Source organism: Podarcis gaigeae (genome assembly GCF_964106915.1).
Source record: "Podarcis gaigeae genome assembly, chromosome: 5".
Lineage (NCBI taxonomy): Eukaryota > Metazoa > Chordata > Lepidosauria > Squamata > Lacertidae > Podarcis > Podarcis gaigeae.
The window spans coordinates 99,145,337-99,216,577 of record NC_139681.1 but is presented as its reverse complement, the minus strand read 5'-3'; the positions used below and the strand labels follow the sequence as shown (position 1 = coordinate 99,216,577).

General features: G+C 47.1%; 1 protein-coding gene and 1 long non-coding RNA gene across 3 annotated transcripts; both read right to left on the bottom strand.

Annotated features, from left to right (window-relative positions):
* Nucleotides 1–19,161: 19,161 nt before the first annotated feature.
* Nucleotides 19,162–59,097, bottom strand: LOC310845190. Its single transcript, XR_014564560.1, has 2 exons — nt 59,042–59,097; nt 19,162–19,325 (listed from the first exon to the last, which is right to left on the bottom strand). It is a non-coding gene; the product is annotated as an uncharacterized lncRNA (long non-coding RNA).
* Nucleotides 20,518–64,313, bottom strand: TPRG1 (tumor protein p63 regulated 1). Of its 2 annotated transcripts, none has more exons than XM_083739935.1 (6): nt 64,169–64,313; nt 54,762–54,977; nt 52,971–53,062; nt 45,927–46,103; nt 28,228–28,381; nt 20,518–21,219 (listed from the first exon to the last, which is right to left on the bottom strand). In XM_083739935.1, exons 2-6 carry the CDS (start codon nt 54,966–54,968, stop codon nt 21,025–21,027), a joined length of 825 nt encoding a protein of 274 aa, XP_083596061.1. In that variant the 5' UTR covers nt 54,969–54,977; nt 64,169–64,313; the 3' UTR covers nt 20,518–21,024. The 2 variants fall into 2 exon arrangements, with proteins under 2 accessions (XP_083596061.1, XP_083596062.1); XM_083739936.1 differs by having other exon boundaries at nt 54,762–55,034; nt 64,169–64,306.
* Nucleotides 64,314–71,241: the final 6,928 nt, after the last annotated feature.

The window sequence follows — 71,241 nt, the reverse complement described above, 5'->3', positions numbered from 1 at the left end:
GGTGATGCTTCTGTTTTTCCTTTTGGGGCAAATAGCGAATTCCCCCCCCCCCTTTATTTTTTTTCTGGGGCAGGTGGGGGTCACATTGCAAAAAGCAAGCAAGAAAAAAAAGGGCTCCACTCATCAGAAGAATCCTAATCCTGTTTAAAAAGTCCTGTTTAAATGCTTAAAATAAGCAGATTAAATAAACAGATTAAAAGACATCTGAAGGCAGCCCTGTTTAGGGAAGTTTTAATATTAAATGCTGTATTGTTTTTAACACTTGATTGGAAGCCGCCCAGAGGGGCTGGGGAAACTCAGCCAGATGGGTGGGGTATAAATTATTATTATTATTATTATTATTATTATTATTATTATTATTATTAGATTGCAGGTGATAAAATGATAAAATCATAGACTTGGAAGGGACCCCATGGGTCATCTAGTCTGACCTGTTACAATGCAGGAATCTGCACCCATATGGGGCTCAAACCCAAGACCTTGGCATCAGCAGCAACACCCTCTAACCAGGTGCTGGTCTGTAATTTTTATGTTGAAGGTTTCTTGCTCTATGCCTTTTTATAATGTGCTCTTTGTATTTATGTTTTATGCACCTGACAATTTTTTAAAGTGACTTTTAAGAGACGTTTCTGTGTGGCATGTAACTGAATAGTAATAATAATAAAAGCCATGTGATGGGTTGTTATAGGCAGTATATCAATACTTTGATAAAACAAATAAATGGATTCACATGGTAGTTGTGTGAGCCGTTTGTTTGCTTCCTAAAAGTATTTACATGCAGCCTGTAACAATCTGTGTCAAGGTAATGTGAGGGTTAAAACAATAAAGCAATAAAACGCTAAAACAACAATGCTATAAATACAATGCAATTCCCTACCCAAAGGGCACCATTAATTAATTCCTAACCTTAAGGGTTGCGAGTGCAGACAGGTTTTTAACTATGGGATGCATGTATTCATCAGTAAGATGATGGCATGGAAGAATATCCTAAATCCTAACTAATATAAAACCTACACTGCTCACTTGCCAACTAAGAGTACTGACTTGGAGTTTTTTGTTTTTTTTAAAAAAAATGCAAAATCCTCAAAATTTGTAATTCTGAGATCAGGCAAACATTTAAATTGGCAGGTGGCATGTTTGTGTCTCGTATAAACCTCAAGCCAAGCAGGGAAATATTATTAGGCTTATACACACCTGAATTCCCTCGATAAAAATACAAAAAAGTCTGAAGACGGTGCAGTTTAGTGGGTGGTTAAATTTAATGAAATCTTTACTAGGGCAGGTTATATTTCAGACACTCCGGCTGTGACTTCAGTTTCAGCTGCAGCTGAGCGTTTATTGGCTTTCCATGGAAGGGAAGCCGAATATTCACACAAGAAGAACCGGGCTGCAAAATCCGAACGAAGCAAAGAGGAAACAAATTAATGCAATGAGAATACAGAAAGATGCTCCCAGGTGGTTACCAGGGTTGCCATGTTGCAAAAAGTAAAAACACCCTAAAATTGTTGAGCATTATTTTTTTAAGTAAACTACCAAAATCGTTGAGCTCTTTTTAGGAAAACCTGAAGACAAAGCGCTGCCTTTCTTAAATCCCCCCCAGACATCAATTCTGATCCTGTTCCCCCAAACTACCGTGGTGCCTTGCAAGACGAAATTAATCCGTTCCGCGATTTTCTTCGTCTAGCGGTTTTTTCGTCTTGCGAAGCAAGCCCATTGACAGCTTAGCGGATTAGCGCTATTAGCGGTCTAGCGGCTTTTAGCGATCAGCTGAGAAGAGGCTTATCAGCGGAACAGCTGATAAGCGGCTTAGCGCTTAGGGAAAGGGCGGAAAAAGCAGAAAAAAAACGCGGGAACTCGCAAGATTTTTTCGTCTTGCGAAGCAACCCCATAGAGAAATTCGTTTAGCGAAGCGCCTCCAAAAACGGAAAACCCTTTCGTCTAGCGGGTTTTTCGTCTTGCGAGGCGTTCGTCTTGCGGGGCACCACTGTAGATGTTTCCGGAAAGCCCACCTGCAGGGTATGATGGGAATTTTGGCCTAAGGGCTAAGCAAAGTGGAGGGCACTGCTGTTTTGCACTCAGGTCCACCTTGCAGGCTTCCCAGAAGGAGCACCCGGTTGAAAGCAAAGGATGCTGGACTAGGTGGGCATTGAACCCAGCTGCAGGGCTCTCTTTCCGTGATCCGAAGGGTGCTCAGCGAGGGGCAAACCCTTGATCAAGCGTGCAGCAGGCCGGTTCTCCAAAACACACGGCGGTCCTGGCGTTTTTGCTCTGTGGGCCGGCCGTGAACACCATGCCCCATCTTCCCGGCATGTTGCAGCCTGTATGGTTACACAGTGTCCCTTTTGAGATGGGCGGCACAGCTTGGCACCGCGGTGACCTTCCCGAGCCAGGAAAACAAGAGGAGGAAGAAGAAAAGAGCAGCTGCGGAGGAAGGGAGAGGGTGCCAGCAAAGCTTAGCCTCACCTTTCCAAAGAACGCTGATTGCAAACAGACCTCCTGGAATGTGCGACGGGACAAAGCACAGTCAGAAAGGACAGTGGCCAAACGGAGTTCCCAGGGGGACCGATTTTCTCGCTCACAGCAACCGGGTGCTTTTTCTTCTTCCGGTGGGCTGTAGCCAACGAATGTGGCCCGTTGGTGCAATGATTTCCACTTGGGCAGAGGAGCTTTGTCTGCTCTCCTTCCATCCTGGTGGGTAGAACCTCTGCCTTGTGTGAAGAAGGTCCCAGGTTTCAATCGCCAATGGCATCTCCAGTTATGGTTGGCAGAGCATCCCTGCCTGACCTTCTGGAGGCACCATTTGCAGTAAACAGTACTGAGCTGGGTGGACTGGTGTTCCGATTTAGTATTTGTCAGCTTCCTGTGTTCCTGTTGGGTAAAGGTAAAGGCCCCATGGATGGTTAAAGGTAAAGGTAAAGGTACCCCTGACCATTAAGTCCAGTCGTGGACGACTCTGGGGTTGCGGCGCTCATCTCATTCTATAAGCCGAGGGTGCCGGTGTACAGCTTCCGGGTCACGTGGCCAGCATGACTAAGCTGCTTCTGGCGAACCAGAACAGCACACAGAAATGCTGTTTATCTTCCCACCAGAGCAGTACCTATTTATCTACTTGCACTTCATGCTTTCGAATTCCTAGGTTGGCAGGAGCAGGGACTGAGCAGCGGGAGCTCACCCCGCCGCGGGGATTCAAACCGCCGACTTTCTGATCGGCGAGTCCTAGGCTCTGTGGTTTAACCTACAGCGCCACTCGCATCCATCCATGGATGGTTAAGTCCAGTCAAAGGTGACTCTGGGGTTGTGGTGCTCATATCACTTTTCAGGCTGAGGGAGCCGGCGTTTGTCCACAGACAGCTTTCCGGGTCATGTGGCCAGCAGGACTAAACTGCTTCTGGCACAATGGGACACCGTGGCGGAAATGCCATTTACCTTCCCGCCACAGCGGTACCTGTTTATCTACTTGCACTAGTGTGCTTTCGAACTGCTAGTTCCTGTTCAGCCCCTGTGTGTGCCCCAACACCTCCCCCAATCTGCTTGTGGATGCTGGGGGGGGGCATTCAAAACAGATTTGGGGGGGCACATTCCATGGAGGAGGAGCAGAAAGTTCAGTTGTGCAAGCGTATCCATGCTGCAACAGAGCACTGTTCTTTGCACTACATTAGACAAAACCCATTTCTACATTTCTTTAAATTGTATTTTAGTCCCATTGCAAATCCCTTAGGGGCTTTTTGGTCCCAATGATAAGAGGTATTGATTCAGCGTTCATTCTGATTGGTTTCCAGGAAGGTTAAACGTGAGGCGGATCAAACAAAAATGTTAATACTGAATCCCTTGCTTTCTTAATCATGTGTCCACCGAATGAATAAAGATGTAATAAGAGTAAAATACGATAAAGTAAAAATACATGGGTGTGTATATTTATGTAACCCATAAGGTGGATGAACCATCCAACCATGTTCCTTCTTATTCATAAACGATAGGAAATCAAACCATACTGACAAAAAACTTTTTTTACTAGAGCCGCTCTAGAGACTTTCAGCTTTATTTTCTGACCAAAAGAGCCCCCCAATCCATAGCCTTGTTTTTTCTCCTTCCCGACGAGCCAGAGGAAGATAGAGCCAGCCACGGCAAGAGGAAAATGATGAAGGTGTCTTGTAAAGTGATAGTGAGCAACTGATGAAGTGATAAAAATCTCTCCTTGTATGACTTGGATTCGGGGAAGAGAGGCACGGCTGTCAGCGTTCAGATTTTACGAACTGGCTCGAGGAGTTTACAAGAGAGAATCTGGCCTTGATCACACAGACAAACACCAACTATATACACACTTCTCTCCCGAGAATTCAGGTCCTCAAATAATTTTTTGGCTGGGTCACGGTGACCTTTCATGAACATTTGGGGTGGGGGGCAAGCCAAGAATGCAACAGCAGCAGCAATTGGGTGAGTTTTTCCTCCTTGGCACGGCCAAATCCCGCCTGGCCAGGGTGGCGCCAAGGCTTCTGGAGGTCAGGAAAGGAAAAGTTGTGAGTCCATGTGAATTCCAGAATTTTATTTCCCTCCGAGGACTTTTTAGACTTCTACCTTGTGGTTCCAAGTCTCAAATCACTGAGCAAACACAGCATGTTTATTTGAAAGTCCAGGCTCGGATGACTCTGTATAGCTCAAGTGCCAGTGAAGTTCCCCTTCTAGATTTTATCCTTTCCCCCAATTTTTCTTCTTTTCCCAAAGCAAGCGAGAAAAGGAAGTGAAAGAATAAAGCTCAGTTATGGGGGGATGGACGAAGGATGAAGACAGAAGAAGAAGTACTGTTTTGGGGGGACGGGGCGGGCAGGTGTGGGGGATTCCCTGGTCCTGAATGGGGCAACTGTGCCCCTGAAGGACCAGGTGCGCAGCCTGGGAGTCATTTTGGACTCACAGCTGTCCATGGAGGCGCAGGTCAATTCTGTGTCCAGGGCAGCTGTCTCCCAGCTCCACCTGGTATGCAGGATGAGACCCTCCCTGCCTGCAAACTGTCTTGCCAGAGTGGTGCATGCTCTGGTTATCTCCCGCTTGGACTACTGCAATGCGCTCTACGTGGGGCTACCTTTGAAGGTGACCCGGAAACTACAGTTACTCCAGAATGCAGCAGCTAGACTGGTGACTAGGAGCGGCTGCCGAGACCATATAACATCAGTCTTGAAAGACCTACACTGGCTGCCAGTATGTGTCCGTGTTGGTGTTGACCTTGAAAGCCCTAAACAGCCTTGGCCTAGTATACCTGAAGGAGCGCCTCCACCCCCATCATTCTGCCCGGACACTGAGGTCCAGCTCCGAGTGTCTTCTGGCGGTTCCCTCACTGCAAGAAGCCAAGTTACAGGGAACCAGGCAGGGGGCCTTCTCGGTGGTGGCGTCCACCCTGTGGAACACACTCCCATCAGATCCCATCAGATATGAAGGAAATAAGCAGCTATCCTATTTTTAAAAGACATCTGATGGCAGCCCTGTTTAGGGAAGTTTTTAACATTTAATGCTGTATTGTTTTTAGCACTCAATTGGGAGCCGCCCAGAGTGGCTGGAGAAACTCAGCCAGATGCAAGGGGTATAAATAATAATTTATTATTATATTATTATTATATATGAGAAACCAGTGATGAAGGGAAAACACTCCCCAGTCCATTCCAGTTGAAAAAACCTCAGCTTGCAAGAGGGGGAAATATCTTTGCTGCGGAGGTCTTGCCATCATTGGCATTCTTTCTATACTGTCTTTTGGCCAAAAGATGGCAAGTTCTCAATGTTTCCATAAAGGTGAAAAACAAAATGCACCCTGTTCCCGTTGAAAGGCAAAGACCTACATTGGCTCCCAGGACGTTTCCGAGCACAATTCAAAGTGTTGGTGCTGACCTTTCAAGCCCTAGATGGCCTCTGTCAGTATATCTGAAGGAGCGTCTCCACCCCCATCATTCTACCAGGACACTGAGGTCCAGCGCCAAGGGCCTTCTGGTGGTTCCCTCACTGCAAGAAGCCAAGTTACAGGGAACCAGGCAGAAGGCCTTCTTGGTAGTGGCGCCCGCCCTGTGGAACGCCCTCCCACCAGATGTCAAAGAGAACAACTACCAGACTTTTAGAAGACATCTGAAGGCAGCTCTGTTTAGGGGAGCTTTTAATGTTTGATGTATCACAGTATTTTAACATTCTTTTGGAAGCCGCCCAGAGTGGCTGGGGAAGCCCAGCCAGATGGGCGGGGTATAAATAATAAATTATTATTATTATTATTATTATTATTATTATTATTATTATTGGGGACCCCCACAAAAAGGTCAAAGAAAGCAGGGGAACAGGAGAAGAGCTGGCTGGATCAGGCCAGTGACCCACATAGTCCAGCATCCTGTTCTCACAGTGGCCAACCAGGCGCCTAAGGAAAACCAGCAAGCAGGATTCGAACACAGGAGCAACTCTCCCCTCCTTCAAGTTATGATTTCTGCAATTGAGTTGCATCTGTTATGAGACATTAGTGTTACATGCAATGTTAGGTTAGGAAGAAAAGAGAGGGAAAGAAGGGGAATGGTGGGTGGGGTGGGGTCAGGTGGTTATGTTTCTATTATTCTACTTGGTGTATGTGTAGGGTTTTGTGTCAGCGTTACTTGTAGGGTTTTCTTACTATTTACTTGTTGTGTTTGCTTGGTGATGAGAGAGGTAGAGGGTGGCTTAGGGAGTGATTGGTTGGGTGGCTGGAGTGAGATTTGCTTGTGTGAGAGAGCAGGGTGTGTGTGTGTGTGTGTGTGTGTGTGTGTGTGTGTGTGTGTGTATTTAACATCTTCCAGTACCACCTTAGAGACCAACTAATAACAAACTAAGGTGCTACTGGGAGGAATTTTTTTTATGATTTTAACAGTGAGTCTGTAAGTGACTGTGGAGGCCAATTCTGGACCCACACGTCCTTCCACAGTGGGGACATTGATTTCTGGGTGGGAGTTGATCACAGTGTGGATTTGCCAAGCGTGCCTTCCTCCTAGCACGTTTCTCCCTTGTGTCCTGAGTTCGAGTGTCTTCAAAGCCCATGACACCTTTGGTCAAGGCTGTTCTCCAACTGGAGTGCTCGCAGGCCAGTGTTTCTCAATTGTTGGTGTTTATGCTACATTTATATATATATATTTGCCTTCAGCCAGTCTTTAATCTTCTTTTGTTTTGTGGCAAACCCTCACCATGGTCAACTCCAACCCGGAAACCAATGTCCCCACTGTGGAAGGATGTGTGGATCCAGAATTGGCCTCCACAGTCACTTACGGACTCATTGTTAAAACCATGTTTATGGAAGACCATCTTACTCGGCTATGAGTGATCGCCAAAGAAGAAAACGACGACACTGGTTTTGTTTTCAGTATATATTGCCTTGCACTCCTCCATTGTCTTCCGAGACAGATGGATGCCAACTTACTATGTGCTACTTTATGGAGTCCAAGATCTCTGCCCCGAGAGGCTTACAGATTAAACTTCAATGCTGGGTTTGGGGGCAAAAGGAAGGGTGCCCAGTGGAGGCAGAAGCAAACACGGTGTAGAATGTGTGGTTCTTGTAGGTTAAGAGAGCAGGTCCCATGAGAGAAGCAAGCCATGCGCAATTCTTTCGCTTTCAAATGATCAGACTTGTTTACAGACTGAGTTAGAACGAGGAGGCCAGCGGTGGCGGTTGCCATTTTTGACATACGTGGGGCCCTCTCTTCCAGCCTTCTTTCCAAAACGAAAAAGCCAATTTATGAACCACTGTGGCTCTGGGGACCTCATCCAAGTTGTATAACGTGGGCGCCTGCCAACTGTGTGGTTTCTATGAAAGGTTAATTGCAAAGGATATTTTTTTTATATAAAAGCGTAGTGTTTGTTATCAAAAACGGGCTGGGCGATCTGACATAACGCTCTGAGGGCTCTCCTCTTCTGGCAAACACAGAATATAAAAGTCTAACACCAGGAAGGTGGGAGGCGTCGCTTGGGGTGGAAGAATAAAGAGCAGCGAGGGAGAGAAAGGTTTTAAGAAAGAGAGGAAAATATATTAAAAATTGCAGTCTCTTTACATAATCCGTGCGATCAACATTTCCTCAAGACTTTCTGAGCCACAGGATTTTCCTTGACTGGATTAGAGGATTTTCTGGGAGAGAGCTCTGCGGCTGTAATTACGTTTGTGCAATCCCAAAACAAAGAGATGGCGTGCCAGTTTCAAAGAGAGTTTGCTGCTGTGCTGAGAAAGATGGTTGCCCCTCAAGCACACACCTTGAAGCAGCCCCCCTGCTCTTCCTACCACAAGAAGGGCTAGTGCAGAAGCCAGAACGCTTCACCCCCATAAGAATTAAGTGCACTGAGGGGTGAAATCTACCCATTTTGTGCTCTTCCTTGCATTCTTTTCCAAGGGGGCTTCACGGAAGAGACTTCACTGAACTTCAGGGCAAAGTGCTGGTCTTGACCTATGAAGTCTTGCATGGATCTGGACCCCAGTTCTGCCCAAACCACCCAAATGATGCTAAGGGTGGGAGAATTTGTACGTTCCAAAACAACACAAGAACCAAAACACAGCCAGGCTTCAAAATTTGCACATCTCCTAATTTTGCATTGCAGTTCCGCGTCAAAATAGTGAGCACACAAATGCATATTATAGGATAAAGGTGCATTTATATAAATAGCCCAGGCTATCTGAAAGACCACATTCCCGCATATGAGCCTGCCTAGGTTTGGAGATCTTTAGGGGAAACCGTTCTCTTGGTCTTGGCACTCTCACAGGCCTGCTTGGTGGGGACGCAGGAGAGGGCCTTCTCAGTGGTGGCTCCTCCCAGATTACTTTGGAACTCCTTTCCTAGATAAAGCAGACTGGCTCCTTCCTTGGTGTCCCTCTGCCGAAAGGTGACGATTGTTTCATTCCAACAGGCTTTTGAGAACTGACTGCATTTGGTGAAAGGGCTAATGCTGCAAAGTGTTTATTGTACAGTCATACCTCGGGTTACAGACGCTTCAGGTTACGTGTTTTCAGGTTGTGCACTGTGCTGAACCTGGAAGCACCAGAAGAGGTTACTTCTGGGTTTCAGTGCTTGTGCATGCGCAGAAGCGCTAAATCGTGCTTTGCAAATAATAATAATAATAATAATAATAATAATAATAATAATAATAATAATAATATATTATTTATACCCCGCCCATCTGGCTGGGTCCCCCCAGCCACTCTGGGAGGCTTCCAACAAAACACTAAAATACAATAACCAATTAAACATTAAAAGCTTCCCTAAAGAGGGCTGGCTTTAGATGTCTTCTAAAAGTTTGGTAGTTATTTTTCTCTTTGACATCTGGCGGGAGGGCGTTCCACAGGGCGGGCGCCACTACCAAGAAGGCCCTCTGCCTGGTTCCCTGTAACTTGGCTTCTCGCAGTGAGGGAACCGCCCGAAGGCCCTTGGCGCTGGACCTCAGTGTCCTGGTAGAATGATGGGGGTGGAGACGCTCCTTCAGATATACTGACAGAGGCCATCTAGGGCTTTAAAGGTCAGCACCAACACTTTGAATTGTGCTCGGAAACGTCCTGGGAGCCAATGTAGGTCTTTGCCTTTCAACGGGAACAGGGTGCATTTTGTTTTTCACCTTTATGGAAACATTGAGAACTTGCCATCTTTTGGCCAAAAGACAGTATAGAAAGAACGCCAATGATGGCAAGACCTCCGCAGCAAAGATATTTCCCCCTCTTGCAAGCTGAGGTTTTTTCAACTGGAATGGACTGGGGAGTGTTTTCCCTTCATCACTGGTTTCTCATATATAATAATAATATAATAATAAATTATTATTTATACCCCTTGCATCTGGCTGAGTTTCTCCAGCCACTCTGGGCGGCTCCCAATTGAGTGCTAAAAACAATACAGCATTAAATGTTAAAAACTTCCCTAAACAGGGCTGCCATCAGATGTCTTTTAAAAATAGGATAGCTGCTTATTTCCTTCATATCTGATGGGATCTGATGGGAGTGTGTTCCACAGGGTGGACGCCACCACCGAGAAGGCCCTCTGCCTGGTTCCCTGTAACTTGGCTTCTTGCAGTGAGGGAACCGCCAGAAGACCCTCGGAGCTGGACCTCAGTGTCCGGGCAGAATGATGGGGGTGGAGGCGCTCCTTCAGGTATACTAGGCCAAGGCTGTTTAGGGCTTTCAAGGTCAGCACCAACACTTTGAATTGAGCTTGCAAACATACTGAGAGCAGAAACGTACATGAGGAGAAGCACTGAATCGCGACCCACACATGCACAGATGTGGCACTGTGGGTTGCGAACATGCCTCCACGTTTGCAACCTGAGCAGCCACTGTCATTATCTGCATGTTTTAATAGAATATATATATATATATATATATATATATATATATATATATATATATATTTCTCCCACACTTGCAGTTAGAAGTTATGCAAACACCCATCTCTGCTTATGCACCTCCATTCAAAAGACCCACAGTGAGCTGCAAAACCCATCTGTACAGATGTCTGCCAACAGTCCCTCGAACCCGACACCCCTGGGTGCTTTGGGGAGAGCAGCCTCTGTCTCTGGTGCCCCCCCCAATAAGATGCACATGGATTCCTTTTTGTCCGTCCACATTTGCAAGTGTGGTGTGAAGGCTTCACTCATCACAGCCCCCCGGGCAGATACTTCTGAGGCGAGCTTTGCAAAAGCCCCCCGGGCGCACTGAACGGGCATGTGAGCAGCTAACTTTAGACGCTGGGGGTTTAATTAGCGAGAGGCGCGAAGGACTGGTCGTGAGCCCCACCACATTCTCAGGATTGCAGGCCTGGATACATTAAGGGTGTTTAGATGCTCTCCCGCCCTCTGTCCCGTCCCTCCCCGTTTTGGAAGCCTGTCATCGCTCGGATGCTTTGAGACAGTTGGAGCAGCTTGTTAACTGCCAGCCTTGTCACTGGGCCAAAGGGACGGGGAAGATAAACGAAGAACAGAGTGAGGAAATCTAGGCAAAAGCAGGGAAGAGGGAGAGGGAGAACGAAAGAAAATAACACCACTTATGGGTTAAACCACAGAGCCTAGGACTTGCCAATCAGAAGGTCGGCGATTCGAATCCCCGCGACGGGGGTGAGCTCCCATTGCTCCGTCCCTGCTCCTGCCAACCTAGTAGTTCAAAAGCACATTAAAGTTCAAGTAGATAAATAGGTACCACTGCGGCGGGAAGGTAAACGACATTTCCATGCGCTGCCATGGTTCTCCAGAAGCGGCTTAGTCATGCTGGCCACATGACCCAGAAGCTGTACGCCTTCACCCTCGGCCAATAAAGCGAGATGAGCGCCGCAACCCCAGAGTCGGCCACGACTGGACCTAATGGTCAGGAGCCCCTTTACCTTTACCTTTATGGAAGGGAAAGTGATAAGTGCTCCTTTCAGTTCCTTGGTTGTTTGGGCTGTGAGCAGAGACCTGCAAATTTATCTCTCTCTCTTCTTTCTTTTTATTTATTGCTTTTCCTGGAATCGTAGAATTGTTAAGCTGGAAGTGACCCCCCCCCCCTCCAAAGAGTCATCTAGTCCAACCGCAGGCAATGCAGGAATAAATTTATCAATTTTGTATCCCATCTTGTATATTGACTGATCAATTTCGATCCCACATTTTCCCCCCAACACCTCATTTAAGTCATACAACAACCCTGTGAGGTAGGTTAGTCTGAGAGGCAGTGACTGGCCAAAGGTCACCCAGTGAGTATTATGGCCGAGATTCGAACCCAGGCCCTAGTCCGATACTCTAAGCACTACACCACAATTCTTTATTTTTTAAAAATTTGATTTCTTAAAGAAAAACATCTTTCGGCAGAGCAGGTGAAGGATGTGTGGAAACGCCTAAGGGAATTTCCTTATGAAAACCCTCCTTGCTTCCCCAAACATTCATCGGATCTCAAAATTCACCTCAAACATTTTTGCACTGGCAGGAACCAAACAGGAGCCCTTGCACTAAAGCATCGGGTCTGAGGGTTATTCTTTGTTCCTTCATTACCTTCCTATCCTTTCTTCCACTAGGAAGCTCAAAGTGGGGTGGTGACGACCCCCAGCTTGTATGATAGGAAACTGTGGAACTCACATCTGCAGGAGGCACCTAGGTGGCTTAAAAGAAGATGAGGAAAATTCATGGAGGACAATCGGTGGCTCCTAGCCAGGATAGCTCTGCTCGGCCTCCGCAGTCAAAGGCAGAAATGCTTCTGAATATCAGTTGCTGGAAACAGCAGGAGGTAAAAGTTGCTCTTGTGTTCGAATCCTTATAGTGGGTTCCCCTTTGGGGCATCCAGTTTGCCACTGTGAGAACACGATGTGGGACTTAGATGGGTCATTGCCCTCATTCAGCAAGCTCTTCTTTGTGTTTGTTTTTTATGCACTGTTTTCCCAACATGGACTTTTTATTTGGTTGGTGAATTGCTTCGGAAAATTCAGAAGATTGTAAATTCCGATGGATAGGAATTCATAGTTTCTCACACTAGTGGTTTGGCCACTGGGACAGGATCGTACCTCCCAACATTTTGTCCCCAAAACCTGGACATCAGGAAGGGTGCGTCTTCCGGTCTTCCAGGACTAGATTCTGTGCTCCGGGATGTCCTGATTAAAACAGGACACTTGCAAGCTATGCTAGATTGATTGATCCAAACAGTTCTTCTTATGTTCTTATATTCTATTCCTTTGCGCAGAAGATGGAATTTTGCAGGACCAACTTCCTCATTCCTGCAGGACTAGATGTGTTTGTAAAATAATAATAATAAATTATTGCGCTGAGGTCTCTGGTTACCTGAGCCACGATTTGTGACCCACAGTACTGGATTTACATATAAGATAAACAAGCTATAGCTGAGGGCCCCACTCTCTTGGGGACCCCCCAAAAATTAAAGGAAAAATACCTGGATGTACATTTCCAAATATAAGATAAAAAAAGAAATAAAATAAAACCTACATACAGCAACAGTGTTTTGTGTTGTGTAGGCTCCTATGATGTAAGTCATGGGCCCCGCCTGCTCGCCTGCTCCCTCAAATATCCCTGGTTCGCTCCTTTCTATGTATAGGGTGCCTACATTCTGCATTCTGCATGAGAGCTGGACCATAAAGAAGGCTGATCGCGAAGAATGGATGCTTTTGAATTGTGGTGCTGGAGGAGACTCTTGAGAGTCCCATGGACTGCAAGAAGATCAAACCTATCCATTCTTAAGGAAATCAGCCCTGGGTGCTCACTGGAAGGACAGATCCTGAAGCTGAGGCTCCAGTACTTTGGCCACCTCATGAGAAGAGAAGACTCCCTGGAAAATACCCTGATGTTGGGAAAGACGGAGGGCACAAGGAGAAGGGGACGGCAGAGGACGAGATGGTTGGACAGTGTTCTCGAAGCTACCGGCATGAGTTTGACCAAACTGCGGGAGGCAGTGGAAGACAAGAGTGCCTGGCGTGTTCTGGTCCAGGGGGTCACGAAGAGTCGGACACAACTAAACGACTAAACAACAACAACATTCTGCATGGACTGGTCTCATGGCCACATGTGCAAATGGCTTTAGATACCTATGAGGTCCATAAATCACCCTATAGCGTATATTCAACACAAAAAATCTGTGGCATTTGTTGTTGACAAAGGACAGCTGGGCATATAAAGGGCCCCATTACCTTCAGTAGCTTAGGGCCTCAGCAAACCTAATTCCAGCCGTGGTGACCCACGAGGCTCAAGGCAACTAAGCTTGCCGGCAGCTTGCCGGCAGCTGGGGAAATGCCTTAAATAGGTTGGGTCAAACGGGTACAGCGTGGGTGAGAAGGGAAAACAAAACACGGAAATTCCTCTGCTCTCCAGCCTGTGGGCACCTGGCAAAAAGGCCCTCAACGGGACCCACATGCGGTTTCACGGAGAAATGCTTTGGGGAAGCGCGTCTTAGGCCCCTGACATATTGTTAGAGCCAGGCCAAACCCTGCAGCTGTAACAGCTGGCACCGCCCAGGCCCCATTGCCAAGGATACAGTGCCCACCTCGTGCCAACGGTGATTCAGGCGGAGGCAATTCCTGTAAGCTGAAGAAGGAAGGGAGTGGCCCTGTCTTTTTTCCTCGAGGGAAGGGCCGGCTGTCTTCACCGTGGAGGCGGCACAGCAGGTGCGGGGAAGAGGGGCGGACCCCAATTGCGGCAATGTTGCGCCACCCTTGCCAGCTTGAATCCTGCGCAGGCCCCTGCGCTCGCATCCCATTTCCTGTGCTGCAGGGCTAAGGCGGCTGCCCCAGAATGGCTCCATCCTGCTGCACATTGTGGTCCTTTGCAGGAACGTGGCGTGGGCTTGCCCTCATCTCCCTGCAGGATTGCTGCCCGTGGAGTGAGCTAAGTTGCAGGCAAGGGAGCGGGGCAGAGGGTGTGCCTTTTCGTGCATTCGCATAAAAATTGCGCGATTGCAACAGGCCTCTTAAAATATGCAGGTATCTGTACACGGTTGCATCAAGTAAGTTTTTCCTGCTTTCTCCCAACTGCTAGGAAGCTTCCTTGTAAGAAGTGTGCAATAGAAAGCTGTACATGTTTGGCACCTGAGTACTATCCCACTTTTTGCAAATGCAGCAGTTAAACTCTGGGACGCTGTTAAATCCTGGATAAAGTTGGTAGACAAATGTTTGTTGCGTGGCGAGACCTCTCCCCCCCAAGTGAAATGAAGACACTGGACACATTATTTAAGGTTAATGGGCATAAAAAGGCCACAACTTTATTGATTACAGAATTGGAAGGTATTGGCCTTAGGCATTGGGCTCCTATCGACTACCCGGCATGGAGACCGGGAAGGGTTATCCACAAGCCGTGGGAGTCCTGTTGAAGTACGCCAACTAGGATCCCACGGGTGTCACCGCTCGGGGGCATGCCGGAGGCCCTCACCTCCCTAGGTTTCGGACAAGGCAACACCCCCCAGAGTCCTCTACCAGACTACCCTTTCCATTGGGGAAGGTGATGGCGCTTCCTTCCCCCCTTCATTTGCATAACAATTAACCCCTGCCAATGCCTAACCGCCAATACCGAAGAAGTTGTGACGTTTGCTACAAGGTAGGCAAAAAAACCAAAAGGCTGGAAGTGCGCCAAGTTGGAAAAATTCCTACCAGGCCCCTTGCGGCGACCAACCGGAGTCCATAGCAAGGTCATAGCTAGCTAAGCCTAAAGGGTGAGTGGGATGGGAAAACCGGCCAGCTGGAACGGGGCAAAGAGGGCGGTTCCCGGGCGTGCCGGCCTTAAATGGGCTAGGCCACGCCTCCCCTGCCCGCCGATTGGCGGGCCAGGTTGCAGACACGCCCAGGGATTCCCTCTTCTCGCGGGGGCTAAAACCAGCCCCCGCGTGTGAGGGAGAGGGTGGCCTGCAACCCCCCTCCTCTCAAGCTCGGAAGGGGCTTTTTCTATCCCTCCTAATACTAAAACCTCCAATGAAGGCTGAATGGTGGAAGAGCCAGAACATGTGGCACATTGTTAAACTGTGGAACTCCCTGCCACAGGAGGCAGTGATGACTACCAAAGGAGATAGCTTTAAATGTCAGCTTGACAAATTCATGGAGTGCTATTCCATGGCTACTAGCCATAACAGCTGGGTTCACGCTCTCTACACTCGGAAGAAATTAAGAGAAGTATTTTCTGGCAAATTAGAGGCAGGGGGAGAGTTGACTCATTCAGGTCCTGTTTTCGAGGGGGATCTGGTGGCCACTGTGGGAACAGGATGCTGGACTAGCGGGACCATGGGCCTGATCCTGCTGAAGGAGCGTCTCCACCCCCATCGTTCTACCTGTACACTGAGGTCCAGTTCCGAGGGCCTTCCGGCGGTTCCCTCATTGTGAGAAGCCAGGTTGCAGGGAACCAGGCAGAGGGCCTTCTCGGTGGTGGCACGCGCCCTGTGGAACGCCCTCCCACCAGATGTCAAAGAGAAAAACAAGTACCAGACTTTTAGAAGACATCTGAAGGCAGCCCTCTTTAGGGAAGCTTTTAATGTTTGATGCATTACTGTATTTTAATATTTTGCTAGAAGCTGCCCAGAGTGGCTGGGGAAGCCCAGCCAGATGAGCGGGGTATAAATAATAAATTCTTCTTCTTCTTCTTCTTCTTCTTCTTCTTCTTCTTCTTCTTCTTCTTCTTCTCCTTCTTCTTCTTCTTCTTCTTCTTCTTCTTCTTCTTCTTCTTCTTCTTCTTCCTCCTCCTCCTCCTCCTCCTCCTCCTCCTCCTCCTCCTCCTCCTCCCCTTCCTCTTCTTCTTCTTGTGTTCTCAAAGGTCGAGCAGCCGGAAAAGTAGTAGCTCAAGTCCCCAAATAGCACCGGTCCTCCAAAAGCCAGCAACAGACACTTGCATTTCTCCTAGTCTGTCTCAGACCTCTGAGCTGCCAACCTTGCAGGGTTGGCATCAGTATCTGTGGGCACTGCCAGGGTTCCTGCCCCCCAGTGAGTGACACCTGCCCCGGACTCTCTTTTTAAAAAGTCCTTACTTAGCTGCGATTCCTGCACTTACTGGGGTTGGACAATGAGTCTTGGGGTCTCTTCCAATTCTAAGATTCTATGGCCTTTTGTAGCTGCCATCTTTATTTTTGAAAAAGCCCTGTATGGATATGAGGGATGGCTGACTTTATCACATTAAGTTTCTTGGCTGGAGAACCACAGTCCAATATTTGGAGCAGTGCAGCTTCCAAAGGATTGCTGTGTTTCAGTTCTCAAATTGTTTTCAAAAGTACAAATTAGGAAGATTTAACTTTAAATGTGAACTGAATGTAGTTCCCACCCATCTGTGAATTGATTACTTAACTCCCCACCCCCTTCATCAATAGTTTATCAAGGTTTTCACATTTTATTTAAACACCTAATGATTTCTTTTACTGTTTCCTTGCTTTGCCCTTCCCTCAAACAAAGGCATGGATGCTTCCCCTGACCCAAAATTCTAAATTTTCTGCTGCTCCAGAGGTTGGTTTCTGCTGCTCCAGAGAAGCGGACACGGAGCAATGGATCCAAACTACAAGAAAGAAGATTCCACCTAAACAATAGGAAGAACTTCCTGACAGTAAGAGCTGTTCGACAGTGGAATTTGCTGCCAAGGAGTGTGGTGGAGTCTCCTTCTTTGACGGTCTTTATGCAGAGGCTTGACAACCATATGTCAGGAGTGCTCTGATGGTGTTTCCTGCTTGGCAGGGGGTTGGACTCGATGGCCTTTGTGGTCTCTTCCAACTCTATGATTCTATGATTCTATGATTCTATGAAATAATTCAACCCACTCTTAATATGGTAACACAGAATATGTATGTCTTTATTGGGACCATTTTTGCGCCGCTCCTCAGCAAATAAAGGCTCCCAGAGCAGCTTACAGACTATGAAAACAAGCCAGTCTCTTCCCACGGACGTACAATAGAAAAAAGAAAAACACGGTACACAAAGGAAAAGAGACAAAGAGGGACGAGGAAAATCAAACACAAGCAGCAATCTCTAAACAGTTGTTCTTCTAATGACCAACTAATAATCTAGATAACACAAACGTAACTGAAATAAAACAATAAGAAGAAAATAACTTCTGGTCCAGGGTTGGGGTACAGATTGAGGCACCAGGGTCACCTAGATTAGGCTGTCATGACCTGCCATTTGCTATGGGAAGTGTGTGTGTGTCTCATTCATAGGGTGGGCACCAGGTGGTACTTTGTTGGGGACCCCATCCATCCTGCACCCATCCCCAATTCCCCAGGTGCCTTTAGCCTTCTCTGCCCCCACTGCAAAGCCAATTCCATCACCTGGACAGGTGGCTGTGACCTGTCTTCCAGATTACCTCTCTTATCCCCTAGTCCAGCATCCTGTTCTCACAATGGCCGACCCAATGTGCCAGTTTGCATTTCCTAGTGCAGAAAGTATTGCCCTGATGTGTAGAGATCTTTCCTATTCTACTCAATTCAAGAGGGTTCTGGAAGCTCCTATGCGTGAAAGAAACAAGCAGAAGGTTCATGTTGTTTGGGTTATTCCTTCAGAGAAGATGAGTACACTTGGCTTAAATTGGTTCTCTTCTCTCTTTCTGTCAAGGTCATGCTCGCTATAATAGTGAGGGCAGAAGGAGCCTGGGTTTCTCTTTCTATCTCTTTTATTTCTGGTGTGGTGTTCTATACATAGTATGCTATAGTGTTAAGGTTTAGTCTTATTACAAGTTATTGTAAGTTTATGTTAAGCCTGCTGCAACTGGATTTCTTATGGACAGGGCCAATCCTGAATGTAATTGATTTGTGACCATTATGTTCATTTGTCTTCAGTAGCAGTAAAGCCAACAAAGGTGTCAACAAAGGTCCGTATAGTAAAAGCTATGGTTTTCCCAGTAGTGATGTACGGAAGTGAGAGCTGGACCATAAAGAAGGCTGATCTCTGAAGAATTGATGGAATTCTGGTGCTGGAGGAGACTCTTGAGAGTCCCATGGACTGCAAGAAGATCAAAACTCTCCATTCTGAAGGAAATCAGCCCTGAGTGCTCACTGGAAGGACAGATCCTGAAGCTGAGGCTCCAAGACTTTGGCCACCTCATGAGAAGAGAAGACTCCCTGGAAAAGACCCTGATGTTGGGAAAGATGGAGGGCACAAGGAGAAGGGAATGACAGAGGACGAGGTGGTGGGACAGTGTTCTCGAAGCTACAAACATGAGTTTGACCAAACTGCGGGAGGCAGTGGAAGACAGGAGTGCCCGGCGTGCTCTGGTCCATAGGGTCACGAAGAGTCGGACATGACTAAACGACTAAACAACAAAGCAGTAAAGCTCAGCTGGATGAAATACAATGGCCTCTGGTCTATTTGTTGGGAATCCTGCGACATGTTCAAGTTGTTACGCTGCCAACTATACACTGGGATCTACTCTGGATCAATACTGAGTAGAACTTCACTGACAAGATGCCCATTATGGGAAACCCACAAACAAGGACTTGAGCAACTCTTTCCTTCTATGGTTTACAACAACAGTTGTTCAGCCACTCTCACTGAAATAATAGCACTTATATTGCAGCCTAGGGCACAGTCCTATGCAATTCACATTGTGCCCCATGGGCTTCAGTGGCTTAGGACTGCAGCCGCAGAATATTCTAAGGACTCCACGTTGCCTCGTACAACAACCTTGCTGGGTAGGCTTGCCTAATCCCTAGGTTGTAGAGGTGGAAACCTGGGACTAGGCGAGGGTGGTTTTGCTTTGGCAACAGGGCCAGATTCACCGAAATGTGCCACGGATTTTCTTTTTTCTTGTCACTGCATTTTAGATACAATGAGCTTAATATGATACAATAATATTTTTTGTCATACAGAATGACGAATTTGAAAATCTACATCAGACATTCAGAAACCAACAAGGCTGCTATCCCAGCTATCCCAGCCTGGTTAGCCCTCTAAAAACTCTGATGCCCCATAATTAAATACAATATACTCCCATAGAGACTCCTTACACTGCGTTTAAAACCAAAATTGCATTTGAATAGAAACTGTTTCTAAGGCGGCTGGTCCTAGTCTTTATAACCCTGGACCTTCTTCCAGAAGGCAGAAGCTGGAAGAGATCGTTTCCGGGGTGTGCACTATCCTGCGCTATCTCTGCAGCTTTCTTATGGCACCTGGAAGCATAGATTTGATCCAAGGTGTGGAGAGTGCACCCAATTATTCTCTCAGCAATCTTTACAACCCTGGACAGCATTGTTTTTCCCCTGACCATGCAGCTCCCAAACCACACACACAGACCATAAGTTAATGCACTCTCAACAGTACAATGGTAAAATGCCATCAACAGGTCCTTTGAGAGATTCTTTTTATGGAGGATTCTCTTAATGCTCATAGAATCATAGACTGGAAAGGACCCTGAGTGCCATCTATACAGGAATCTCAGGTAAGCATCCAGCTCAGGTGTTGAAACACCTGAGTTATCAGGAGAGAAGCTTGCAATGAAAAAAACCAAGGAGGATCATGTTCAGATGTTCCTCAGATGCCACATTCCTGCACTGAAGCAGGCTGACCTAGAAGAACCCTTCCAATTCTGCAATTCTATGAACACTAGTGGAGCTGTTAGCCGCAATGACTATACTCTGCCTCAATAGCTGGAGGCAGCGATGCTTCTGAACGTCCGTTGCTGGAAACCACAGGAGAGGAACCAAAATGGTCAAAGGCCTGGAAACGATGCCTTATGAGGAACGGCTAAGGGAGCTGGGCATGTTTAGCCTGGAGAAGAGGAGGTTAAGGGGTGATATGATAGCCATGTTCAAATATATAAAAGGATGTCACATAGAGGAGGGAGAAAGGTTGTTTTCTGCTGCTCCAGAGAAGCGGACACGGAGCAATGGTTCCAAACTACAAGAAAAAAGATTCCACCTAAACATTAGGAGGAACTTCCTGACAGTAAGAGCTGTTTGACAGTGGAATTTGCTGCCAAGGAGTGTGGTGGAGTCTCCTTCTTTGGAGGTCTTTAAGCAGAGGCTTGACAACCATATGTCAGGAGTGCTCTGATGGTGTTTCCTGCTTGGCAGGGGGTTGGACTCGATGGCCCTTGTGGTCTCTTCCAACTCTATGATTCTATGATTCTATTCTAGGAGAGCATTGCTCTTGTGCTCAGCTCCTGCTTGTGGGTTTTCCCCAGGCATCTGACTGGCCCCTGTGAGAACAGGATGTTGGACTAGATGGGCCATTGTCTTGCAGACAGCTGTCAGGCTTCTAGAGAACTGTGGCTCCTTTCAACAGGGGAGATCTTTCCAGACCCTGTGGTTAAATCCTGTGTGGCCCTGAACCCTGCAAAAGGAGGATTTGCCATTCCAGGACGATAGCTCAGAGCAGCTGCTTTGCATCCAGAAGGTCCCTGGTCCAATCCCCAGGGTAATCCTGGGAAAAGTCTGCAACTTTGGAGAGCTGCTTCCAGCCTGAGACGATGCCCACGATGAGCTACATGGTTGGACTCAGCACACAGTTTCCTACATTATAAGGCCGGGGGGGGATGTTGACCTCACAGCCCTTTCAATAACAGCCCCCCACCCTCTTTAGCAACATTTCAAGGGGAATAAACACAACACATTCACCACAAAAGGAAAACCCCCAATTCGCCGGACATTCAGAAGCCAAAACTCCCCCGAGCAAGGGAATAACCCAGCTTGTTTCGGTTTCCGAGGAAAGACATCAGCCCCGTGTAGGTCTCGATGAGGAGGGGCTCATGGGCCACCTCCACCCCGGCAGTTCGGCCAGCTGTGGGATCCGTTCTTTCGGCATTCTGGACTGCTTGAACCAGCATAGCAGTGAAGGCAGAGATCTGCAGAAAGGCAGGAGAAGAATCCGGTCAGGCTGGCCACATTTTTTTGGGAACTGCTGAACAGGACAATAGATTTGTAGGCTGGTATAGTAATAATTTATGCTGGGCCATCATAACCTTGCAGATGGAAAGAGGAGGCTTTCTCTGCACAGTGCAAACTGTGGAACTCCCTCCCACAAATACATACAAATGCAAATCTTCCTCACTCCTTCTATGCAAGGATGCAGAACTGCCCTGGAATTCTTGGAGAACTAATCCAGGACAGGAGAAGTAGGCACAGGGAAAGATAGCTGCATCAGTTTTGCCCAGGATTCCAGTTTTTCCACTCTTCTGTTCTCCAAATTTCCATATCATTTTGCAAATCTTTTTTTTTAAAAAATCCACATGAAAATTCAGCAATATTTTAGTGCAATTTTCTCCTAATGTACACATTTACGTGCTGTTTTGTCCAATACAGACATATGTATTTATTTATTTTGCAAATCTCAAATATAACACATTTTTGGATGTTACCCTCTCTAATATATACCTTTCTATGCACGCTTCACCCTTCCATATGCATTCTTGTATGCCATACTTGGCTGGCAAACTGCATTGCAAAATTCAGAGAAGTGTGAATCTTGAAGGATCTCTGTGCTTTGGTTCACACACCCTGCAAAATTAGGTCTACTTGCCTACAAGTGTCAAACCAAAACAAATTTTTACCCCATCCCCATTTCTCAAGTGTGGTTGGGTGCTAAGGATGCCCACATATTAAAAATACCCTGACAGGAATGGCCAAAGCCAGCCAGCCACTGTGCACATTCTGTGGGTCGCTCCCATTGCAACCGAAGGAAAACAACAGCCTGCCTAGGAAACCAAGCGACGCTTGGCCGTCCGCAGCAAATAACATTTGAAACTGAATCCCGGCCATCTCGCTGCTGAGAATACTGAGGAACCAGGAATCTCCACTTGTCCTTCGACCACCCCTCTTATTACCACCTCCCCAGAGAACATTTTGTCCCACACTGGAAATACGCTGCAGGCTCATAAGGTGCATGAAAAATCCTCCCCCCCCCCAATTCCTGCTCTGAAAGTCTCAGGAGCTTTCAGAATCTTGTGCACATGAAAGATGCTGGCTCTTTCTGCCCCCATTCAGAGATCGAGGATTAAAAGTGGTCCATGGCAGTGACTTCTAACACGCCGAAGCATCCTCAGAACCCGGGGAGCACAAAGGAGGTTGGGTTACACGCCAGGCAGACAGACAAACCCCGTGGAGAGGTGCCAAAATCTCGAGAGTAAACAGAGAGAGCAGGGCCGTCTTAAGCATATCCGGCGCCATGGGGCAAAGCTCCCTCCAGCACACCCCCCCCCCATTTCCCATAGTATTTTAGGGAGGGCGGCTCCTCCAGCGGGGAAGAGGTGGAGGATGGAAGCGGCGCTTCCTGGCTCAGCTGGCCTCTCTGTGCCATGTTGGCCATGGCAGATGGAGGCTCCGGGCGTGGCGCTGCTTCAGCATGGCGTGGCGGAGGCAGGCAAGGGTGGAGAGCTGATGCCAGGAGGCGCCGCATCCAGCCTCCGCCTCTTCCCTGGTGCCCTCCAGAACTTTGCGCCCTGGCGCCCCGCGCCACTAGTCTCTATGTGTAAGATGGCCCTGAGCGAGAGACACAACTCGGGAAGAAGTAGCTGGTGGGTGTTTGGGGGAAACAAAGCCATGTTGCTCATGATTAACCCCCTGTTGCCTCTTCACACAGGTTCACACACATCGCTTCAGAGTTCGACGTGGAGATTGCAAGCTCCTCAGTGCAAAGAACTGTATTTCTGGAACTAAGCAATTAATGGGTAGTGAGAATTGCCAGCTCAGTTCCAGGCCCGATGTGATGCTCAGCTGGGGTGGGCTGAGAAATTCGATTCAGGTTCCCACTTAAAGGAGGACCAATCAATTTGCACTTTCTGAAACCGTGCAGGAACCCAAACACAGCCCTCCGTGGAATCTGCACGTCTCTGAAACCCTCAATGCAGTTCTCCAATAAAGTAATTTGTGCAAAATGCATATATACCAGAGTAAAGCGTGCACCAAAATTGCTTTGCAAAAAATGTATATATTAGGCAAAATTGTATTCACAAATCTGTACATTAGGAGAAATCTGGAAAAAAGGTGCTAATAAATGTTCATGAGGACAAGGAAGGAAGGAAGGAAGGAAGGAAATAAGCTGCTGTGGAAATAAGGAGAACTGATATTAAGGCTGAAAATAACGAGAAACCAAATTTGGCAGATTCACCCATCCCTCTGCTTCTAGGGCTCTGAGTGTCAAGAAGCAGGTGGCAGAAGCTGGAGTGTGAATGTTTGGAGAGGTCTCTTCCCTGAGCAGCAGGAATGTCATGGCCATTCAATGCCACCACCACCCCTCGGCTGAGCCAGTTGCAGCCACAGGATTCCCTGCCATGACAATATACCACTGCAATACAGTTGCTTATCCCAACAAGATCAGCCGGAAGAACCGATTGCAGGCATTAGGAGTGTGTGATGAAGTTGGCCAATATCCCTTGAGTGCAAAAGCAGCTCGCCTTTCTCAGATATGCTGACATCACAGAAAAGTCACTGATTCGTCATCTGCAAATGCAAATCTTTGGAGACAGGTGTCTCCAGGCACCATCCTGAATGGAAATCGGCTTGGGGTTTTCCTTAGCCGTGCCGCCCACCAGGAAGTGATGCAGACGCCTTCTTGGGAAAGGAGAGGGCACTTGGGAATCCGGGTCATGCTACCTTGCCACACCGAAAAGCCCCAAACCAAATCCCATCCTCGGTGAATGGCTGCCTCAGCGCCTGCTCATCTTGAGACAGGACCTTTCCTGGGCTGCTCCTAGATTGAGGGGTTCCCTCTCAAGAGAGTGGACTGGCTCCCTCCTTGGTTATCCATCCACCTTCCTGTCCAGACAGGCCTTTGGAGACTAAAGTACAGAAGATGTTGATTGCTGGGCTGACAACTTGGAATTTAATTGCTGGTTCCAAATGTGTTCTATTGTATTTTAACTTGTTTCTTCTTATTACTCCTTGTACAGTGGTACCTCGGGTTACATACGCTTCAGGTTACAGACTCCGCTAACCCAGAAATAGTGCTTCAGGTTAAGAACTTTGCTTCAGGATGAGAACAGAAGTTGTGCTCTGGCAATGCGGCAGCAGCAGGAGGCCCCATTAGCTAAAGTGGTGCTTCAGGTTAAGAACAGTTTCAGGTTAAGTACGGACTCCCGGAACGAAATAAGAACCGTATTTTTCGCTCTATAAGATGCACCAGACCACAAGGCGCACCTAGTTTTTGGAGGAGGAAAACAAGAAAAAATATATTCTGAATCTCAGAAGCCAGAACAGCAAGAGGGATCGCTGCACAGTGAAAGCAGCAATCCCTCTTGCTGTTCTGGCTTCTGGGATAGCTGCGCAGCCTGCATTCGCTCCGTAAGACGCACACACATTTCCCCTTCCTATTTAGGAGGGGGAAAGTGAATCTTATAGAGCCAAAAATACGGTAATTAACCTGAGGTACCACTGTATAATGTTGCAAAAAAAATTCTGTGTTGCCTTGAATCCCAACTTGGGAGAAAGCCGTGTCCTGTTCCTGGGGAGATGTCGTTGTGGCCTGTGAGCAATCCCTCCCCTGCGCCATTGAATGGTCCTCAGCCATGTCACCCTTAGGCCGTCTAATTCGGACGGTCTGGGGGCATGGCGCAGGCTATTTAAACTGCCCACAGCTGAGGACTCACCCCTGTTTTTCTCCCTGCTCGGTCCGTTCTCCCTCCCTTAGGTTAGGCTCTTTTATCTCCTGACCTTGCTATGGACCTCGGTTGGTCCCCTTGGTCGTCCAAGGGGCCTGGTAGGAATTTTTCCACTTGGCAAATTGGCCATTTGGTTTTTCCGCCTACCTCGTAGCAAATCATCACAACTTTGTAAGGTTTGGTGGTTAGGCCTTAGAGTATTAGGTTGAAGGGGAGGGGATGTAGTGGACATCACCCCCCCTCCGAATTCAAGGGTATTGTGTTAAAGGAATTGGGGGGGGTGGTCTCCGTCCGAAGCCCCAGACGGGGGGCTAGGGCCATGGCACGACCCCTAGCAGTGACCCTGGGGGAGTCCCTAGTTGATGTTCATCAGCAGGACTCCCCCTACTGGTGGTTAACCCTTTCAAGACTCCTGCAGATAGACAGGAGTCAGATATAGTTGTGTGGTTTCCAGTGCCTAAGCCAATACCACTCAATAAAGTGGTGGCATTTTTCGCCTTTTAACCAAATATACTGTTTCAGGTGTGTTTCTTTCATTTCCCAGGAAGGTTTGGGACCTTGCCACGCAAACACGGGATAAAAATGCATTAAACAGAAATACTAATAATTTATTCTCCCCTCCTTCACCACCCGCTTTTCCTGCAGTGAAGCTCTAAGTGGCTACAGCAAATCCTAGCTGGAAACCTGGTCTAAACCCCATTTTCAAAAGGGGGCAATAAAATCTAACCAGAATGGACTATTACAGGACAAGCCTAGCTAGTAGCAGCTTATGAAGCCAAAATGTCTAGGCCGGGCTTAAACTTCAAGTTCCTGCATCTGTTTGCTTCTGCTCAATCTCCAAGGTCTCTGCTGCCCTGGTAGACTGTGTTATTTGCTTGCATGCTTTCTGGAGGGCTGCCCTATTGTGACCACATTTTGCTGCTGTAAAATCTAAAAGGCGGTGTTTTGTGTGTTCGTGCCTCACGTGCTGGTCCCTTTCCACCGGAGGTGCATCTCTGCCTGCGTTTTCTGCTGCAAGTATTTGGGATTGCTGAAAAGCGATTGCACCTGGAGTCCTTCAAATGAAAGGTTCGGGGCTGGAGGGGCGACCTGAGAAGTCCGACCCACGTGCGGTTTCACCCCTTGCTCTCCCAGGATGATCTCAGAGCCCGCAAGCTCCCTCCCTCCTTCCCCTCGGAGTTTGTGGGATTCCTAGCAGCTCCTTCATCTCTTGAAGCGTGAAGGGTTCCATTCTTGCCAAGTCGGATGTTTTCCTGAAACCACTTGGGTGAGAAATCCACCCCGTCTCGTTGAAGGAAAATAAAACCTCTTTTCTCTCCTTTTCCTTGTGCCCACGAGGGAGGGGGGGTTGAAAAAGGAACAACTTCCCAACGCTCCCCAAAGCTGGATTAAAGCACTCGGAGGCGACGGAGCGTCCCTTTGAACAAGCCCCTCCGCACTCCCTCTCTCGCTCTGTTTTCCACAGGGGGATCCGGTTACTGACATCCTTACGAGTGTGCAGATGGGGAGATAATTTGGGGAGGAGGAAATATTGTTTTTGACCTGAGCATGTGTGGTTTCAAATCGATGGTTGTGCAGCTTATATTTCACACTGCGGGGAGAAGGGGGGCATATGCCACTCACTTCCTGTTTACATTAAGGCACCAGGAATCCATTATTGCATGATCTCAGTTTCATGCCATGACGTTTACCTGATGCCCACTGTGGCTACTGCAACCGCCCACACATCCCTCCTGCATTTCTACATTTGGAAATTTATTTGGAGGGCTCAGTTGCTCATGCAAGTCTTCTTTAACCTGGGATTAGCCGCAGGTGAAAAGAAGGGCTATTGGGGGCTACCAGCCACAATTGCCACTAGCCACAATGACCACGGCTGGACACAGCAATGCTTCTGGGGACCAGCTGCTGGAAGCCACTCCTTTGCTCAAATGCTCCTTTGCTTGCTGGTTTCCCACAGGATGGGTCATTGGTCTGATCCTGAACCAGGCTCTTCTTAAATTCTTATGCGGGGAGAAATTGGGATTGGTGAACATTTCTATGCAGATTTCTCAAACTGGGTATTGTGACTGGAGCATCCTTCAAAGTCCACACTTCCCTGCAGTTTGTTGTGTAGTTCTCCAATAATTAACAAAGGAGTGCAAGAATGTGTCTATTAGGAAAAGCGTGTGCATATACCTCAGTGAAAACATAACAATATACTATACATGGGAAACTTGCTTGCAAAAAATGTGTCCATCAGTCAGAATTGCAAACAAAATGAGTGTTTTGTATTTGTTTTCATTTGGGAGTTGCCTTGTTACTTTTACAATGAAAGGTGGTCTATAAATTACCTTCAAATTTTTAAAAAATAATGTAAATATTAGCATATGGATGCACTAATATGGGAGGGCCTCTTTTAAAAACCAAATGAATCACAAACTGATGTGAAAATGTGTGAACCAAGCTTAAGGTTGGGAAAATGAGAAACCTAAATTGACAGTTCCATTGGCCTCTAATTATAGGTCGGTACCAATCCTCAGAGCTTAATTTTTAAGAAAAGCAGTCCACGGAAGGTGCAAATGGCAGTGGGGAATGGGTGCGTGGGGAGAGGGGCTTAACCCTCTCCCTGCCGGCCGTTTCCCCACTCACAATTGCCTTACTCCAAGCTGCTCTCAAGAGAGAAGTTGGTCTCAAGATGAGCTGCAAGGGAACTCTGTTATTTTTTTAATTGTTACCGTTAACATTGGGATGTCCACTTTGGAAGCTACTGGATTATACCCTTGGTACGTCGGGGAATACAGTAGTACCTCAGGTTAAGTACTTAATTCGTTCCGGAGGTCCGTTCTTAACCTGAAACTGTTCTTAACCTGAAGCATCACTTTAGCTAATGGGGCCTCCCACTGCCGCTGCTGCACCATGTCTGTTCTCATCCTGAAGCAAAGTTCTTAACCTGAGGTACTATTTCTGGGTTAGCGGAGTCTGTAACCTGAAGCGTCTGTAACCTGAAGCGTATGTAACCCGAGGTACCACTGTACTCTGAAGACGAAGGCTGGGGAATGCAGCAGCAGCAGATCAGATCAGTTCAGAAGAGGAAGAAGAGGGTTATCTGTTTGTGTTGGCAACATGATGCTGTAATAAAAAGGACTATAAAACTATCAACGGCTCGTTGATTCTGATCAGGGAGCTACCGAAGGGAGAGGGGGAAAACTCCCCTGCCTGGCACAGTATTACTATTAGCCCAATCCATTTTGTGTGTCCTCTTGACCCATTGTGGCCCACCTGGCAGATGGTGATAAACCTCTGGTTGATGTTCTTCACGGGGTGCTCTGTGAAGGTCGTGTAAGGCATGTCGGTGGAGAAGGGGTTCCAGCGCGCCAGGAGAGATGGCTCTCGCTGTTTGTCCCAGAAGATCCTCAGGCCTTCTCCCTCCCTCCTAGAAAGTGAAACATTTGGACAGGTGAGGAGCGCCGTCTTTTTCGGCAGACAGACCAAGGAGAGCAATTGGTTTGTTTCTTTCATTTATATACCACCTTTACTTCCCAAGGATCTCAAACTGGTGTACACGGTTGTTCTCTACCCACAATTCACCCTCAAAACAACCCTGTGGGTTAAGCATAGAGGTGGTAACTTGCCCAAGGTCACCCAGTGAGCTTCGTGGCTTGTTTGGGGATTCGAACGCTGATCCCCCAGGTCCTAGTCCAACGCTCTAACCATTGTGCCACAATGGCTTTCTTGTTTCATAGAATGAGGCCTGGAGAAGGCTAGAGGAGGCACAAGAATCATAGAGTTGTATAGTTGGGTCCCTGAGTGTCCTCTAGTCGAACCCCCTGCAATGCAGGAATCACAGCTGAACCATCCGCCAGGGCCAGGGCCTTTTCAACACTGGCCCCAGCCTGGTAGGACGCTCTGCCTCATGAGACCAGGGCCCTGCAGGATCTGATTTCTTTCTGCAGGGCCTGTGAGACAGAGTTGTTCCGCCTGGCCTTTGGCTTGGAATCAACTTGATCCCCCTCCCCCTCTTTCCTTTTTCCTTCTGTGATAGAACTCCTATTTGGGGACTTCCCTGGCTTTTTTCTGGCCCACGTAGGACCAGTCTGGATAGTTGGCCTTGGTGAAGACTTGACGTTTTCATCCCCAAAAAACTTTTTGATTTGAGTTTCCACTGAAATGAGGCTGCATTTTGATGTTTTAATGTTGTATTTTAATCTTGTTTTTAAAGTTGTGTTTCAATCAATTGTTTTTATATCTGGTGTTAGCCGCCCTGAGCCTGGTCTTGGCTGGAGATGGAGGGGTATATATATAAAAATTATTATTATTATTATTATTATTATTATTATTATTATTATTATTATTACTATTATTATCCATGACAGATGGCCATCCAACCTCTGCTGAAAAACGTCTGGTGAAGGAGTATCCATCACTTCTCATGGGAGACTGTTCCACAGCTCTTACTATCAGAAAGTTCTTCCTGGTGTTTAGTCGGAATCTCCTTTCTTGCAACTCGAAGCCATTGGTTTGGGACCTACCCTCTAGAGCAGCAGAAAACAGAGATTGAATGGCCACCTGTCCATGATTTGTTAGCTGAGATTCCTGCATTGCAGTGGGTTGGACTAGATGACCCTTGAGGATCCCTTCCAGTTCTACAATTCTATGAGGCTGAGAAGGGTGGAAAACAGAAACATTGTGAGTTGTGAGTGTTTGGGGTGGATACAGGAACACACCAATTTAAAGGAACTAGACTCAACTGTTTATGATTCTCTCTGTGTGTTCATTGTGGGGGGTTGCTTTTTTTAAAAAAAGTATTTGTAGGTACACTGAAACTAATGCTACTTTTTATTTTTCTTAAGTAAGAGACAGATTAGATGTTTAGAAACAAAATATGGGGGGGGGGGGAAACGACAGGTTTCCCATTTCAGATGTAATTACTGTAAAACCTCCCAAACACCTCTGCTGTGGGTGCCAAAACTCTGGCTTGGGTTTGTATTGTCTGAGAAATGAGCTAAATAAACCTTTATTTTGCTCCCTCCCCGAGACAATCCCACAAGCAGGCACTCTTTGATGGCTTCCAAGTTCTGGAACACGAAAAGCAAAAAGCGTCTCAGGGACAAAACGTTTCCCAAGTCCTGGTTTGTTTTTTTCCCCATTCAGAAAGCACCTGGCTCAGAACATAAGTGAAAAAAACAAAAACAAAGCACAGATCTCGTCTCCTGCCTCTTTGCCAATTTCCGATATTTAGTATTTTGATATTCAAGCTCCACCTCTGATTTTCTATCTAGCTAAGGAACATAAAAAGAGCCTTCTGGTCAATGGCCCATCTAGTCCAACATCCTGTTTCTCACAGTTGCCCTTTCTGGGAAACTCACAAACACAATCCGGACTCAAGAGCAATTCTTCCCTCCTGCTGTTTCCGGAAACTGCTAGCCAGAGGAATCATTGCCACTGACCAATTCTAGGTGGCCTCAAGAGAAGTTTAGCATCAAGATCAAGGGAAATAATTTGTTGTTGTTTAGTCGTTTAGTCGTGTCCGCCTCTTCGTGACCCCCTGGACCAGAGCACTCCAGGCACTCCTGTCTTCCACTGCCTCCCGCATTTTGGTCAAACTCATGCTGGCAGCTTCAAGAACACTATCCAACCATCTCATCCTCTGTCGTCCCCTTCTCCTTGTGCCCTCCATCTTTCCCAACATCAGGGTCTTTTCCAGGGAGTCTTCTCTTCTCATGAGGTGGCCAAAGTCTTGGAGCCTCAGCTTCAGGATCTGTCCTTCCAGTGAGCACTCAGGGCTGGTTTTCTTAAGAATGGAGAGGTTTGATCTTCTTGCAGTCCATGGGACTCTCAAGAGTCTCCTCCAGCACCAGAATTCAAAAGCATCCATTCTTCGGCGACCAGCCTTCTTGATGGTCCAGCTCTCACTTCCATACATCACTACTGGGAAAACCATGGCTTTAACTATACGGACCTTTGTTGGCAAGGTGATGTCTCTGCTTTTTAAGATGCTGTCTAGGTTTGCCATCACTTTTCTCCCAAGAAGGGAAATAATAGTACCGCTCTATTATGGACTTCTGTGCCCAGTTCTGGGTACCACAATTTAAGAAGGATGTTGACAAGTTGGAAGGTGTGCAGAGGAGGGCGACCAAGATTATCAAGAGTCTGGAAACCAAGCCGTATGAGGAACAGTTGAGGGAATGCTTAGCCTGGAAAAGAGGAGACTGAGAGGAGATATGATAGCCATCTTCCAATATCTCAAGGGTTGTCCCATGGAAGAGGGAGTAAGCATCTTCTCTGTTGCTGCTCCAGAGGGTAGGAACTAAACCGATGGATTCAAATGAGAAGAAAAGAGATTCAGACGAACCCTTAGGAAGAATGACTGATGGCAAGAGATGTTCAACAGCAGAACAACCTCCAAGGATCTCCTTCCTTGGAGGTTTCCAAGCAGAGGTCAGATGGTCATCTGTCATAGATGCTGGGGAACAGGACGCTGAGAGGAGATATGATAACTATCTTCAAAGATCAAAAGGGTTGTCACATGGAAGATGGAGCAAGCTTGCTTTCTGCTGCTCCAGAGGATAGGGCCCAATCCAATGGATTCCAGTTACAAGAAAGGAGATCCTGACTAAATTTCAAGAGCTGTTACACAGTGGAATGGCCTCCCTCAGAAGGTTGTGGGCTCTCTTTCCCTGGATGTTTTTAAGCAGAGGTTGGATGGCCATCTGTCATGGGTGCTTTAGCTGAGATTCCTGCTTAGCCAACTCTACAACTCTAGGTGAAATATACTCAAAGTTGAGAGTAGATTCCATGTGTGATGGCCTGGGAATCTGATTCAGAGGCTGAACCGGAGGAATCCCAGCCTGCACAGGAGTCCCTGCCTCCAGGGCCGGCTGAGCTGGGGCAGGGCCTTGATTTTGAAGCGCCTGCACCTGTGCCGGATCCTCAGGAGCAGGCACCAGGTGAATCCACTCTGGCTCCAGAGGTGATTGAGGACCCATTGCCTACAGGTGCGCCTCTCCCAGCCCTGTCAGGGGAAGGTGAGGCTGCCCCTGGGTTCAGTAACCTTCCAGCCTCTCCTGAGCTGCAGAGGCTCAGGGCAAAGAGGCGGAGGGAACTGGATTCTCTCAGGAGGAGTGCTTGCCTTAAGGCCAGGAGAGGCGGGTCACCTGTGGGCCAGGTCCGTCCCTGGCCTCAGAGAAGATAAAGGCCAGTCAGCCCGGTCCCAGGTTGCGGGAGCAACAATGTTGGAAACCTGTTTCTGCCAGCACCCAGACCTGTTTTCCCCGGGGTTCCCAACCACGCCTGGCTTCTTGCTTTGGACCCCGCTTCGCCCTTGGTGGACAGTCTCCGGACCCTCGGCCCAAGACCGGACTCTGACCACGCCTCATGGTAAACCCCCCAGGACCAGCACACCATGCTCTTTATTCAGCTCATAGTGGTGAGGAGGAATGGAAGTTCCCCCAGAATGTCTGCTTTATATACATTATTTACACAATGGGCCCCACATGATTGGCTAATTCCGGGATTCTCACGTAGGCCAATCAGGTTGCGGATTCACTTCCACCTGGAGCTGGATTGGGTGGCTCCTGTGGACCAATCAGACTGCTGCATTCTGGATCCTATTGTTTTAGGACCAATCAGACTGCTGCATTTTGGATCCTATTCAGCTCAGTACATAACACTAGGATTCTAGGATTCAGTTATTCTATTTTTCTATGAAATGGTCAGGGAGGGAAGAGGGTGGGGGAATCAAGTCTATGGTTTAGTGGTTAAATCAAGAATCAAAACGTCATCACAATAGCAATAAGTTCACCATGAGCCCATTCCCCTCTGTCTTCAGACATTGTGCTTTCCAGTCTTTTCCCCAAGTTCCCCCCATTGTCCTTTTTTGCAAGCACATTTCTTCCCTCACCCAGAGCTACAGAGGAGCACCCATTCCGATGACTAAAGCAGCACAACAGTGGCTCCCACCATCCTCTTTGTCTGCCTGAGCCTCTCCTCCCTGCAAACCTCAGAGAGGGAATTAAAAGGGTAGCCCCAGGCGGCACGCCAAGATTTACGAGGAAACGCAGACACGAATTCTTGCTCCGCAGGCTGGGCGTGGAAGCACAGCAAGGGGGAAAGTGTGTGGGGGGGGGACGACAAACATGCAGGAAGAACCGGTGGCCCAAACCCTTTCCTCCGTCAAAAGCCGCAAAGGCGTCTCTCCCCAGCAACGTAGGACGCTGCAGCCTCCATGTTTGTTTATGTTAGCGACCCAAAGTGAAAAGTTGGGACCTCAGAGGGCAAGTGGGCGCTGGTGGGTTTTGCTGACTGCATGACATCAGGAGAAGTTTCTTTCTTCCCTCCATAATGACAAGTCAGTACCCCGAGAGGTTGGCACAGAGTCAGACAAAACCAAATTTGTGTGTGTTTTTTTTCAGAGAGCGCTTACAATTCTATCCACGGGCCTGAGCTGCTCCAAAACCCAAAAAGCAGCTGCTGCCTTTATGTTCTCCAGAGTCACATGGCGCACGACCAAAAAACCTTCCAAAAGGCTTTGGGCTCAACCAAGTTAACTATCTGCTGTCCAGCCTGTGCAGGAGGCTGTGGGGGGGGGACAGACAGAGGCTCCAGGGGGGACACGACTGAACTATTTGAACCGATGATCTGGGAGGACCACCAGAGGCAATAGCAGTGGTTTTCAAAGGAGAGGAGGGCAAGGGGGGAAGGAAGACTCAAAGGCAAAGAAACATTTAAACATTTCAGCATAGCATAGCATTAAAAAATACCGTATTTTTTTGCTCTATAAGACTCACTTTTTCCCTTCTAAAAAGTAAGGGGAAATGTGTGTGCGTCTTATGGAGTGAATGCAGGCTGCGCAGCTATTCCAGAAGCCAGAACAGCAAGAGGGATTGCTGCTTTCACTGCGCAGCGATCCCTCTTGCTGTTCTGGCTTCTGAGATTCATAATATTTTTTTCCTTGTTTTCCTCCTCCAAAAACTAGGTGCGTCTTATGGTCTGGTGCGTCTTATAGAACGAAAAGTACGGTATATACAACCAAAAACAGTATCCATGCCATGCCCCTCTTCAAGAGCACTGGGTACTCTTCTACAGTTCTCCACGACATATTGTTGTGAGCAGAGATTTCCAACTTGGGCAAATATGGAAGACCAGAAAAGAGAAAGGCTTCTTTGTGCTAATGAGGAAAGGAGAATTTGTTTGACTCGAATTAGACCTAATATAAATGAGATTGCCTTGCAAAAGCAAGCTCACAGCTCTCATAATAATCAACTTAAGGAATGTATATAAAGGGCTCGTTTATCATTATATCGGGGAAATTATTCGTCTTCTTGTGTAGCTGCATTGTTTTATATTTTCTGGGTGCCACATGATCATATTATAAAGTAGTTGTGTTCTAGGTTATAAATCAAGCACTGCGAGGAATTCTCCACTCCACCCCCCCTCCGCCAAAATGTATTTATTACTAATTAAAAAAATGGTGCAGCATGAGCAATTTTTTCTTCTGAAAGTGTGGCTGGGGGAAAAAAGTTTGAGAACCACTGGTCTATACTAATGAAACTATGGAACTCGCTGCCACAGGAAGCGGTGCTAACCACCAATTTGGATGGCTTTAAAAAGAGGGTTGGGAAAATCCACGGAGGAGAGGGCTGCTGAAGGCTACTGGTCAGGGAGGGCTCTTGTGGTCAGATCCTGCTTCCTACAGGTATCTGGTTGGCCACTGTGAGAGCAGGATCCTGGACTAGATGGGCCTTCTTATGTAACCCTCCGCAGTGCATAATCACAGAAGCACAGATTTACAGAGATGGAAGGATCCACTGGGGGTCATCTAGTACACCCCCTGCAATGCAGAAATCTTTAAGCCGATGCCAGACTCGAACCCGTGACCCCAAGTTCAAGAGTCTCATGCTCTACCAACTGAGCTACCCCTCACAGCTGAAGAACCCCTGACGCCGGGCGGCCATTCTCTCCAGGCTCCCTCTCCTGCCTCTCGCTTCCCTTTTCTCATGCACTGGTTCTGCCTTCCAGGGCGGTGCAACTCTGAGCAGAGACTACGCCCTTGAAGCGACGCAGCCAAAGACCGGGATAATTACAGTCTTCAGCAGCCCAGTTTACAAGGCAGCCTAAGTGCCGTCCCAAAATCAAAGTGGGAAATGGAGAGAGGGCTTTACTAGTGACTTAGTGAGATATTATTCATGCTTTTGAAGAGCGTTTTCTTTCCTGGGAGAGGGAGGCAAAGCTAGAATTAATGGACCCTTAGGCCCAAAGTATCCTGGCTATGTCTCATTTCCCCTCCCCAATCTTCCTCCCATCCCTCCTGGAAGTTTATTTCTTCATGCAGCACACCGTTGAGCTGTGGAACTCTCTCCCACAAGATGCACTGATGGCCATCAAAGTAGATCACTTGAAAAGAGGACTGGATAAATTCATGGAGGAGAGCTATCAGCCACGACAACCATGCCATATTTGGCCAGATAAGGGTGACCGTCCACGATTTCCCCTGTCGCCCTGAAAGAGGTCTGCGTCCAATTCCTGCCCTGGGTTTGGTTGTTGTTGTTGCTGCTGCTGCTGCTCTCGTCAAGCCTAAGGGCCAGAGTTGCAGACAATGCCTTTTGGCGATAATCCCACCGGGATTTTCGAATCTCCTCTTTGTGTTCCTCTAATTACCCGCATGGTTTCAGGAGATAAATCACTTAGGGGAAGCATTTCAGGCTGCGGGTTTGGGTGCTTCCTGCAATGAATCCCCTTTGCTGCAAAATGGATTTCGGAGGACATTCTAATGCGGCACTTTAAGCAAACAAACGGGTTTGGGAGTTAAGCAAGTGAGCAGCGACTACTGCTTAACGTGAATCGGCGAGATTGGGGAGGGAAGTCAAAAGTTGTGGGTCCAATAAGCGTGTGTGTGTGTGTGTTTGTGTGTGTGTGTGTCTTAGTTGTCTATCTGGCCCAAGACACTTTGCAGCCCCAAGCAAAGGATAAGGTGGCAGCCTCCCCATATTCCATGCACAAAATCTGAGTGTGTTAGCATTTGAATCTTAATTCAAATCTGTCAAGTCAGCCTCCCCACCTCCTCCTCACCAGAGGAAGGCAGAGCTCTTTAGGACAGGCCACATGACAGAACCCCTGGTTCTGCCCTCCCAGTGCCTTCCCTAAGTCCCTAATTCCCTACTTCTCCCAGCTCCAGAGCACCCTTGCGTGAGGCAGTGGCGGCATCCATCAGCCAAATGGCAGGGCAGTCCTGCCCTCCGAACCTTACAGACCTACATTGGCTCCCAGGACGTTTCCGAGCACAATTCAAAGTGTTGGTGCTGACCTTTAAAGCCCTAAATGGCCTCGGCCCAGTAGACCTGAAGGAGCGTCTCCACCCCCATTGTTCTGCCCGGAAACTGAGGTCCAGCTCCGAGGGACCTTCTGGCGGTTCCCTCCCTGTGAGAAGCCAAGTTACAGGGAGGCCCTTCTCGGTGGTGGCGCCCGCCCTGTGGAACGCCCTCCCTTCAGATGTCAAGGAAACAAACAACTATCTTACTTTTAGAAGACATCTGAAGGCAGCCCTGTTTAGGGAAGCTTTTAATGTTTGATGCATTACTGTATTTTAATATTTTGTTGGAAGCCGCCCAGAGTGGCTGGGGAAGCCCAGCCAGATGGGTGGGATATAAATATTATTATATTATATTATATTATATTATATTATATTATATTATATTATATTATATTATATTATATTATTTATATTATACAAAACTAGGATAGTTCATGACACTCATAGATAGGGGTACAAGAAGGCATCAATGTCTCTTCTGATCTGGGTTGGCCACACGCAGCTCTCTTTCAACTCTGCTGCAGTTTGACTTCTGACATAAAAAAAAGCTACCTTATCTGCCTAGCTGTCTCTCCTGTGGTGGAATTTTACACACTTAACTAATGAGCATCCTGCTGTTCCATTCATTCCTATGCAAAGGAATGAACGCAATGCAAAACTGGAGGCCATAATAAATGACATAGAATCACAGAATTGTAGAACAGGAAGGGACAATGAGAGTCATCTAGTCCTACCCCCTGCAATGCAGGAATCTTTTTGCACAACATGGGCCTCGAAGCCACAACCCTGAGATTAAGAGTCTCATGCTCTCCTGACTGAGCTCTTGTTTGTGGGCTCAAAGCAATAACAGTGGATATGGATCAATGTTCATTCTGCATGTGGAACTAATGAGCAAACGCTGGCCATTTTTGCTCCTATTTCAGTTGGGATTCTCAGGCTTCCCAGCTCATAATCCACCTTAGATTTTGTGACTGAGGTGAGCAGATTCTCCCCTTTCTGTTGTGCTGCTGTTCCCTGGCTTAGCTCTGCACCTTTCAAGGGATGCTGGTGGCACTGTGGTCTAAACCACTGAGCCTCTTGGGCTTGCCGATCAGAAGGTCGGCAGTTCGAATCCCCGCGATGGAGTGAGCTCCCGCTGCTCTGCTCCAACTCCTGCCAACCTAGCAGTTCGAAAGCACACCAGTGCAAGCAGATAAATAGGTACCACTGTGGCAGGAAGGTAAACAGTGTTTCTGTGTGCTCTGGCTTCTGTTACAGTGTCCCGTTGTGTCAGAGCCGGTGTAGTCATGCCAGCCACATGACCCAGAAAGCTGTCTGTGGGCAAACCCCAGCTCCCTCGGCCTGAAAGCAAGATGAGTGCCACAACCCCATAGTCACCTTTGACTGGACTTTACTGTCCAGGGCTCCTTTACCTTTTACCTGCATCTTTGAACCTGCTCTTTGATTTAACCAGGGGATATTCTTTAAGTGCACATGTGCAGTTTGCTTTAGCTCTACACCTTCTTTCTCTCCCAGGCAGGTCAACGACACAGGTAAGCACCTGGAGCACCTGGTGAAACTGCCCCCAAGAGGAGGCTGGTGTGATACAAGGAGGAGAGAGGACTTGATCTTACTGGAGATGTTCTGTCCCAGCTGCAGCTACCAGAAACCCAGTATGGCCAACATTGCATAGAAGGTTTGTTGGTAATCATAAGAAGATCAGAAGAGCCAGACTGGGTCAAGGACAGACGTGGCCAGAGGATCAAAAAGCCCTGCTCCAAAGGAGGGGCAACGGCCTTTTAAAATTGCCTTCTGAGAGGTACAGAGAAAGTGAGATAGAGTCAGACATCGCCAAGGGACTGATTTGGCATTATCTGGCTGGGCTGGGCTGGCAGGAACACACCAAACCCCTGAAGGGGCAGAAAGCACACCCTAAATAATCAGCATGACTCAGGTTCGAGGAGGGCATTTAACTAGATCGTCCTTTCAGATCTTGGTTGGATGTTAGTTTCTTATTTTAATTCTCAATCTGGGGGGGGGGGGCAATGGGGAGGCTGCAGCACCAAACCCACAAACTTGGCTCCCAGTGGCATTTTCTCTTCCAAGGTGATGGCAGCCATCTGCTTTCCTCCGCTGGGAGACTCGTGCCAGATTGACGAGCAAGACCGGGCACGCTCCAAATGGCATTGCCAATCCAGAACGTCCCGGCTTCTCTCGTTCCTGCACCCCGTCCAACAGAACGGATACTTGAATCATCACAAAGTGGGGAGGAACTAAAAAAAAGCCAACCAGCTCAGCCCCTTCCTCCAAACACCAACCCGGGCTGTAATCGAAATTGAAACACGCAGAACTGCTAGATTAGGCTGCAGGGCCTATCTTCCCCAACATCCTGTCCTCACAGTGGCCAACCAGATGCCTCAATCGGAAACCTCCAGGATTCGAACACAGCTCCCCACTCCTGTGGTTTTCGCCAACTGGTGTTTGGAAGCCTTTCTGCGTCTGACCACGGCGACACAGCATAGCCATCACAGCCAACAGCCATCAATGGTATAAATCCATTACAAATGGTCTGTGGTTATTTCACTGATATGTTGCCCAAGACCCCCACAAAAACAATAAACCAGTCTGGAGGGTTCTAACACTTCCTTTTCCTAGCTTGAAAACTACTAACCAAGTTGGGGGCTGCACTCATTTCCAGCTTGTTGTGGCCTTCACAATGGGGCATCTGCTGAGCCACTAGGAGAACAGGATGGTGGATAGAATAGAATTAGAATTAGAATTAGAATTAGAATTAGAATTTTATTATTACGGTCATTTTTGCAGGAGGCAGTGGAAGACAGGAGTGCCTGGCGTGCTCTGGTCCATGGGGTCACAAAGAGTCGGACATGACTAAACGACTAAACAACAACAACATTACGGTCATAGACCAGTTCCGGCTCACTTAAAATATCAGGAAAATCATAAAACACAACAGGAATACATAACAGTATATATACTGTATATATGCTGGTATAACAGAGACCACTATGTAAGGATACCAGCTGAATAAATGACAGCCTGTTGCCACAAAAAATGGCAAATTCCAAAAGTTCTTCGGAAGACAACTGACAAAGACTAGACTTCAGCAAAGCCAACTTTAGCCTTCTAACATGGAATATCGCAATCTGGCCTAAAAAGGCACCTGACCCGTCCTTTGTTAAATTCATCCAAGGTTATGACCGTATTTTTACAAGAGACATGGAGTACAAGCAAAATAGATGTCAACGGATTTTCCTCGTTCTGCCTCTCTGGATCACCAAGAGTATAATAGAATCTTAGAACCAGAGATTTGGTAGGAACCCTGAGGATCATCTAGTCCAACCCCCTGAAATGCAGGAATATGCAGCTGTCCCATACGGGAATCGAACCCGCAACCTTGGCATTATCAGCGCCATGCTCTAACAAATGAACTAAGTATGTCTGGGCCTTTGGCCATAGGGAGCCCATCTCACCAAGCATCCTGTGGCCGGTCAGATACTCTTCTGGGAAACCCCCAAGCAGAATTGGAGCCCAAGAGCCCTCTCCCCTCCTATGGCACAGGAAACAGTGATGGCCATTGACTGGGATGGCTTGCAAAGAAGATCCATCAAATTCATGGCGGAGAAGAAGAGGGCTATCGATGGCTCTAGCAAGAAAGGCTCTGCCCTGCCTCCACAGCTGGAGGCAGCTTCTGGATCCCGGTTTCTGGGGACCACGGGAGGCAAGAGCTGGTTTCTCATTGGGGTATCTGGTCCTGCTCTGTGAGAACAGTAGGCTGGACTAGATGGGCCTGATCCAACAGACTCTTCCTGTGTTCTTATGCTTGCATTGACCCCTGGCTGCAGCCCTCCTGGAGATGAGGCCAAAGGTTGGCCCTGGAGCTTTTTGCATCCAAATAGGTCCTCTGTTGGTGACAGCAGCCACGAAATTAAAAGATGCCTGCTTCTTGGGAGAAAAGCAATGACAAACCTAGACAGCATCTTAAAAAGCATAGACATCACCTTGCCAACAAAGGTCCGTATAGTTAAAGCTATGGTTTTCCCAGTAGTGATGTATAGAAGTGAGAGCTGGACCACCAAGAAGGCTGATCGCTGAAGAATGGATGCTTTTGAATTATGGTGCTGGAGGAGACTCTTGAGAGTCCCATGGACTGGAAGAAGATCAAACCTCTCCATTCTGAAGGAAATCAGCCCTGAGTGCTCACTGGAAGGACAGATCCTGAAGCTGAGGCTCCAAGACTTTGGCCACCTCATGAGAAGAGAAGACTCCCTGGAAAAGACCCTGATGTTGGGAAAGATGGAGGATACAAGGAGAAGGGAACGACAGAGGATGAGATGGTGGGACAGTGTTCTCGAAGCTACCAGGATGAGTTTGACCAAACTACGGGAGGCAGTGGAAGACAGGAGTTCCTGGCGTGCTCTGGTCCAGGGGGTCACGAAGAGGCGGACACGACTAAATGACTAAACAACAAACAACAAGGTCCTCTGTTCCCTAAGCCACAACCTCTTCTCGGTGCTCAAAGCCATCTGAGCATCTCAGGCATGCCCATTAAGTCTTATACAATCTGAGTGTTGTCTCCACGCCAGCCCCAAATCTCTTGCAATGCTCTACAGTGGGGTGGAAGACTCTTAGATTGCGCACATGCCATCCTTGGGCCAGCGAGGGTGGGCTAGAGGAAGGACAGGAATCCTGCATCCCTTCCAGCAAATGCAAGGACCTCGGCCAGCAAATTCTCCCCGGCCTTAGAATTTGTACTCTCTCCGGGGTGAATATTTAGAGCCCTCAAGGGCAGAGCAAGGAGAAAATGGTTTGACATGTTGCCTGGAAATAACCCTTGGGAGCGCCTTCCTTCTCCTTGCGCGCCCCCCTCCCTTGGGGACATCCATCCCTCCTGTAGCCAGAGGGAAGACTGCCACCTGCTGAAGAACAGAGTGAAACTCAGCTGCACTCTTGCCTAATCCCCTGTCCAAAAACCAGCAGGCACCCAGCCTTCTCAAGCGCATGAGATCACTTGCCAAGGGCATTTTGGCTCTCCGTGAACAGCATTGCCTCATCCGTGGAATAATGGGTGGTACAGACTTCCCCACACTGTTTGGCTTACAAACCTCTCCATTCCCCCCCAAAACACACACACACACATACACACACACACACACACACACACACACACAGATAGGTTATTCTCTCTGACATAAGCTCATGTGTGAGTTGCCTGCAGCAAACACTCCTTTGCAGAGGTGGGACACCATCTCTTCTCAAACATGGAAAGTCCATAGCACAGGTACTGTGCTTGTTCAGAGGGCCTCCTCACTGCCCCAAACTAGGCCTTAATCTACCATGGGGCATGTTGTACATTGTGACTGCAAGCTGGGTCTTGGGAGGTAGAGAAAGAACCACAAAAATGATTCTAACCAGCTCCAAAGGACTTGTGTGATGACCAAATCTAAGTTTTGGGTTTCTCTCTTTTTCATATTTTCTCAGTCGTAAGTTCACTACTCTACACCAGTTGGCAATTTTTTATTTTTATTTTTTTTAAAAGCAAATTCAAAAGCACATTAGTAATAGTGTGTACAAAAGTTTTGCATAACTGCTGTATGCACTTTTTGCAATGCAATTTCCCCTTATCTAATGCACTTTAAATGCTGCTTTCACTAATAGGTGCATTTATGTACACATTACCTGGCTGGAGAAGTGAACTGCAAAATTCAGAGAAGTGTGGATTTTGAAGGGTGGTTGTGCCTTGTTTCAGAAAGCGTGTAGTCTTGAACCCATCAGTGTTTTATACACTAACACCCCACAGTCGACGCCAAGAGAGGCAGACTCTTGTCCCAAGGAATATTCAGAGTGTCCGTGGCCTATCTCAGTCTTAAACCCCTGGAGCAGGATAGGACTATCAGGTTACACCACTGCTGAAAGAGTTGCATTGCCTGCCAGCGAGTTCTGGGGCTAAAGACAAGGTGCTGGTAAAGATAAAGGTACCCCTGACCATTAGGTCCAGTCGTGGACAACTCTAGGTTGCGGCGCTCATCTCGCTTTACTGGCCGAGGGAGCCAGCGTACAGCTTCTGGGTCATGTGGCCAGCATGACTAAGCCGCTTCTGGCAAACCAGAGCAGCGCACAGAAATGCCATTTACTTTCCCGCTGGAGCGGTACCTATTTATCTACTTGCACTTTGACATGCTTTCAAACTGCTAGGTTACCAGTATCCAAAGCCCTATAGATACCTTGGGAACCAGAATACCTGAGCCTAAGAGGAGCCTGCTGGATTAGGCCAAAGAGAGACTATCCAGTCTGGCATCCTGCTCTCACCGTGGCCAACCTGATGCCTCAATGGGAAATCCACAAGCAGGATTCAAACACAGCTCTGATTTCCAGCAACTGATATTCAGAACCCCTGCTGCCTCCGATTGTGCAGGCAGAACAGAGCCACCCTGGCTAGTACATTGATAGCTTAATCCTTCATGAATTTGTCTAATACATGTAGAGTAGGGGTGGTCAACTTCCAAGAGACTGCGATCTACTCACAGAATAAAAAACTGGCAGTGATCTACCCCTTTTGCCCTGTTTTTGGTGGTTCAGGTCATTTTAGGCGTGCAGGGCAAAACTGTTGAGCTTTTTTTAGGGGAGCCAAAGTCTCATGGCCCCTTCCAAGAGTTCTATGATGCTCCTCCTTTTCCAGAAGCCCTGCCTCTAAACAATCTCCAGGTGCTGGGCAGATCTGCAAACTATTTCCAGGTAAGGGAGAGTCACTGCAAGGTCACTTGTGAGATGTGGCCAAATGTTTGAATAAGTTAATCTCTGCAGCATTCAGCGCTCTGCAGGTGTGCCAAGTGGACTGCTTCCGTTTGCATTATGTGAACAAGATGCCTTCTTTCCCCTCTTACCTTAGCCCAACACGGCCACAACAACCCCACCAGCTTGGCCTCGCCGCTTGGAAACCAAGTTTGGGCACGTCCCGAGGAGAGTCAGTAAGAAGAGCCCGACTTTGGCATGCGGTGGGCAGAGCAATTTGGGAACAGTGACCTCAAGCCAATTCTCTCTCTCCCTCCCCTCCTTTCCACCAGCCCAAGGAAGCGAGAGATGGTTGGCATGGGGAGGGCGATTTTGCACAGCACTTGGGAAACGTAGCTTAACTGGAACCCGCAGCTCAACTGGCCAGGAGTCTCAGGCCCCCTTTTGCTATGTTAAACTGGAAGATCCTTGGGGCAGGGAATCAGTCTTCTGGGAGCGTGTTAGTCTGTAAAGTGCAGCACCTGGTAATTGCTTTCCGGAAAGAGCATTATTTATATGCTTGCATTTTTGTTTGGTAAGCTGTTTCAAGCAACTTGTTTCTAGAGGGGGAAAGTTTATTCGTAAACAGATATGAATATATTAATGTCCACCAACAATTCTAGAATATTAAAACCAGAACTTTCTCCTAGCACATGAACCTGATTCTGCCTATTTCTTGGGGAGAGGCTACATTCCACATTGCACTATTATCAAACTATTATTGTTGTTATTTCAGTTGTACCTTGGAAGTCGAACAGAATCCATTTTGGAAGTCCGTCCGACTTCCAAACATTTGAAAACCAAATCACAGCTTCTGACTGGCCGCAGAAAGCTCCTGCAGCCAATCAGAAGCTGCGGAAACCTCGTCGGACGTTCAGCTTCCAAAACTAGTTTGCAAACTGGAGCAGTCACTTCCGACGTTCGGGAGCCAAAACGTTCAGGAACTAAGCTGTTCGAAAACTAAGGTATGAGACTGTATTATTATTACAGCTTGTCATGTGCTTTGGATAGCTCAGTTGATCAGAGCATGGTGCTGATAACACCAAGGTTGCAGGTTTGATTCCTGTATGGGAAAGCTGCATATTACCTAATTACGACTAAGTGACTTACATTTAAAATGTAAGACCCTAATAAGAGCCTGCTGGGTCAGCACCCTGTTCTCTCAGCACCCAACCAGATGCCTGCAGGAAACTCCCTAGCAGGATTTGAACACAAGAGCCCTCTCCCATCCCGGGGCTTCCAGGAAATGATAGTTCTCTCCTCCATCAACTTGTCCAATCCTCTCTTAAAGCCCTCCAGGCAGCACTCCCCAGGCAGGAGGGTAAAAGCAGAGTCTTGTCTGTGCACTTGAAGATTGCAGAGTGCAGAGACTTGCTCAAAACTGGGCATCTTCTGTGAGAGAGGATTGCCCCGAGATGCACACAGCAAAACGAAGCCTGGCATTTTTAAAACAAACAGGAAAGGAAGGGCCTTTTCAAACTGGGAAATGAAAAGAGCAGCCTGCAAAAATCACAAGGCGTTGGGTGTTGGAAGCGAAGGTAAGGAGCCTCTTCCACGACTGGAATGTGTCCTGTGTTCAAACTTGTCTGTGCCATTCATACGCAGCCATTCATAAGAACCTCGGCAATTATTTTCTTAAGGACCGTGTGTTATGATGAAGATTATCTTTTTAATATATATTTTAAAAGCAAACCTCGTGATGCCTGGAACGGCGTATAATTACCGCATAACCCTAAACCCAGAAAACGTTGGGAGTGGAGCCTAGGAGAGTCCGCCCCACCAAAGTCTCCCTCCTCTTTTGCCAGCTCCATTTGCTTCGCCACCGCTAAGTCTCCTTCGCTGGGACAGGGGAGTTTTGCCAGCTGCGTAGTCTCTCCAGAGGGAGCCTTTAACAAGGGAGCTGGAGGAGGCTCAGGGAAGGGCCCCCAAAATGATTGAAGGGATGGAGAAACTCCCCACCAAGAGGAATGGCTACAACATTGGGGGCTTTTCATTTTAGAGAAAAGGCCGGGTGGAGGAGACATGAAATGGGCATCCAATGAAGAAGGATGCTGGAAGATTTAGGACAGCTAAAAGGAACTCCTTCTTCATAGGCCTATGGGACCGCCTCTCCTGGTATGCCCTGCAGAGAACTTTAAGGTCCACAAATGACAACACTTTGGATGTCCCAGGTCTCAAGGTGGTTAGATTGGTCTCAACTAGGGCCAGGGTCTTTTCAGTCCTGGCCCCGACTTGGTGGAACGCTCTGTCAGAAGAGACCAGGGCCCTGCGGGACTTGACATCTTTCGGCAGGGCCTGCAAGACAGAGCTGTTCCACCTGGCCCTTGGTTTGGACTCAGTCTGACCCTTAGGTTTCCCTCCCCTTATGGTTTTGATCCATGGGCTACTTTTAAAATGAGGCTGCATTTTAAATTGCATTTTAATCTGTATTTTAAATTGGTATTTTCCCCTAATATGTTTTTACTTTAATTTTACTGGTGTTAGCCGCCCTGAGGCCGGCTCTGGCCGGGGAGGGTGGTGTATAATTTTTTATTATTATTTATTATTATTCATTATTATTATAGAATCATAGAATTTTAGAGTTGGAATGTACACCCAAGGATCATCTAGTCCAACCCCTGCAAAGCAGGAATCTCTGCTGAAGCATCCATGGCAGGTGGCCACCCAACCTCTGCTTAAAAGCCTCCAAGAAGGAGATTCCACAAAGTGATGCTTTAGTTGAGATCCCTGCACTGCAGCAGGTTGGACTGGATGACCTCGGGGGTCCCTTCCAACTTTATAATTCTGTGATTCCATGAACATTCAGGCTCCAGTTCAGCAGCGCATATCAAAAGCAGGTGGGAGCCATCACACACACACCCCGCAAATTATCACGCTGACCACCCGCAGGTGTGTTCCTCACCTGTCCAAGGACTTCTCAGGAAAGGTGAAAGGGCCCAGGCAGATCCGGTTGATGTAGCTCAGGGGGACTCTCTGCAGCTCCAAGCACTTGAGCATGATGAAGTCGTATTTGCAGACCAGGAGGGCGGAGTCTGTGATGACCACGACACGCTCCTTCTCGTTGTTCCAGTGGTCTATCCTGGAGCAGAGCAAGGAAAGGAGACCCAGCATAGTTCATTTATTTAATAAAGTTTATATACCACTAGAACGGAAGAGAAAACCTCAAAGCAGTTTGCAAAACAAGATAATGCAATATTTTTTTTAAAATGCCACCATGTTTGAAAACGTACAGAAAATTAGAACCGCAATAGAACAGGTGAAAACAAATTAAAACTTTCTCAATCTGGGTAGGCTTGCCCAAATAAGAATGTCTTCAGAGGGTCCAAAAAGCATGAAATGAAGGTGCCTGCCTGATATCAATAAGCAGGGAGTTCCAAAGTGTTGCAAAAGTGCCAATTCCATCACTCCAGGTGCTCAGGTGGGAGCATATGGGGTAAGGCGATCTCACAGGTAAACTGGTCCCAGGTTGTTAAGGGTTTCATATACTAATAGTAACACCTTGATTTTTTGTTTTTGTTTTAAAAGCTTTATTGATTTTTTAAAAAAAACAGACAAAAGTTTTTCCGGAGAAATAAAATAGGTAATAAGTGTTACATCCAATCCCAATAAATTCTTCTTTTTTCTATAATGACTTCCCATCACCACATCATGCATCTACTATTTATCTCTTCCATTTTGTTGTTGTTGTTGTTGTTTAGTCGTGTCCGCCTCTTTGTGACCCCCCTGGACCAGAGCATGCCAGGCACTCCTGTCTTCCACTGCCTCCCGCAGTTTGGTCAAACTCATGCTGGTAGCTTCGAGAACACTGTTCCACCATCTCGTCCTCTGTCGTCCCCTCCTCCTTGTGCCCTCCATCTTTCCCAACATCAGGGTCTTTTCCAGGGAGTCTTCTCTTCTCATGAGGGGGCCAAAGTCTTGGAGCCTCAGCTTCAGGATCTGTCCTTCCAGTGAGCACTCACGGCTGATTTCCTTCAGTATGGAGAGGTTTGATCTTCTTGCAGTCCATGGGACTCTCAAGAGTCTCCTCCAGCACCAGAATTCAAAAGCATCCATTCTTCAGCGATCAGCCTTCTTTATGGTCCAGCTCTCACTTCCATACATCACTACTGGGAAAACCATAGCTTTAACTATACGGATCTTGGTTGGCAAGGTGATGTCTCTGCTTTTTAAGATGCTGTCTAGGTTTGCCATTGCCTTTCTCCCAAGAAGCAGGCGTCTTTTAATTTTGTGGCTGCTGTCACCATCTGCAGTGATCATTGAGCCCAAGAAAGTAAAATCTCTCACTACCTCCATTTCTTTTCCTTCTATTTGCCAGGAGGTGATGGGACCAGTGGCCATGATCTTTGTTTTTTTGATGTTGAGCTTCAAACCATATTTTGCGCTCTCCTCTTCCACCCTCATTAAAAGGTTCTTTAATTCCTCCTCACTTTCTGCCATCAAGGTTGTGTCATCTGCATATCTGAGGTTGTTGATATTTCTCCCGGCAATCTTAATTCCGGTTTAGGATTCATCCAGTCCAGCCTTTTGCATGATGAATTCTGCATATAAGTTAAATAAGCAGGGAGACAATATACAGCCTTGTCGTACTCCTTTCCCAATTTTGAACCAATCAGTTGTTCCATATACCTTTGTTAATTTTCATTACTAAATTAGTACCGTATTTTTCACTCTAAGACGCACCAGACCATAAGACTTACCTAGTTTTTGGAGGAGGAAAACAAGAAAAAAAATATTCTGAATCCCAGAAGCCAGAACAGCAAGAGGGATCGCTGCGCAGGGAAAGCAGCAATCCCTCTTGCTGTTCTGGCTTCTGTGATAGCTGCGCAGCCTGCATTCGCTCCATAAGACGCACACACATTTCCCCTTACTTTTTAGGAGGGAAAAAGTGAGTCTTATAGGGCAAAAAATACCGTATTTTATAAATGTCCACAAAATCACAGAAGTCATTCAAGGCCTGCCATTGACGTCATATTACTACAGTATTCCTTAAGGTATTTTTTTGTACATGTCCCATTTTTTTAATAAATGTTTGATCACCATGACCTCTCAGTTTCCCTGTCACTTTTGCCAATTCGACATACTCTAGCAGTTTCTAATCCTAGCACCTTGATCTCGGGCCAGCAGCAGATCTCTGAGCCCAAGTGTTGCGTGCTGGCAAGGCCTCCGTCCTGTCAGCAATTGCGCTGCAGCATTCTGCACTGACTGCAGCTTCTGGATCAATCCCAAGAGAAGCCCCAGATGGAGAGCATTGCAGCAATCCAGTAACCAATGTGCAAACTACGGTGGCCAGGTTCTCTCAGTCCAGGAATGGTCCTAGCTGTCAACACAGTCCCGGTTAAACTTTGGCAGACCGAAGGAAGGAATGAGCTGTTAACATAGAATTGGCAAAATCGGCAAAAAAATATATAAAACGAAAAGCGTGTTCGAGATGTGAAACAGAAGGTACGTTCTATCATATGCGGTGAGATTGTAAGAAGGTAAAATCTTACTGGGAAATTATATACAATCAATTGAAGAAAATGTTTAAAATAACTTTTGTAAAAAAAACAGAATCCTTTTTATTAGGTATTTTAGGTCGAGACATACCAAAAGAAATGAGGACTTTATTTATGTATGCCACTACAGCAACAAGAATGTTGATCGCACAAAACTGGAAGACTGGAGAAATACCAACTAAAGAACAATGGCAAGAGAAGTTGATGAACTATGCAGAACTGGCAAAAATGACAGACAGACTAAGAGAAAAAGACAACAGTGATTTTGAAAAAGATTGGGAACCATTCATATAATATTTGCAGAAACAAAGAAAGGCAATAGACTTGATGGCAGGATTTAAATAAACATCCACATTCTTAGCATCAGAAAATATTTGGAAGATAGCGAAATAAGTTGATGTATTTAATTTTATTTTTATGTTTTTAAGGTTTGATGTTCTGTTATTAATAACTTTTTCTGTTGAGAGATAGCAAAATGGGTGAAAATATAAACAAACCAGAAACGCAAGTTGGGGGAAGTGTTGGAGGGGAGGGAGGGAGGAATCTATAGGAAACGTTAAGAATTTGAGATGTATGTAATGAACAAAAATGAAAAATGAATATATTTTTTAAAAAAGAGCTGCTAACACAGAATCACAGAATTGTTGAGTGGGGAGGTACCCTCAAGGGTCATCTAGTCCAACCCGCTGCAACACATGGGAAACGGGGATCTCAGAACCGCAGCATTTAGGTTTGTGTGTTGTTTGGGGGAGTCTGAGTTAGGAAAGCTCATGCAAAAATATGAGGCAAACTGAATTTCCTTCCCCCTCCTTGGTTGCACCAGGCTGGCAAATGGTGCCTTCCGGGCTCTGCGAAAACCATCTCCTCTTGCAAAATCTTTTTAATTTGATATAGCGGAAGAGATCCTTCATTCTGCATAATTAGCATTATCAGAAACAGATTTGCCAATTTGTTTCGGGAGTTTTGAGTTCCAACATGATTTGCTGTCAGAGATTTCTAAGCAGAGGTTGGTTGACCATCTGCCAGGGATTATTCAGCTGTGATTTCTGTGTTTCAGGGGATTGGACTAAATGAGCCTTAAGGTCCCTTCCAACGCCAAGATTCTGCGATCCTGTGTTCATGAATTCATTCTTTTTTGCACCATCTAGTAAACCTTCACACCCCTGCCTCATTCACAAGGTCTTCATTCCTTCTTCTTTCTTTAAATGCTTTATTGGTTGAAAACTTTATAACAGAAATATGCAATAAATGTTATAGGCAAAATAAGAAATGCAAAATAAGCAATTATTCATTCTTTTACTAATACTTGGTTTGCGCATCCATTTGTGATTAAATTTGACAAGACCTCCGATCTTCCCCTTGTGTTCCCGAATTAAGTTCCTTAAATACGCACTTAAACTTTACTTGCTCTATGTTATTTGACTTACTATAAATTTAATTTTACAAAATTATCCTACTTACACACCGAAGCTCAATCAAGACCTGCCAACGGATGGATCTTTTGACCATGTTCTTTTACATATACTCTGTATATATCCCACTCTCTGATAAATTTTTCATTCCAAACTGAAACACAATCTCCGTGCTGGATAACCAATTATCCCCCCTAGATGTTTTTTTTAAACCACAACATTCCTGTTTGGACAAACTACAAAGACGCTCAGAAAATTGGTGTGAATTTTAATCTATTTTAGCATTTTCCATTTTTTTGGTATATTTTAAAGTATTGTTGCCAATTTCTCTTGACTTTCTTGTTTTGTCTTTGAAGTTGGTGTCTTTCCTCTTTACAATCAAACAGTGTGTCAATTTTGTGAAATAAATAAAATAAACGATATGTGCGAGAATTCACCCTTCACCCACCAGGGGGCAGTATTGAAACTGCAAAAAATCAAATCCTGGTCTAATGATTCACCAGGTATCTATACCATATACGGTTCTTTTTATAGCTCTTTATAGGCAACTGTTCGCGATTTGCATGGCTTATAATTACATGGTCTCCAGGGAAAACAACATCTGCCAAGGTGTTCCTTCCAATCGCCATGCGTTGCCTTGAGGGACGGGTTGCTGCTCAGCGGCAACGGAGAAATTGTAATTAAAGCAGCAACTTTGAGGACTTTTGCAGGAAGCGTAAGGAGATTTTTAAAGTCAGGAGGGATTGCTATTATTTATATATACAGCCAGTCAGTTTGCATAGCTCTCTCCATAGCAACAGAAATAATATCCACTATAATCTAAAAGAAAAATAGGTAATGGTGTGGAGGGGAAGATGTCCTGGGGGGGGGGGGGGAGAAAGGGGGGTGTTTGAAATGGTTGCAAAGCATGAGGAAATCAATGCAGTGAACCAACAGGTCTTATAACTTACAGACAGGTCTCTGCCCCAACCAGCTTACAAACGGTGTTTGTAGATTGGGAAGGGCTCAGTGGGAGTGCAATTTGGGGGCGAGTGGAAACAGCACCCCAAAATTCTCTACCCGCCTGATTTTCAGGAGGCAAAATTGGGGGTGCCATTTTGCGGACTATTTCTGCAGCAGTGGCAGGAGGAAGAGAAGATTCTGGAAGGGTTAGAAAATGGAAGAGGGAAATTCTACACAGAATTCTCTTCTGAAAACCTTTGGCCGAAAGAAATAAGATTGTTCGTTTCCTAGAACCATAAAAAGACACCTTGTTTGGTAGTCCTAGGGGATATAACCTAGGGGGTTTTATTATTATGATTATGATTATTATTGCATTCATGCCAACATGACCTTGCAAGGGGCCGCTCAGGACTTCGTGGAAAGCATGGCCTCCATGGGGCTGACCCGGAATAGGTTTGGCCCAACTCATAGTTGTGGACATGCCTTAGACCTGGTGTTCACCTCTGTTGACGTGGGTGATCTGACACTAAGTAAAAGTGAAATGAAAGAAGTGTCATGGTCAGATTACTTCCTGGTGCAACTGGACTTCTCCATGACCCTTCCCCTGTGCAGGGAGGTGGGTCCGATTCAGATGGCCAGCCTCTACCATTTAATTGGATCCAAATGGTTTCCAGAGAGTGGTAGGGGATGCTTAATCCCATGTTGATGGCCTTTCAGCTGATTCCCTGGTGCCGCGCTGCAATGCAGAGTTAACCAGGGCTATCGACTGTCTGGCTCCGGAGCACCCTCTCCGATTGCATGGAGCCCGGACAGCCCCGTGGTTTTCCCTGGAGCTGAAACAATCACTGAGATGGCTAGAGCACTGGTGGCGGAAAACTCATCTTGAATCAGACCAGATACGGGTTAGAGCTCAACGTTGAGCCTACCAAGTGGTAATAGCGACGGCGAAGAAGACCTTCACCGCCTCTATTGCATCTGCAGAAAACAGTACAGTACATTGGAGTCTGGTGAGCACCTCAAGATCTCCCGTAACGATTTTGCAAACTTTTTTTGCAGATAAAATTGCTCAAATTCAGAAGGAGGTAGACTTCGCCTTGTTAGTAGGACCGGGGTGGGGGAATGCCAGAGCGCTGTCTAATCAGGCTGTCTAACCCATTTCAACCTGTTACCTTCCTCTTCCCTCCCCATCCCTTTCCCTTCTGTGTTGTGCCCCTTTAGATTAGGGGTTGGCAAACCTATTGAGCAGGGGGCCGGTCCATTGTCCCTCAGACCTTGCGGGGGGCAGAGTACCAGGATCTGCCGGTACTCACATTCCTTCATGGTGAGGGCGGCAGCAGCACTGGCGGTGATGGCGTGGCCTCTCCCGTCCAGACATCACCGAGCAGCAGTGGCGGGCAGCAGTGGAGAATGGCCAAGGCAGGATCTGCCACTGTGTATTGGCGGCGGCTCAGCAAGCAAGCGGCCGCGTTGGAATGTGCCTCAGCACGGCGCAGAAACTGAATGGTCAGTCCCAGCACCGTGCTGAGGTGGGCTCCGGCATGGCTTTTCATTCGTTGAGCACTGCGCAGCCACCGCATTGGCCAGGGCCTCACACAGCTTTGCAGGCGATTGCCCGTGACTGGCGCCCGCCTTTGCTCGCACTTTAAGTAGGACATTTTAATGTATTTTTAATCTTTGTTGGAAGCTGCCCAGAGTGGCCGGGGAAACCCAGCCAGATGAGTGGGGTACAAATAATAAATTATTATTATTATTATTATTATTATTATTATTATTAGGGAGGGAGGAGGTGCCACTGCAGTGCGTGAGAGGGAGGGGGGAAATGGCATTGTTGGGGAAAAATGGCGGCTGGGGAAAAAAGAGGGGGGGAAAGAACAGAACCCCATTCCCCACACTGATCCACGGGCCAGATCCTGAAGGCAATTGGGCCAGATCCGGCCCACGGACCTTAGTTTGCCGACCCCTGCTTTAGATTGCAAGCTTTCGGGCAGAGACTGTCATGTTTTGATTGTGCATAAGCCACTCTGGAAGCTTTTTCAGCTGAAAAACGGGACAAAGATGCTTCGAATAAATATAAATAAATAAGGAAGAGAGACTTACTCAGCCAGAAGCCAGAAGCTGTGGGCCGTTTCCCCCATGTTTGCTGTCACATGGGCCCTGAGGTCATCCATGGCTTGGTCAAAGGCTCCAGGCTGAAGAACAAAATGAGAGAGGAGATCACAGGAGAGAAGGAACAGAGGGAAATCATGCGCAGGGAAATAGCAGGCATTTCCTGGTCTTTGTGCACCGTCGTAACCATTGAAGAAGCATTGAGCATTAGCCAGAAACTCGAACTGAGGGCAGGTCCCAAGGTGGGTTACAACAATTGCAAGTTAAAAAAACAAAACAAAACAGCTCAGTATAATCCACGCTGACTCACTATAACGCAGCTTCCTATCTTCCTGGCTGAAAAAATATTCCTCACTCCTGTCCTAAGGTAAAGGTAAAGGTAAAGGTAAAGGTAAAGGGACCCCTGACCATTAGGTCCAGTCGTGGCCGACTCTGGGGTTGCGGCGCTCATCTCGCTTTATTGGCCGAGGGAGCCAGCGTACAGCTTCCAGGTCATGTGGCCAGCGTGACTAAGCCGCTCCTGGAGAACCAGAGCAGCACACGGAAATGCCGTTTACCTTCCTGCTGGAGCGGTACCTATTTATCTACTTGCACTTTGACGTGCTTTCGAACTGCTAGGGTGGCAGGAGCAGGGACCGAGCAACGGGAGCTCAGTCCGTCGCGGGGATTTGAACCGCCGACCTTCTGATCGGCAAGCCCTAGGCTCTGTGGTTTAACCCACAGCGCCACCCGCGTCCCTCCAACCCTGCCTTAACTGCATATCAAAGATCTCAGGCCTCTGCTCTGGCTTCAAAATTCTACACACAGTGGATCATGGGTAGATTGTTAAAGCCACTTCCGAGCTGGAGAGGAGGTGGGGTTGTGGGCTTCTCGCCCCTCCCCACGCATGCGGGGGCTGGCTCACAGCCCCCACGATACTTGCGGAATCCTCGGACGTTTCATCCCCCGGCCAGCCAATCGGTCCTATTTAGGGCTGGCACGGCCAAGGATCTCCCTCTTTCCACGCTCCAGCTGATCGGGTTTTCCCACCCGTTAGGTTAGGCTCTCTGACCTTGCTATGGACTTTGGTTGGTCGCCATTAAGGGGCCTGGTAGGAATTTTTCCACTTGGCAAATTGACACCAGGTACTTGGTTTTTTGCCTACCTCGTAGCAACCGTCACAACTTCCTTGGCATTGGCGGTTAGGCATTGGTAGGGGTTAATTGTTATGCAAAGGAAGGGGGGAAGGAAACACCTTCCCCCCAAATCGAAGGGTAGTCTGGTAAAGGATTCTGGGGGGGCGTGGCCTTGTCCTAAGCCTATGGAGGTGTGGGCCTACGGCACGCCCCCGAGCGGTGACCCCGGGGGAGTTCCTAGTTGATGTCCCTCAGCAGGACTCCCCCTACTGGTGGTTAACCCTTGTCAGTCTTCAAGCAAGCAGGCTGAAGCCGGTTAGTTGATAGGACCAATGCCTAAGCCAATACCGCTCAATTTCTGTAATCAATAAAGTTGTGGCCTAATTTGACCCATTAACCTAAAATTCTAATGTCTCGTGTCTTTATTTCCGAGGGGGGAGGCGGGAACTCGCCACGCAACCCACCTGCCCCCCCCCGCCCCCCTGCAAAAAAAAAGGAGACCATGCACGAGGGAAAGAGGCCCACCTCTGAAACGGAGGGCTCTTTCCTACATTGCAGAGGGTTGGAATAGATGACCCTTGGGGTCCCTTCCCACTCCGCGATTCCATTCCGTGCCTTTTCTTGCAGGACCCGCAACCCCTCCCGGAAAGGAAAAGGGTCAACTCACCCTCGTGGCGAAGTATTTCCTTGAATCGTAGGGGTCGGCGTGAGGGCGGGGGTAGAGCATGGTCTTGGGAGCAGACGGCGGAAAGGATCCTGAATCCGGTTCCTGCGCGGTTCCGGCTCCGGGATTTCCCTTGCTCTTCCCTTCCAGCTCCTCCTGCTGCTGCATCTCCACTGTTTTGAACTCTTGGTAGTTTCCACCGCCTGACATTCCGGGCCCCTTCGAAGCAAGCAGAGGCACCCAAAGGGTTAACACAGCGGCTTGCCCTTTGCCCACCTGCGCCTCTAACAGATGCAGGAGTCCAGCAGGAGGACCAGTTTCCCTCATACATACCTGCCCAGGCAGGGCTGTGAAATCCTTGAGGGATGCCCTTCTCTCAACCCCACCCCCCTCACAGGCATGCTGGGCGGGGACGCGGGTGGAACTTTGGAACTCCCTTCCTAGAGATATGAGATTGGCTGCCTCCTTCTTGGGATATGCCAACAGACTTTGGGAAACTGACCACGTTTAATGAACGGGCTTGCTATGTACTGAGTTGAATAGGATCCAAAATGAAGCAGTCTGATTGGCCCTAGAACAACAGGATCCAAACTGCACCAGTCTGATTGGCCCTAGAACAATAGGATTCAGAATGCAGCGGTCTGATTGGCCCTAGAACAATAGGATTCAGAATGCAGCGGTCTGATTGGTCCTAGAACAATAGGATCCAGAATGCAGCAGTCTGATTGGTCCTAGAACAATAGGATTCAGAATGCAGCAGTCTGATTGGTCCTAGAACAATAGGATCCAAAATGCAGCAGTCTGACTGGTCCTAGAACGATAGGATCCAAAATGCAGCAGTCTGACTGGTTCTAGAATGATAGGATCCAGAATGCAGCAGTCTGATTGGTCCTAGAACAATAGGATCCAGAATGCAGCAGTCTGATTGGTCCTAGAACAATAGGATTCAGAATGCAGCAGTCTGACTGGTCCTAGAACAATAGGATCCAAAATGCAGCAGTCTGACTGGTCCTAGAACGATAGGATCCAAAATGCAGCAGTCTGACTGGTTCTAGAATGATAGGATCCAAAATGCAGCAGTCTGATTGGTCCTAGAACAATAGTATTCAGAATACAGCAGTCTGATTGGTCCACAAGAGCCACCCAACCCAGCTCCAGGTGGAAGTGAATCCGCAACCTGATTGGCCTACAGGTGAATCCCGGAATTAGCTAATCACATGGGGCCCATTCTGTAAATAATGTATATAAAGCAGATGTTTCATTCCTCCTTGCCACTATGAGCTGAACAAAGAGCATGAAATCCACTCTTGAGTATATTTCAGGGGTAGTGCCCTTTCAATGTTTATTGGGGTTTTTAAAAATGATTTTTAATGTTTTTGGAGGACTGAAGCTATTGGAAATCTTTACACCATGGGTAGGCAAACTAAGGCCCTGGATCCGAGCCAATCGCCTTCTAAATCCGGCCAGCGGACGGTCCAGGAATCAGTGTGTTTTTACATGAGTAGAATGTGCACTTTTATTTAAAATGCATCTCTGGGTTATTTGTGGGGCATAGGAATTCATTCATTCCCCCCCCCCTTCAAAATATAGTCTGGCCCCCCACAAGGTCTGAGGGACAGTGGACCGGCCCCCTGCCGAAAAAGTTTGCTGAGCTTTGTACACTTTACACCTGCATGTCTCAAGGCGAGATATAAAAAAATAGCGCAGAAAGTAACAACAAATGATTAAGTACAGTAGACACCCAATGCATAGCCTAAAGTCATTGCTCCCCTCTGCCACCAGGTGAGCTGTTTACCTGCTGAGCCTTCTGTGCAGGTGCTCAGGCCAAGGCCCCTCCCCTGCTCTGCCTTCCGACGGCTCCTTATCGTTAATCTGAATTTGGAGAAGACAAACCTTCTAACAGAGGACTCTTTCAAACAGAATCGTTGCAGCTGGCAGGAAGCCACAGCTAATACATCTCAGCCACCTTCTTTACGTGGCCAAGCACTTAATTGTCTACCGTGGCTGTTGGCCTCTGTCTGTCTTGAGATAAAAATTGAGTGCTCCTCCGAGGGTGAAGTCAAACAGTTGTATTAGCAGCACCCAAGTGACCTCCCCAGGGTGAAATCCTGGGCAGTGTGTGTGGAGGTCCTGGGCTACCCAGATGACAATACCCCCCTCTCTGCCTGGCTGATGTGATCCAAAGGAAAGCAGATCAAGGGATTTGTGTAGGATCTACTGCTTAGTCCTTTCTTCTCCTGAAGATGTTCCACAAGGAAGCAGGCATGTGTTGTGTATCCAGTGGTCTGCGTTTGCCTGAGCTTGAGTCTGGACTAAGCAATCTGAGCTCCTGTGTTCTGAGTCGATACATGATGTCCAATCACAGAACATTTCAGGATTTGGGCTTCTGCCATTGGCCCTTCAACTCTGAGTCGTGATTCGCAGCTTGGAAGTTTAGACAGCCAATCATGTTGGGAGTGGGAGTAGCCCAGGCTTACAGGAATGCAAATAATAATAATAATAATAATAATTTTATTTATATCCCACCCTCCCCAGCCGAAGCCGGGGTCAGAGCAGCTAACATTAAAATGATACAACATTCTAAAATCATTTCATTATAAAATAAATTCAAATCAGATGAATGGCAACCATTGGGCTAGAGTTCTGTGAGGATTGCCAAAGGAGGGGGTCAGGCTGTGACCTGGCCAAAGGCCTGGTGGAACAGCTCCGTCTTGCAGGCCCTGTGGAAAGATGTCAAGTCCCGCAGGGCCCTAGTCTCTTGGGACAGAGCGTTCCACCAAATCGGGGCCACAGCTGAAAAGGCCCTGGCTCTGGTTGTGGCCAGCCTAACCTCCCTGTGGCCCGGGACCTCCTAGATGTTTTTGTTTGAAGACCATAAGGTCCTCTGTGGGACATGCCAGGAGAGGCAGTCCCATAGGTACGAGTTTCTTTGCCCCATTTCCCAGTTATGCAGTTCAACGAAGGTTCTTGTTGTTATCGCTGCGTCTTGCCTCATGGGAACTGACCTACACTTCAGCATGGATTGTTCCTTGGGGTTGACTCCTGAAGACTACACTCATTAATGGGTGTAGCCGCAAGGCAGCGGAGGGGTAGGATCATAGCTTTTCTTCTCCTAGATGGGCTGCCTTCCCAGGTGGACGAGCCCCATCTACCCCTCATTTCCCTCCACAGAACATGCAGAAACCAACTGCTTGACCATTGGACCTGCTCTTGGTCCCATCTGCTCAATCCTCCACAGTCTGTCTTTGAATGCAGGGGAAGTCCCTAATTCTCCGATGGTTTGAGACCCATTGACTCCCCTCACCTGGTTTAGCCAGTCGGTCCAGGCTGTTTCCCAGAGATCCATCTACTTTTCATCCAGAAGGTTCAAATCCCCAGCATCTCCACTTAAAAATCTTGCAGGCACCAGACGTTGTGAATGACCTTTCTCTGCTGGGGACCCCTGAGCTTCTGCCAGCCAGAGCAGGCAGTATTGAGCTAGATGGGTCAATGGGCTGGCTTAGAGCAAGGTGACTTCATGCAATCATGAAGTCTCCCATCCTTCCACTGACCATACCTGAGAACACAGCTAGGCACCCAGAGATGGGTGGAGTTGGCCATTCTCTGCTAGCAAACAGTGACCTGAAATAGCTATCAGGGGTGTGGACCTCAGAATTGACTCAGCGATCGCCTTCCTGGGTAAACAAGGCCTTACTGTTTGGGGAGAGCCAAGGCAAACTTAGCATTTTAGGTGTCCACGATCATGACAAGCTCTTCGCGGGCGAGTTCGGTTCCAAGGTATAAAGCCCTGTACGGCTGAGGACCAGGTAACATGAGAAACCACCTAAATACCCAGTAGGTCATTGCATTCTGCTGGAAAGTTTCCCAAATCAGAAACTTGCTCTACAGGAAGTCGGAGCAAGGCTCTCAGTGTGGCCTCCCCTGTTTGGGGGAACAGGGTCCACGTTGAGATACAACAGGCACCATAAAGACATAAGGAGAGTTTGCTGGATCAGGCCAGTAGCCCATCTAGTCTAGCATCCTGTTCTCACAGGGGCTGACCAGATGCCTCTGTTAGGAAACCCACAAGCAGGATCTGAGCACAAGAGCAAAACTCTCGCCTTCTGTGTCTTCCAGCTGCTGGCATTCAGGAGCATCCTGGCTAGTAGCCTTCAAAGGTCTTGATACAATACGATCATCTTTATTGTCATTGTCCCATACAGAACAACGAAATTTAAAAAAATCTACATCAGACATTCAAAAACCCACAAGCCAGCTATCCCAGCTATCCCAGCCTGGTTAACCCCTAAAAACTCTGATACCCCATAATTAAATACAATATACTCACATAGAGACTACCTTATAAAAATCGCATTTGGGTAGAAACTGTTTCTCAGGCAGCTAGTCGTAGTCTTTATAACCCTGTACCTTCTTCCAGAAGGCAGAAGCTGAAAGAGATCACTACCCTGCACTGTCTCTGCAGCTTTCTTATGGCACCTGGAAGCATAGATTTGATCCAAGGTGGGAAGAGTGCACCCAATTATTCTCTCAGCAATCTTTACAACCCTGGACAGCATTGTTTTTCCCCTGACCGTGCAGCTCCCAAACCACACACACAGACCATAAGTTAATACACTCTCAACAGTCCTCCTCCTCCTCCATGAATTTGTCTAAGCCACTTTTTTAAAAAAAAATCTAAGTTCATGGCCACCCTGCCTCCTGCACTGCATGAAAAAGGACTTTCTTTTCTATTTGCGCTTTCTAGAAAGAATTTGAAGACAGTTCCCCCAAAAAAGCTTTTCCAACTGGTCACCTATCTTTAGTGGTTGTTGTCTGTACTGTTTTCAAAACTGTTTTAGCTCTTTTTATGGTATGTTTGCAAATCACCTTAAGACACATGTCCAAGGCAATTCATGCATCTATTTATTTAACAGCCCCAGCAAATATTTTCCATTGTGTAAATGACCCATCCCTGGGCAGGATCACAGAATGAGCTTCCATCCTAAGACCTCTTCTGTTCAACTGAGCCCTCTCTGCTCACCTGGCAAGGTACACCGCGCATGCTCAGAGGCACTGTCACTTTTCCTATTGTTTTCCTCCCCCTAGCAGAGTCCTGGTATCAAAAGCGTGTTCTGGTGCCCAGCCTCAACTCTGGCCCCTTCCAGCTGCATTATACCCATTTCGCAGATTCACATCCTGGGCCTGAGGCCACTCCTTAGAGCAAGCTAAACCAGGCCTTGAGCAAAATCTCTGTGAGGCACATGATGAAGCCTGGCCGGCTGCATGCCGTTTATTTGGACCCCCTCCATAGACGGCGCCCCTCCATCGCTGCCCATCAGACCCCCAGCCAACCCTGCCTGCCATTCTCTGCATCCTCACGGAGTTCACCTTCAGCCAACAACCCCCCTTCCTTTGCAAAGCATCTCAGCGTCTCTCTGGCATCCTTTTGTGGGCTCTTGCTGCAAAGTCAGAGTGACCTCTGCCTGCAGGCTCTCCTGGCACCGGCTGGGACCCCGGAGGGGAAACACTTAGCAATATTGCCTCGGGAGGGAGAGTCACTTCACTGCCATTAGCTAATATTCAATGTCCCAGAGTTTGGCAAGACTGAGCTCTGCAGGAGGCCAGTGGCCGGCCAGCTGGTGGAAGGGAGCAGAGCTCAAAAGAGAAGAGGAGGCAATTTGGATAACATGGTTTGTGTCCCCGTCTCACCAGTTCCAGAATTGTAGCTTGAGATATACACTGGGATTTTTCCCCCTCCGCCATTTTGCATCCGAAAAATGTAAGGACAGAATGAGAATTTGCTGGGTCATTGGCCCATCTAGTCCAGCATGCTGTTCTCACAATGTCCAGCTAGATGCCTCAGTGGGAAACCTGCAAGCAGGATTCGAACACAAGAGCAACTCTCTCCCTGCCTGCAGTTTCCATTCAGAAGCTTTGCTGCAACCGTGGCCATCGGCAGCCCTCTCCTCCTCCCTGAATTGGTCAAACCCTCCTTTAAAGCTATCCAGGGTGGTGGCCATCGCGGCCTCCTGTGGGAGGGAGTTCCACAGGTTAACTATGCACTTATTCCTGCATTGACAGGGGGTTAGGCTGGATGACCGTTGGGATCCCTTCCAACTACGCTTCTACGACTTCATGAAGAAGTATTTCATTGAATTATCAGATATCTTCGAGTTCTTGCCTTGTGCAACAACTCCCCCATGCCCCATATCTGCTCTTGGTCTCCCTCCAAGCCCTCCACATGCAGTAGAAGCAAGAAATTTCCACTGCCCAGTTGGAAATCCTTGTGTTGACAGCACAATTGGCTTTTTCTCTCAACAGCCCTTGGCCCAACCTGGTTTTTTTTTTTGTGTGTGTTTTTTTTGCACGATCTAAGTCTCTCTGGACCCAGTTTAGGTTGACTGCAAGTGTTGGATCTTTCTACCATCCTCAGATTTTTTTGCCCTCCCTCCCACATACCATCTCAAAAAGCCATATTGTTTCCTTTAATATCCAACCTCAAGGAACCCCAATGCTTGCCTGATATTTTTTGCTGATCCCAAGAAAGCTGTGACTCCACTGTGAGTTTTGAATTCTTCCTAACGGAGCAACACAGCTCACTAGACAAATTTTACGTAACTTCATCACTTAATCTGCTTCCTCTCAGATTAAACTACCTGACAGTTTGGTTGTGAAGCTCAAATGAGATAATTTCAGTTATAAATAATTGGGGAGGGGAGAGAGAGAAGGCATTCCACGATATTTGGGTATGGATTCTCCCCCGACCAAAAAAGTATTGCTGCTATAGTCTCACATCCACCCTGTGAAGCAGGCCAAGCCAAGTGTGCTGGCCTGCTCAGCAAGCAGCTATTTCAGACTCAGAGCAAAATCTGCAGTACCCTGAAGACACACACACACACACACACACACACACACACACACACCGTCTCTCAGTGCGGAGACAGTGTGGTGCAGTGGTTACACATCACTTGGGAAGACAGGCGAACTAATGCCAGTGTACTGGAAGAAACAAAGATCGCCAGTGTTGAAGCAATGATTCTTCAACATCAACTTCGTTGGACTGGTCATGTTGTGCGGATACCGGATGATCGTCCTCCAAAGCAACTACTCTTTTCCCAACTTAAAAATGGAAAGCGTAATGCTGGTGGTCAACAAAAGAGGTTTAAAGACTGTCTCAAGGCAAATCTTTAAAAATGTAGTATAAACACTGACAACTGGGAAACACTGGCCTGCGAGCGCTCCAGTTGGAGGACAGCCTTGACCAAAGGTGTCATGGGCTTTGAAGACACTAAGGAGATAATACAAGAATACTTGGCTAGTTTAGATGTATTCAAGTCTCCAGGGCCAGATGAACTGCATCCAAGAGTATTAAAAGAACTGGCAGATATGATCTCAGAACCACTGGCAGTCATCTTTGAGAATTTCTGGAGAACAGGTGAAGTCCCGGCAGACTGGAGGAGGGCAAATGTTGTCCCTATTTTCAAAAAGGGGAAAAGAGAGGACCCAAATAATTACCGCCCAGTCAGTCTGACATCAATACCAGGGAAGATTCTGGAGCAGATCATTAAGCAAACAGTCTGTGAGCACCTAGAAAGGAATGCTGTGATCACCAATAGTCAGCATGGATTTCTGAAAAATAAGTCATGTCAGACTAACCTGATCTCGTTTTTTGACAGAATTACAAGCCTGGTAGATGAAGGGAACGCAGTGGATGGAGTCTACCTTGATTTCAGCAAAGCATTTGACAAGGTGCCCCATGATATTCTTGTAAAGAAGCTGGTAAAATGCGGACTTGACTATGCTACCACTCAGTGGATTTGTAACTGGCTGAGTGACCGAACCCAAAGGGTGCTCATCAATGGTTCCTCTTCATCCTGGAGAAGAGTGACTAGTGGGGTGCTACAGGGTTCTGTCTTGGGCCCGGTCTTATTCAACATCTTTATCAACGACTTGGATGATGGACTAAAGGGCATTCTGATCAAATTTGCAGATGACACCAAACTGGGAGGGGTGGCTAACACCCCAGAGGACAGGATCACACTTCAAAACGACCTTGACAGATTAGAGAACTGGGCCAAAACAAACAAGATGAATTTTAACAGGGAGAAATGTAAAGTATTGCACTTGGGCAAAAAAATGAGAGGCACAAATACAAGATGGGTGACACCTGGCTTGAGAGCAGTACATGTGAAAAGGATCCAGCAGTCTTGGTTGACCACAAACTTGACATGAGCCAACAGTGTGACGCAGCAGCTAAAAAAGCCAATGCAATTCTGGGCTGCATCAATAGGAGTATAGCATCTAGATCAAGGGAAGTAATAGTGCCATTGTATTCTGCTCTGGTCAGACCTCACCTGGAATACTGTGTCCAGTTCTGGGCACCACAGTTCAAGAAGGACACTGACAAACTGGAACGTGTCCAGAGGAGGGCAACCAAAATGGTCAAAGGCCTGGAAACGATGCCTTATGAGGAACGGCTAAGGGAGCTGGGCATGTTTAGCCTGGAGAAGAGGAGGTTAAGGGGTGATATGATAGCCATGTTCAAATATATAAAAGGATGTCACATAGAGGAGGGAGAAAGGTTGTTTTCTGCTGCTCCAGAGAAGCGGACATGGAGCAATGGTTCCAAACTACAAGAAAGAAGATTCCACCTAAACATTAGGAAGAACTTCCTGACAGTAAGAGCTGTTCGACAGTGGAATTTGCTGCCAAGGAGTGTGGTGGAGTCTCCTTCTTTGGAGGTCTTTAAGCAGAGGCTTGACAACCATATGTCAGGAGTGCTCTGATGGTGTTTCCTGCTTGGCAGGGGGTTGGACTCGATGGCCCTTGTGGTCTCTTCCAACTCTAGGATTCTATGATTCTATGATTCTATGACACTGAAACTCAGGACGCAATGGAGAAATGTGCTAAGAGGAAGGCACGCTTGGCAAACCCTCACCGTGATCACCTCTTGCCCGGAAACCAATGTCTCCACTGTGGAAGGACGTGTGGATCCAGAATTGGCCTCCACAGTCACTTACGGACTCACTTTAAAAACTGTGTTTATGGAAGACAATCTTACTTGGCTATGAGGGATCGCCAAAGAAGAAGAAGGAGAGTGTCAGACGAAGATGTGGGAGACCAGGGTTCGAATTCCCACTCAGCCACGAAGCTCATTGGGTGTAACCTTGGGACAGCTCCTCATTCTCAGCCTAACCTACCTCACAAGGTTGTCGTGGGAGGAAGAGAACAATGTCCACCGACTGCGGCTCCTTGGAGAAAAAAAAAAGTGGGATAGAATTGCAATCTTTCTTTCTCTCTCAATCTCTCTCTCTCTCCCACACAAATCCACACACCTCTTCTCCTGACAGCACCACGACACCTTCACCTTTCCAAAGGAGATATTTTTATACAGTAACTGCAAAGAGAAGAGACCCCCCGGCTGCCCTTACCTGCGTCAGGTGCGCAGCAACTTCTCTGCACGGATCTGCAGCGGGACAAAGGCTCAGGTTACCTGCCCAAACTGCCCTGCGGGTCAGAGAAGCCTGATAAGGAAGTGGAAAGAGTGGCTTGCTGGGAGCCAGGGAGGCTGGCCCAGGTGTTCCCAGGTAGGCAGGTGTCAGGGGAGGAGGGCTGGATCTGCTCCCTTTGTTATCAAGGCCACACAGGTGTGGAAGAAGCCCTCATTGGCACCTAGGTTGGGAGAGGGTGGAACCCCGGGTCAGTTTGCACCTGTTTGGTTTGCAAGGTGCAGCTCTGGGTGGAAGAAAGGCGACGCCCTGAGCCGAAGAAGTTAAAAACGGGGGTGTTTGCATGGGGTTTCTGCAAATCTTCTAAGCAAGCATATGCTTTTGCAATCATTAATTAATTACAGTAATGAGATTTGTGGGTGTGGGGTGGAATATAAATTGAATTAATTAATTTCAGGGTGGTTCACGACATACGAAAAACACAAAATGCACAATGGAAAGAAAAACAGCCCAAATATCCCTCCTGCCTATTTCTCTGGTTGCCAGAAATTCAACTTGGAAAGTGTGAAGTAGCGCCTCTGAGCTTGCACAAAGCGCCTTTCTGTTGCCACATCGGCCCATGGCTTGCAAAAAGAGCGTGGCGCTTCCCCCCGTGCGCCTGGCCCACAACTTTGTAAATGTGTGTGAAGGTGTTTGGAATAAACGTCTCCTGGCTGCCCGGCGAGGAAGCTGAAAAATTTGCTGTTCTTACCAAGGTTTAAGGGAGAATTGCATGCAAATGATGGGAGTGTTTGCAACAGTCAGTCGTAGCAGAGTTCACAGGCCACAGGCACATTCCGAGTGTCAAGGAACGGGATTGCCAGCTTTAGTTTCCATGACCAGTAGCTGAGTCCTTTGATGGTATGCTTGTTTGTTTGTTTGTTTGTTTGTTTGTTTGTTTTTATTACGGCTAAACAGCCAGCATGCAGCCTTTGAAGGTAAAGGTCGCAGCAAACTTCAGCTGCCCATTCCTGAGCAATAGGCTTTGGTTCAAGGCACAAGAGCACTCCAGGTCTTCCCTATGGCGAAGTTGGCAAGCTGCCCAGGCAAGCAGCAGTAGAATGACAGAGGGTCTTTTAGTCCAACATTATGATGGAAGATTGGGAAAAATTATGGAAAACTGACTTAAAATTTACAAATTGTTCCCTATTGAAGGAGAACTACATGCAGATGGTATATGATACCAGTGCAGTTAGAGAAAATGTACAAAACTAGTTCAAATATATGTTGGAAGTGTAAGGAAAAGGAGGGGACATTTTATCATATGTGGTGGGATTGTAAGGTAATTTTTTAAAAAATTGGGAAATGATATACAACGAATTGAAGAAAATGTTCCATTTACCATTTGTTTAAAAACCTGAAGCATTTTTGTTGGGGATTGTAGGGAAAGACCTGCCAAAAAAGTTGAAAAACATCTTCATGTATGCGACAGCGGCAGCGAGAGTCTTAATAGCAGAAGGATGGAAGAACAAAGAAACCCCAACTAAAGAATCATGGCAAGAAAATTGATGGAGCATGCAGAACTGGCAAAACTGACCTATACACTACGGGACAAGGATAACTGTGACTTTAAGGATGAATGGGAACCCTTTACAAAGTATCTGAAGACGCAACAAAGCGAACTGGACTCCTTGGCTGGTTTTGAATAAACACTCACAAACCTTTTATTGTTAATAATCAACTAAATATTTGAGGATGTATACAACTTTGTAACATGCAGAAAACAGCAGTCTCAGAGAAACCAAAGACTGGAACTGAGGGAAATCGGGGGGTGGGGTGGGAGTGGGTGGGTTTTGTGGGGGGAAGAGGAAAAATGGGGGGGGGGAAACAAGGATGATATGTTTTTGGATAATATGTCTTGGTATAATTTTGAATAAAGAAAAAAATTATTTTAAAAAAAATTAGTCTAACCCCCTGCGATACAGGAATCTTTGGGCCAACGTGGGGCTTGATCCCATGTCCCTGAAATTAAGAGCCTCATGCTCTACCGACAGACCTATCGCTGTAAACATGCATTTTACGCCATCGCCATTTTGAACACATCCAAAATCAGTTGATGGTGGTGGTTGGTTTTTTGTTTTTGTTTTTTAAAAAACTTTTCTTATATTTTGTTCATTTCATAAAATTTATATACCACTTGCAATTTTTAAAAAGCTTCAAAGAATAGAGGAATAAAAATGTTAACATTAAAAAAAAAAATAACCAGAAATGAACTAAAAACACATCAGTGTTCCAAGTTATCTGGGAATTCTGGTCTAAGCCAAAATGTTTTTAGCAGACAGGGGAAAGAGTGCAATGAAGGCATCTGCTGATATCAAGAGGCAGGGAGTTCCACAGTTTAGGTGTTGCCACACTGAAGCATAGATGCTACTGTTTAGGTAATGTATTTATTTGTTGTTGTTGTTGTTTTTTACAACACTTGAGTATTTTCACGATTAGTGGCCTAAAAGAATTGTGAAATAAACAGATAACTTTGGCCTGCCCCCAACACAGGGCTCACCTGCCTCTAGGGTGGCCAGGGGCTGATCTGCACAGATAACCCTCTAAGGGGATGGAGGAGTGGTTGCAGAATTTGGGACTTTCCGGTTTAGAGAAAAGGTTGTTAAAGGGGGAGGAAGATCTGCCGGGGTGTTTGTCCTGTGAGGTTGCCCCTTCCCCCATATTATGCTCTACATACAAGTTCTACATATATGCAAATAAAACCAGATATCCTAAAGACTCCACAGTTTCCACCAAGGTTCATTCCAAGGAAACTGGAATCTTGGTAATTGCCTGGAGACCCCGGGGTCTCTCACCGCTTAGAGACTGGGGGCTGCAGGTAGCAATAGGAAGCATTTGCACGCCTTATATGCATTTATAGACACTAATCTTAGGTGCATCTGCACTCCCAGGTTCCTAAAGCAACCTGCACATAAACAGATACATACAGAAATATATATATATATATATGTATAAAAATACTTAGCTATTAATAATTATAATTTATGCTGCAGAAATACAGAAGAGAATGAGGCTTGAGTTGTTTATTTGCATTGCATGCATAATTTTTTGCGTATAACTAGCAGGGTTTTTTTTTTTAAAAAAAATGTTTTTATTATAGTTTTCCAACATAGTTTAACATATTCAATACTAAATTTTAAAAACCCCACAAATTACATTTTATATTTTCTATAAACTTCCCCCAACTTCCCTTTCTGGTTTATCACATATACATTTCTTCTGCCTATAATTTGATATACTTTATATATTGAAATTAAGATTATACCTTATTAACATTTTCTTAACATTTCCCCCCCCCCCCATATTTATATTTTCTGTTTATATTAATTGATTGTGTCTTAATCAAATCCTGCAAGGGAGTTCTTTTCAATGCATTGTTTCTCTATATACATCGTGAAGGGTTCCTAGCTTTTAACTAGCAGGGCTTTTTAAGAAAAACAGCAGCAACAACAACCAAGCTGACTTAGAATCAGAGAGTCCTAGGGTTGCCAAGGGTTCCCGGGGGTCATCTATCCCAACCCGCTGCAATGCAGGACTCGCACTCGAACTATTCGGCCAGGACTTGCAGAATGTAAGCTCTGTGCTTGCTAGCTGCACAGCTGAAAGGACTGCAGTGCTGAGCCGCTTTGCTGTGAATGAAAAGGACTCATCTGCTCTGAGCTCTCTGACTTTTTGTGAATCGACTGAATGTCTTTGTATTGACCTTTCCTTTAAGTCTCAATAACTCGATGTGTCCAGAAGATGGCAGCAGACGGCTGCCCAGTGGTTAGTGTGGATATGGAGAGGAACCTGGTGATATATTTCATTCCTTGTACTCTTATTTTTTTTCTTAAAAAATAAAAAATGAGTAGAGCTGTTAGAGGCGTTCTGGACCCCTTCCCCATTTAGATCCACTGGGCCTCCAGGGTGACCCTTCCCCAATTGAGCAGTGCTTTGCATCCTCTTCCTTGCCCGTCCCAAACACTTGTTCCTTCCTAAGCATCTAGATTTTTCCAAACTGAAAACCTGTAGCCAAAGAACAGATGGCACCCGGACAGAAACTTTATGACTATCGATCGCTGCTGGCAAAAGGGAGAGGTCTGGGACTCTGGCAAGGAGTTTTTGAGAGATGGGCTGACTTATGAATGAAAGGATAAATGAAGTGAGTTGCTCAGTTTCAGCTGCTGCTGGGCAGCCAGCAGAGAAAGAAGCCAGGTTTTGCACTTTGAGAACAGACCTGCAGTTCTATGTGAGTAGAGAAAAAGCTGTGTGTGTGTGTTGGAAATTGTTGTTTAGTCATTTAGTCGTGTCCGTCTCTTCGCAACCCGCTGGACCAGAGCACGCCAGGCACACCTGTCTTCCACTGCCTCCCGCAGTTTGGTCAAACTCATGCTGGTACCTTCGAGAACACTGTCCCACCATCTCGTCCTCTGTCGTCCCCTTCTCCTTGTGCCCTCCATCTTTCCCAACATCAGGGTCTTTTCCAGGGAGTCTTCTCTTCTCATGAGGTGGCCAAAGTCTTGGAGCCTCAGTTTCAGGATCTGTCCTTCCAGTGAACACTCAGGGCTGATTTCCTTCAGAATGGTGAGGTTGGATCTTCTTGCAGTCTATGGGACTCTCAAGAGTCTCCTCCAGACCAGAATTCAAAAGCATAAATTCTTCGGCGATCAGCCTTCTTTGTGGTCCAGCTCTCACTTCCATACATCGCTACTGGGAAAACCATAGCTTGAACAGTGTTCTCGAAGCTACTAACTTGAGTTTGACCAAACTGCGGGAGGCAGTGGAAGACAGGAGTGCCTGGCGTGCTCTGGTCCAGGGGGTCACGAAGAGACGGACACAACTAAACGACTAAACAACAACAACAACAACTAGTTGAGCTAGGAGAGGCACTGGGGAGACTGCACCGGTTGGAGGTGTTTGGGGTTGTTAATGCCTGCGCTGGCAATGGTCTAATGTGAGTTATAGTCTGAAATGTCTGGAGGGCATCAGGTTGGTGAAAACTGGAGTGGCAATGCCTGGCTAGACAGGACTCCTGCTCTTTGACTCAGCATGACTCAGCGTCGTGAGTTCGTCTCTGTCAGGCTTTTGTGAATGAATTGCTTCTGGCGACGGGGAAAGCTTCCTGAGTTCTTGCGCAACCTGCTCTCTGCTGCTATTGATTCCTCTCGGGTATATGGCCTCCTCTGTGAGAGATGATGCCTAGTCTTTTGGGTATACTATCTGGCACGTTGATCGGGGGCAAACCACTCTGGGATAAGCTCCCCTCAAAATCAAGATTCCTGATGCAGACTTAGCTTCCAGGAGTCAGTCTCACGTAACTCAAATGGACCTGCTTCTGAGCAACATCAGCCTCTGTCAACCTTGAACCCTCCAGAAGTGAGGGCAAAAGACCTGTAGGTTGCCAGGAGTAATTTCTGTATCATCATCATCATCATCATCATCATTTATTATTTATACCCCGCCTATCTGGCTGGGTTTCCCCAGCCACTCTGGGCGGCTTCCAACAGAATATTAAAATACAGTAGTCTGTTAAACATTAAAAGCTTCCCTAAGCAGGGCTGCCTTCAGATGACTTCTAAAAGTTTGGCAGTAGTTTCCTCATTGACATTTGGTGGGAGGGCGTTCCACAGGGCGGGCGCCACCACCGAGAAGGCCCTCTGCCTGGTTCCCTGTAACTTGGCTTCTCACAGGGAGGGAACCGCCAGAAGGCCTTTGGCACTGGACTTCAGTGTCCGGGCAGAACGATGGGGGTGGAGACGCTCCTTCAGGTCTACTGGACTGAGGCTGTTTAGGGCTTTCAAGGTCAGCACCAACACTTTGAATTGTGCTCAGAAACATACTGGGAGCCAATGCAGATCTCTCAGGACCAGTGTTATGTGGTCTCGGCGGCTGCTCCCAGTCACCAGTCTAGCTGCCACATTCTGGATTAATTGTAGTTTCTGTGTCACCTTCAAAGGTAGCCCCACGTAGAGCGCATTGCAGTAGTCCAATTTCTGTATTTATTGATTGTGTTTCTGTCCCACCTTTTTCTCTAATGAGCTCAAGGTGGCATACAGGGTCCGTGCCCCCAAACTTCCTCCTTCGATCTTGCCGACAAGGTAGACTTAGAAAGTTGGTGTGAATTGTAACCTGTTTCCATATTTTTCTGTATGTTTGAAACTGCTGCACGTCTTTCTTAGAATCACAAAGTTACAGAATTGGTAGAGTTGGATGGGACCATGAGGGTCCTCTAGTCCATCCATTCTCTTGCAGTGCAGGAATCCTTTGCCCAACTTGGGTCTCAAACCCAGGACCCTGGGGTTAAGAAACTCATGTTCTTGTCAACTGAGCTACGGAGATGCTATCTTATTGATTTATCAGTTTGTAAACCACTTTGCGGTTTTGTTTTTTACACTCAAGCGGGATATGAATTTTAAGAAATGAATAAATAGCTTAGAACTGAAGAGGGAAGTGACTAGTGCAAAACTCACCCAGTGAGAGCTTCATAGCCAAGCAGGGATTCAAACTCGGGTCTCTCCGAGGTCCTAATCTGAGATGGAATCTAGATATGTATAAAAAACACTGTAAGAATGCTTTCCCCCCAAAAAAACAAAGTGTGTGTGTGTGTGTGTGTGTGTGTATAATTGAATATATATTGAATTTGCCTTAAGCTCATCATCGCCATCTAGTGCCACATTTGTATAATGCACTTAAAACGCACTTAAAACATTTCATTTGCAGCTGCATAGCTGAGTCCTGACACTCTCACCACTAGGCCGCACTGACTGACTTCAACTGCATTGGATCCTTCTTTCTGGCAGTGAGAAGGAGACAAGGAGGGCAGGATGCATGCCAGTTCATTATTATCAAGTAAGAAAAGATGTAAGCTGATCTCACCTCTCTCCCTCTCTCTTGCTCTCACACACAAACCTTCCTTCTTCTGCTCAGTTTGCCAGAAGATTTTGTTCCCATTGAAAAGGCAGAGAGCCAACATTATTTGTATAAAGGCTCGAGAGATAAGTGCAGGTTAAACAGGGTGAAATATGTCCACGTCAAAG

What these genes read in the sequence shown, in the direction of transcription:
- TPRG1 (XM_083739935.1), bottom strand. Translation starts at nt 54,968, where the DNA reads ATGTCAGGCGGTGGAAACTACCAAGAGTTCAAAACAGTGGAGATGCAG. An exon ending in AGCTTCTGGCTTCTGGCTGA is followed by an intron (nt 46,104 to 52,970) that starts GTAAGTCTCTCT and finishes GCTCTGCTCCAG; the next exon opens with GATAGACCACTGGAACAACG. An exon ending in CCTGAGAAGTCCTTGGACAG is followed by an intron (nt 28,382 to 45,926) that starts GTGAGGAACACA and finishes TTCACTTTCTAG; the next exon opens with GAGGGAGGGAGAAGGCCTGA.